General features: G+C 46.4%; 5 protein-coding genes across 11 annotated transcripts; 2 read left to right on the top strand and 3 right to left on the bottom strand.

Annotated features, from left to right (window-relative positions):
• Positions 1-3,613: 3,613 nt before the first annotated feature.
• Positions 3,614-15,083, bottom strand: KLHL33 (kelch like family member 33). 2 transcript variants are annotated; one of them, XM_079914093.1, is made up of 7 exons: positions 14,953-15,083; positions 14,119-14,208; positions 10,720-10,892; positions 9,496-10,272; positions 4,639-5,563; positions 4,356-4,523; positions 3,614-4,249 (listed from the first exon to the last, which is right to left on the bottom strand). In XM_079914093.1, exons 4-7 carry the CDS (start codon positions 10,250-10,252, stop codon positions 3,697-3,699), a joined length of 2,403 nt encoding a protein of 800 aa, XP_079770219.1. In that variant the 5' UTR covers positions 10,253-10,272; positions 10,720-10,892; positions 14,119-14,208; positions 14,953-15,083; the 3' UTR covers positions 3,614-3,696. The 2 variants fall into 2 exon arrangements, with proteins under 2 accessions (XP_079770219.1, XP_079770220.1); XM_079914094.1 differs by lacking the exons at positions 10,720-10,892; positions 14,119-14,208; positions 14,953-15,083 and having other exon boundaries at positions 9,496-10,341.
• A 4,324-nt stretch (positions 15,084-19,407) lies between these two features.
• Positions 19,408-27,037, bottom strand: OSGEP (O-sialoglycoprotein endopeptidase). Its single transcript, XM_079908798.1, has 11 exons — positions 26,537-27,037; positions 25,311-25,430; positions 24,954-25,129; positions 22,191-22,286; positions 22,005-22,054; positions 21,780-21,858; positions 21,062-21,127; positions 20,859-20,949; positions 20,545-20,620; positions 20,345-20,443; positions 19,408-20,191 (listed from the first exon to the last, which is right to left on the bottom strand). Exons 1-11 carry the CDS (start codon positions 26,649-26,651, stop codon positions 20,152-20,154), a joined length of 1,008 nt encoding a protein of 335 aa, XP_079764924.1. The 5' UTR covers positions 26,652-27,037; the 3' UTR covers positions 19,408-20,151.
• Positions 27,038-27,166: 129 nt separating this feature from the next.
• Positions 27,167-30,288, top strand: APEX1 (apurinic/apyrimidinic endodeoxyribonuclease 1). 2 transcript variants are annotated; one of them, XM_079908742.1, is made up of 5 exons: positions 27,217-27,258; positions 27,566-27,691; positions 27,896-28,083; positions 29,182-29,374; positions 29,516-30,288. In XM_079908742.1, the coding sequence occupies exons 2-5, from the start codon at positions 27,634-27,636 to the stop codon at positions 30,031-30,033; spliced, it is 957 nt and encodes a 318-aa protein (XP_079764868.1). In that variant the 5' UTR covers positions 27,217-27,258; positions 27,566-27,633; the 3' UTR covers positions 30,034-30,288. The 2 variants fall into 2 exon arrangements, with proteins under 2 accessions (XP_079764869.1, XP_079764868.1); XM_079908743.1 differs by lacking the exon at positions 27,566-27,691 and having other exon boundaries at positions 27,167-27,258; positions 29,516-30,287.
• Positions 30,289-30,377: 89 nt separating this feature from the next.
• Positions 30,378-33,955, bottom strand: PIP4P1 (phosphatidylinositol-4,5-bisphosphate 4-phosphatase 1). Of its 4 annotated transcripts, none has more exons than XM_079908756.1 (7): positions 33,710-33,955; positions 33,200-33,390; positions 32,725-32,831; positions 32,165-32,270; positions 31,908-31,960; positions 31,720-31,810; positions 30,380-31,239 (listed from the first exon to the last, which is right to left on the bottom strand). In XM_079908756.1, the coding sequence occupies exons 1-7, from the start codon at positions 33,870-33,872 to the stop codon at positions 31,096-31,098; spliced, it is 855 nt and encodes a 284-aa protein (XP_079764882.1). In that variant the 5' UTR covers positions 33,873-33,955; the 3' UTR covers positions 30,380-31,095. The 4 variants fall into 4 exon arrangements, with proteins under 4 accessions (XP_079764884.1, XP_079764885.1, XP_079764882.1 ...); XM_079908757.1 differs by having other exon boundaries at positions 30,381-31,239; positions 33,731-33,955; XM_079908758.1 differs by lacking the exon at positions 32,165-32,270 and having other exon boundaries at positions 30,378-31,239.
• Positions 33,956-42,331: 8,376 nt separating this feature from the next.
• Positions 42,332-48,877, top strand: PNP (purine nucleoside phosphorylase). 2 transcript variants are annotated; one of them, XM_079913390.1, is made up of 6 exons: positions 42,332-42,450; positions 44,260-44,357; positions 46,751-46,854; positions 47,086-47,261; positions 47,375-47,565; positions 48,128-48,877. In XM_079913390.1, exons 1-6 carry the CDS (start codon positions 42,440-42,442, stop codon positions 48,343-48,345), a joined length of 798 nt encoding a protein of 265 aa, XP_079769516.1. In that variant the 5' UTR covers positions 42,332-42,439; the 3' UTR covers positions 48,346-48,877. The 2 variants fall into 2 exon arrangements, with proteins under 2 accessions (XP_079769516.1, XP_079769515.1); XM_079913389.1 differs by having other exon boundaries at positions 44,260-44,429; positions 48,128-48,874.
• The last annotated feature ends 14,641 nt before the right edge of the window (positions 48,878-63,518 follow it).

Below are 63,518 nucleotides of genomic sequence, written 5' to 3'. Positions count from 1 at the left end.
CTGTTGTCGATTTTCCAGATGTCCAGGGCATTATATATATATATATATATATATATATATATATATATATATATATATATATATACACACACACACACACACACACACATATATATAGTATATTTGACAGGGAAAATATCTGGAGAAGAGACCAGTAAGGTTTCTATTTAAGTAGTTCAAAATTACATGGTGAGGGCTTCCCTCGTGGCGCAGTGGTTGAGAGTCCGCCTGCCGATGCAGGGGACACGGGTTTGTGCCCGAGTCCGGGAAGATCCCACATGCCACGGAGCGGCTGGGCCCGTGAGCCATGGCCGCTGAGCCTGCGCGTCCGGAGCCTGTGCTCTGCAACGGGAGAGGCCACAACAGTGAGAGACCCGCGTACCACAAAAAAAAAAAAAAAATTACATGATGAGTTGAGTGAAGAAAAAGATAAGAGGAGAGCAAGCTCAAGATGATTACAAAGTTTTGTGTCTAGGAAAAAGGAAAAATGATAGTGCCAACAAAGCATGATGAGTCTGAACCGATGACAGTGGTAAATCCAAGTAGAGGTGAGGGCTGCTAAAAAAAACATAATAATAATACGACTAGAACCCAGTTGAGTCATTAAGGCTTGGGATAGAGGAGAGGTGAGCTTTCTGAAGAGGATCATGAAGCAAAGTAAGAGAAGCACATGGGCAACCCAGAATTAGGCATAGGAGACTCATATAGTCCAACACACTTACTGGTATTGAACCTACAACCCCAGCTCTCTCCAGTTCCTGAGTTGACCTGGAAACGATGAGCACAGGTGTGTAAATTCCACCTTCACCCACAAAGGAAGAGTTGAAGGAAGAGTGGAGGCAGGTAGTAGGGGAGTACCTACAACACCTTGCTTCATTATCTGATTTACCAAAGATAAGAATCCTGCATCTCTAGGAACTCACCAGACTGTAGCCTAATCCCTGGATTGCCATGATTGCCTGCTCCGTAGGAGTGATTTCTGTCCCAATTCCTGATCCTTACTCTATTTCCTTTCTGGGGTCGAAATACTACCCTGAATCTCAGTGCACTTGCCCAGGGCCCCAGCTCATTGCCTTGCCTGTATCAGGCCCCTCTCACTGAAGAGTGGTCCAAGAGCAAGACCAGTGTCCTGCTTCACATCAGAAACCTCCTCCTCTCTTCTCATTCTAACCACAATTTCACAAATGGACTTCCCTCGTGGTCCAGTGGTTAAGACTCTGTGCTTCCCCTGCAGGGGGCACGGGTTTCGCATGCCGTGGGGTGCAGCCAAAAACAAAAAACAAACAAAAAAAACCTAAGTAATGAAAGCTAGAGCCTTTTGCAGCTAGCTCCCCCATCTACACAGTTCGGGCCCTTTGGCTGTCAGCTCTGCCTGGGATGGCACCAGCCCCTCTTGGACACTATGATTTGACTTTCTGCCACCTCTTTGGATTGGAGAAGTAAGAAGAGTAGGAGAGTGTGCTATCTCTGGAGCCAGGGAAGGAGAAATGTTTAGGCCAATTTTCAAGCCAGCCAATTCCTGCAGAAAGATGAAGAAAAATGAGAATGGCCTTAGATTGTTTGATTTGGTGAGAAGTAGGTCATGGTGACAATGAAGGAGGATGGTTTCAGTAGTGTGGTGGAGACAGAAGCCAAATTACAAGGGATATTGAATGTTTCTTACAATAGAGAAACTCAGACAAGAATGATTCAGTCATGGTGAAACCTTTATTTAAGCCTGTCTTTGCATACAAATCACAGAGCGTGTTCACAGAAGTTCACCCTAAAGACTCAATCCTCGTAGTTTCTCAGTGTTTCCGATTTCCTTCTTCCCTGTCTTCTTCAATCTTTCTTCTCTGTTCTCTTATATAGCCTACTTACCCCTCCTCATTTTCAACTACGTTCCTAAACAGAGATATAGAAGGAAACCTTAATAAAATAATGAAATCTCAAAACAATAAACAAAAACATGTCAAGTCTCTCCTGGCCGGGATGAAGAAAGATGCGAGGGAGGCTCCCTCATCTCACCCTTAGCAGCATGAGAATCTAAATTAGCAAGGGTAAGAGAAAATTGACCTGTACAAAGAAGTGGCCCTTCTTTGCCTTAAGCTGTTCAGGGGTCAGAAGTGGAAATACCAGACAGGAAAGACGTAGGGGAGTTGTGGAGGAAGAGAACATACAATTAGGTGAAAGCCACTGTCTTCAGGAAGGCTCCAGGGAAGAGAGTAGGTTGGCACAGCAGCAGAATTCTCTGAAGAATCCCTGGAATACTGACTTCTGCTTTGCTATGGAGACACAGGGCAACACATGCCCCATTTGCTTCTTTCCTCTGACTGGAATGCCTCCCTCCTTCTCTGAAGGTGAGTTTCCAGGAAGCCTTCAAGATCCAGTTCAATCTACACCCATCTGATGATGCCTTCCTAACAGAAGTCTTCCCTGGACAGAGTTCCCTCCTCCATCGTCTGGGCTCTCATACCTTCAACTACGAGGCATGTGAGGTACGCGGCTCTCGGGAGAGGTATGAGGCAAGTGTCCATACCTCTAAGTCCACTGTCAAACTTGTATTTGCTTACAAGTCTGTGTGCTGGTCGGGAGCTCCCTGACCTTGGGATCCTTAGTGCCCCACATCGTACCCGGCACACAGTAGATAATTAATAACTGTGAGGGAGAAAGGAGAAAAGATAGAAGAGAGCAAAAAAAAAGGGAAGGAAAAGCAGGGTGGAGGAAGAGAGAGAGGAAACATCTGACTCAACTTTCCCTGGCCAAGAAAAAGGGAAATGGATTCAAAAAACTCTGGAAGAAAGGGACAGAGGAAGGAACCACTTTTCTGGGCCTCCTCTGCCTTTTACTCTTCTCTCTGCCACTTCCTCTCACAACTTAGGACCTCACACCACACTGTACTGTTTTCTCTCCTGATGCCTCGATTCACCCCAAAGGGAAGGAAAGAAGCCAGCCAAGCTCCTGACTTCTCCCACCCCATGCCCTCAAATCCTGTTTCATCCCTTTGCCGCCATGGGTGCCTCCCTCCTTCCCGTCTTCATCTTCCCCGCCTGCAGCACTCCCACCTCGTCGCCCTGGCATCTCGTGCCCCTGTGCTGTGCCGGGTCCAGACAGGAGCATCCTCCTCAGATTGAAAACCAAGAGACTCTTAGGGGCAGCCTGTGCTGTATGGCTGAGGAAACGCTAGACTGGGTCTACAAGTTTACCCGAGAAAGAACCTTTTCAGGAGGGTTTGGCTGTCCCAGGGATTGGAGAGTAAAGAGAAGCAGCAATCGCAGTCCTTCCCCCACACTCCTCAGCTCTTTCACGGATGGCCTCTCCACGTTTTTCTCCTTTGTCCATTGATCAGAATATCATTTTCCCAACTGACCTCTCATGGCCCCTACACCTTGGCCATTGACGCTTCTTGACTGTCTGCCCAGCCAGATGCACTTTCCCCACCAAGAATCTAAACCTTGTACAGTTGCCCCTGGGTCTCCTCTCCTTACCTAGGTATTCAGCTGCCTCTCCTTCCCCAACGCTCTTTCCCTAGGAATTCCAGAACCACCTTTTCCTCAATGCAGATCATACATACAAAAGCTGTGTGAGTTGTAAAGCACTGTGCTAGAATGAAACATGAGCATGAATAAGGCCTTCTCTTTATCCCTGCCCCCATCATTTCTATCCTCTCAAAATGTTTCTTATCCCTTCCTCACGCCATCCACCGCCACTCCCCCTTCACCCGGCAGGTTTAGTTTGGTGTCGTGTGGGAACCAAAGCTATTTGCTGCACGGTGGGCAGTGTCAGGATGCAGGCAGGCATCTCAGCCCGAGGCCTCGGCAGAGTTCCCAGGCACAGCCATCGGCCCAGGCCAGGACAGAAGGCGTGGATAAGGTGGGAGGGGGCATAAGTACGGTGGCTGTAGCCCCCCAGCACCAGTAGCTCCCCCTGCAGCACAGCGCCTGCAGCCCCGACGTGGGGCGAGGGCAGGGGGGTCAGGTGAGTCCAGCTATCGGTCCTTGGTTCATAGGCCTCGAAGCTCAGCAGGTCCCCAGTCTCACCTAGCCCACCCGCTACATACAGCCGCCCACCCAGAGCAGCCATGACGTGGCCAGCCCGAGGTACCCCCATAGGGCTCAGAAGTGTCCCCGGCTTCTCAAGTTTGGGGTCATAGTGCAGCAACGAGGCCAGGTACTGGCCAGTCCCACTGCAGCCGCCACTCACGTACAGCTGGCCCTCCAAAACAGCAGCTGCGTGGGCAAAGCGTGGTGCTGGAAGAGCAGGTGCCGGCCTGTGGGAGAACAGGGCACGTGATCAGGCAACAGTCATCTTCCGTTCTCCTCTTCCAAGACTCCTAGCCTCTCCCTGATGCCTGAAACACCCCCTTCCCTGCTCACCTCCAGATATTGAGCTTGGGGCTATAAGTCTCCACAGAGCTGAGGGCAACACCACTGTCTCGTCCACCCAGGGCATAAAGCAGTCCATCCAGCACCACCAGGGGGAAAAAGCTCCGAGCCTGGCACAAAGGTGCCATCTCCTCCCAGTCCTCTTGCCTGGGGTCCCACCTGGACACAGTGGGACAAGAGATGGGAAGAGTGACCCTGGGAGTCTGCGGTTGGCTGGGCTGCCAACCTCCCGCAGCTGCCCACCTTGGGACCGGCCGCTCTCAGGGGGCCATACCTGAGAGTCGAAGCCAGGGTGTTAGAGTGGCCGTAGAAATCCTGTCCGCCACACACGTAGAGCTCACTTCCTGCTAGGCTCGCAGCCCCGTGCCGAAAGCGCCCGGGGGCAGGCAGGGCAGGCAGCCGTCCCCACTCCACAGTTCGAACCAGTCCTACGCCGCAGCGAAAGGCCCGGGCCCACCACACTCCTCGGGACGGCTGTCTCGTGGCCATGTCTGATCTGAGCCCGTCCCCGCCAATCACTACTAGTGCCTGGTCAGGCTCCCTCCGCCTCTCTTGTCCTGGAACCTCAGCCTCCACCATCAGCTGACGCAGTAGGTCCGGGCTCAAGGGTGGAGGCAGCCTGGCCGCTCTTACCCTCCGCAGCTCCCTGGTGGACATACGGCCAAAGCGGACGCATCGAAGCAGGGCCTTGGCCTCTGACTCCTGGGTGTCCGGGTTGGCAGCTAGCCAACGCAGTGCAGCCACAAAGGCCTCGAACTCCTCCTGCAAGTGTAGCTCATCGCTGTCCAGGAGCTCAGCCAGGCAGGCGACCGGTAAAGATGGGAAAGTGGAGCACAAAGCCACAGCAGGCAGGTGGGTGAGGAGGTAGTGACGGGCTTTGCTCCAGAGCCTCTCCAGCCCAGGGGCTTCAGCCATGGGGATCAGGGCCAGGCAACGGGCAGGGTTGAGGCCTTGTGCCAAGGCTCTCTGGCACAGAGCCAGGCAGGAAGAGCTCTGGTACCGCAGAGCAGCCTGGGTGGCTCTCAGCAGTCCTGGCCACCTTGCCCGCACAACCCCAGAGTAGGCAAAGGAGACAAGGAGCCGCAGGTCCTGGGCAGAGATGGTATGCAGAGACACCTCTGTGCCCTGGGATTCCCTCATCCCGCTCAGGAGCATGGCCCCAAAGAACTCACTGCCACAGGCGAGGGCTGCTCGGTGCACTGCAAGAGGGAGAAGCAGAGGGGGACCCAGAGTGTTGCAAACTGCAAGGCACTCCCCTGTCTTCACAGCCCCAACTTTGGGCCAACCACCCAAGACCACAGGCCAAACTGCGGTATATGCACCAGAACCACGTGGGGTGCTTGTTACAGTGAAGGTTTCATGGACCCACCTCCAGAGATTCTGATTCAGTAGCTCTAGACGGAGACCCTAGGAATTTGTGTTTTCACATATTCAAGCACCCTGCATGATTCTCATGTTAGTGGCCTGAAGACACTTTGAAAAACATTGCTTTAGTCTTCCTGATGCAGGCCAATTAGAGAAAGGGTCTTGAGCAATCAAGTGAAGATGCTACAGAGAACATTTGCTAAGAGGGGGTACAAGATAAACTGCAAAGACCGGTGTGCAACTTATATAGGTCTTTCTATATTGTGCACAGAATAAAGTTCTTTACAATTATAAGAGCCACTGACATCAGCCATTCTGCTAGTCAGATTTTACTCAGAAAGTGGTACCACACTCAGGAATGGTTGTGAGCCACACTCATCTAACTGCCATCTCCTCTTACCCAAGATTTAGTGCTTGTAAACGGGAAGCCTTCAAAATCACCTGCTTCAATTGCTCCTTTTAAGATATGGAAACTGAGTCCTAGTGAAAGGCAGTGATTCATTTTCTATCTCCATGCAGGGGCTGTCTGGGCAGATCACTGTAACTGATGTCAGGCTGCAGTGAGCATACTTGTGTATCAGTTCCCTGCTTATCTGCATGGCCCTTGTGACTCTGAAAATATCCTATTCAAAAATGCTATTAAATAACTAGACCTGGGCTTCCCTGGTGGCGCAGTGGTTGAGAGTCCGCCTGCTAATGCAGGGGACACGGGTTTGTGCCCTGGTCCGGGAGGATCCTGCATGCCGCGGAGCGGCTGGGCCCGTGGGCCATGGCCGCTGGGCCTGCGCGTCCGGAGCCTGTGCTCCGCAGCGGGAGAGGCCACAGCGGTGAGGGGCCCGCGTACCGCAAAAAAAATAAAATAAAATAACTAGACCTTATATGCTCCCTAATGTAACTCAATTTGAGGCAGTTGGCATCAAGTATGGAGTATCCTTACCAAAATATTTAACCGAAATCTAATCAAACCTTCAGATCTAAATTCAAGTTTATAGGAAATTGAGAGGCTGAAAGAATGAGTTAAACAAAACCATGAGGGAAAATGCTTACAAATCTAGAACATGGAGCACTCTATAGGACAACTAATCTTGTTTCTTCAATAAGTCATAAAAAAGGGAGAGAGGACTGTACGAGAGTAAAGGAAGCTTAAGAGACATATATCTGAGTTCAGTGCAAACCTTGATTGGCTCCTGGGTTGAACAGAGCAGCTCTAAAAGACACATTTTTGGACAAGTGGGAAAATTTCAATGTGGACTATGCGATATTAAGAAATCATTGTTAATTTTGTTAGATATGATAAATTGTGGTTACATGAGAAAATGTCCTCTTTTAGAGAGACACATACCCAAGTATTTGTGAGTGAAATGTCTGAGATTTACTTTAAACTTCAGCAAAAAATAAATAAAGAAATGAAACAAATATAGTAAAATGTTAATTGTTAAGCCTGGGTGATGGGTGTTTGAGTGTTCATCTTAATATTCTCTTTTCTTTGCTATGTTTGAAATGCTTCATAACAGAAAAGAGAGGAGGACTTCCCTGGTGGCACAGTAGTTAATAATCCACCTGCCAATGCAGGAGACATGGGTTCGATCCCTGGTCCAGGAAGATCCCATATGCCACGGAGCAACTAAGCCCATTCACCACAACTACTGAGCCCGCATGCCACAACTACTGAAGCCCGTGCACCTAGAGCCCGTGCTCCACAACACGAGAAGCCACCGCAATGAGAAGCCCCCGCACCGCAACAAAGAGTAGCCCCACCCGCTGCAACTAGAGAAAGCCTGCGCACAGCAACGAAGACCCAACACAGCCAAACATAAATTAATTGATTAATTATTTTAAAAAAAAGAGGGGAAATGCTTCTAGAAGTCCTCTCAGGCAGGTCACACAGACCCAAGCTCCCAGTGAGGCTGATGAACCTCAGGCTGCTTTGATCAGTTGCAGCATGTTCACTTCTCTCAAAGGGCAGGTGATATCGGCGTGGCTTTCCACTGTCTTTTTGAGCAGTAGGTAGTAGCTTGGTGCTTCCCAAGCAGTCAACATTAGTGACAGCTTCCATATTGCCTGAGAAAATCTGCATTCCGTAAAGCAGGTAAGCCATCTCATCTTCCATACCATCAATCAGACTATAGCTCAGAGCCACTGACAAAGGATTCACAACCACTTGTATTTTGTGCCCCTTCTCACTCATCATTATTCCTTAGAATTTTAAGTGACAGGTTTCCACCACTAAGTTGGAATGTTTCTTAAAGGAAGTGAAAGCAGTGATATTGAATACAAGGATGTTTAAATTCCAAACCCTCGTGAGAATTTTATAACTATGAAATTTTAAATTCCCCCTGCATCTAGTGCTATTGGAAATGATAACAAACACTTTAGAAGTCTGTTATGGACTGAGTGTTTGTGTTCCCCGCCCCCACCAAATTCATATGTTGAAGCCCTGATCTCCAACGTGATAGTATCTGTAGGTGGGGCCTTTGGGAAGTAATTATGTATGAGAGTAGAAACCCTCATGAATGGGATTAGTGCCCTTATAAGAGGAGACATGAGAGAGATGATCTCCCTCTCTCTCTGCTGTGTGAAGATACAGTGAGAAGGTGGTCATCTACAAACCAGAAAGAGGGCCCTAACCAGAACCTGACCTTGCTGACACCCTGATGCAGCCTCCAGAGCCATGAGAAATAAATTTCTATTGTTAAACCACCCAGTCTGTGGTATTTTTGTTATAGCAGCCCAAGCTGACTAAGATAGGATCCTTTTCCTTTGGGGAGTCCCAGAAGCACTTTGGGTGCCAGTCATTCCTCCAATGAGCAGTAGCTATGTGACTTTGGACTTGTCTTAAAGACTGATTTCCTTATCAATAAAGTGTAAGAGCTGAACTAGATAATATCTAAACAAATCCCTTTTAATGTTAAACTTTTACGTGTCTGCACTCTGACTCCATTTGCCAGGTGCTATGTGTCTTTGACTTGACTGCATAGGAGGCAATGCATGGCCTAGTGACAGCAGACTGGGTTAGTGGAGGTGGGCCTGTATCCTGGTTTTCACCTGTTAACATCTCTGAATTTAATATTCTTTATCTGCACCCAGGGATAATGATATCTAACTCACTAGTTTTCAGTGAGATGAAAAGAGATGGCACGTGTAAAAGAAATTCCTGGTACCCAGTACCTCACTAAATGTTAGTAGAATCTGAATAAATCTCAACTTATTCAACCCTCTTCAGCTTTCCTGGTGATGAGCAGAGTTAACTTCAAAGTGCCATGAACTGGTAGCCTTAAGATTCTGGCCAAACAGTACCAGACCTTGCTCACTAGCTGTAGGGTCCACGACTGCCATGGTGTCAAGCTCACTTAGGGGAAAGGACACACTGAATTTTTCCACTGTGTTCCTCTGGCTTTTCCTGTGTCCTAAATAGAAGATGCCAAGAAGGGCCTTTGGTTAATCTTTGTTTGAGTCAATCACCTCCTGCTTGTTCTACTGGCATGGACTATATACCCTTAGCTCCAGCCAGCTGACTGTAAATTTCTTGTTTCTGGGCACAGGGAAAGCCACAGCATAAATCTGTCAGTGCTCTTAAGAAAACAACTCAACTGCGCATGCTCCATTCTCAGTGGGTCAGGAGAGGTGCCAAAGGTCACCCTGGGGAAATTCTGACCGCAGCAGGGATCAAAACCACTATGGTAGGGACCGAACCACCCGCTGCTTGCACACACCATTTCAGGTGGCATATGCACCTGCATTAATGTAATGCCCCACAGACCCTCACCCCGCAGCCGGCAGCCGTCTGCCTCCAGCTCCAGGTCACACCCGATGCCTTCTTGGTACAGGAGCTCCATGGTGCGCAGGTTCTCTCTCAGTTCCTCTGCCTGGCTGGGCTGCTTTTCATCTTCCCGGGTGCTTCCAGCCCCCTCGCGTCCCCACTGGGCCGCAGCCTTCACCCGGGGTGCGCCCAGGGCTTCAGCCGCGACCAGCACATCCTCCCGTGGGGCGGGTCCCAGCACCCCCTCATAGGCAAAGGTCAGCACGGCCTCCCAGGCCCCGGGGGTTACATCCAGGCTGAGGGGGCATTGCAGACCTCTGCTGCCCAGCAACCTGCCTCTGAAGAGGCTGCTGACTGCAGCCAAGATCACCCGATGCACCCCGTATACTCGCCCCCCGACTGACACGTCTTCATCCAGCAACAACCTCTGCTCTCGCAGCCGCTGTGCCTCCGCGAAAAACTGGCTGGGATGCGCCTCGCTGTGCAGCTCCTCGGGCTCCTCTGCGTCTTCTCCGTCCTCATCCTCTTCCTCCTCCTCTTCTTTCTCTAGGGACAAGGCTGGAGAGGGAAGGCTCCCCGGGGCCATGGGCCTGGGGCCAGGCTCTTCCAGAGGAAAGGGAGGCAAACCAGGATCCTGGTCTGGGGACGGAGGCCAGGAGGGGGTTCTCCTGGTGGGCAAAGGGAGGCCAAGGCCGTCCTTCTGGACTGGAAGAGAGACTTGTTCAGGGTCTGAGGGACGATGTGCCGAGTCCGAGACGCTCATGGCCCAAGCTCACTGGATTGCTGCAGGTAAGCAGAGGAAAGAGAAGAGAGGGTAAGAGCTGGGCCCACAGAGGCCAGAGGAAGCCCTGCCTCCAGTCCGGCGACATGTCAGTCCCTCTTCCTACTTCAACCCCCTCCCCCCATCCCAGGGCTCGAGCGTGTAGGCCACACCACGCGACTCTGCGGTTCCCCAGGTGCAGCAAAGCACGCAAGATCTATGTGTAAACATCCAGTACCCGGAACTGTACCCTGCCCGTCTTGCCCCCATGCCAGTAGTCACCCTCCTAAGACACCAGCGTTCTGCTTGCCCTCTCACTTGAGCCTGCTCTACTCCTGACAGTGTGGCAGAGGGAATGCGCCCCCGGGGCCCCGTCCCTGACCGAACCCAGCTAATTATAGGCAGTGCTGGCAGGCTGGGGGCTGGTCTCCAGGTGCCCAAACTCTGACACCCAATCCCCTGGGCCTGACCTGAGATGACCTCCTCTCCCCTTCCACTTGTAGGTCATGCCCTGGTGCTGAGCGAGGCAAATTCAGAAGCCAAGTAGGATGTGGGGATCTGGTGGAGTGAGCCAGGCCAGAAAGGCTTCCTTCACTGGACTGGGCTGGAGGGGGTGCGTGAAGAAAGTCTGGACTCTGCACACCTGCAGGAAAGTGGGGAGAAAGAGTGAAGCGTGTGTTTGGGGTCAGTCCTGGCCTTTGTTGATTTTTCTGTGCATGATAAAGCTGGGACCCTGGAGCGAACAATCCTGACGTGAAACTCAAATATAACCCATCCATCTGGTCCAACAAGGGCAGAGGAGTGTGGGAGTTGAAGGGGCATGGGTCAGGGCTACCGACCACGGGTGACCCACCCGTAGCGAGGGGTTTCCTCCCTGTGCCAACGTGGAGTTGGTGGTGAGAGAGCCAAACCCAACCCTCGGGCTGCACTCCTCCAAATGGGTAAACAGAGAGGCAGCCCATGGTTGTCCTGGCTTGTGAAATGGGCAATAGTGACCAGCCTCTGTGTGGATCCTCTTATGGCCTCCCCTTTGCAAGACAAGGTGGCCAACACCTTGGGCCCCCACCAGGAAGAGGAGGAACCGCTATCTGGCAGAGACAAACCCCAGGTCAGCCTCTGCCCTCCCTCTGCCAACAAGGACAAGGACACTGGACCCTGATCTGCGTTCTCTGCCAACCCCATGGTCCTGGGACAGCTCCACCACAGCCATGTGTCTCTGGAGGCTCTGCTCGGCTCCACCATGGCAGGACCCATACCCCACAGCGAATCCCCGAAGGTTGGATGAAACCTGCTCTTCTGTGCAATCGTCCACCCTCCATTAAATGCGTTATGGCTGACCTCCCCCCATAGCACCTCCAGGTCTGTTGGCCGTCCTTCTTGTTGCTGACCTGCTGATTGGGGCAGGGTCTTGGCATCTCAGCCAGGGGACAGTATTACTTCCACCTCTGCTTAGGAGCCCCATGTGGAGCCATACTCCCCAAAAATGATGTGGAGAATTCGGGGGCCAGGCCTGGCAAGGCCCCATTGGCTTTATCTGGGTCATGGGAGTCATGGTAACGGATTGGTGCTTAGGGTTCCCAAAGGTTCGGGATGGAAGCAGGGAAAGAGAACTTCGCTCCAGAGGACAGTCTCAAGGGTCCCTCTGAGGGTGAGAGGAAAGGGCTGAGGGTGACCGTGACTCCTCCCTCCCTGATGATCAGGGGCATCATCCTCTACCTGCAGCTGCCTTGGATCACTGCTCAGGCTGGCATAGGTGTGGGCTCAGCACTCTGCTAGACAGTAGGAAGGGATTTGGGACTCGGCCTCAGTGAATTAAAGGAGCCCCATTCCCATCCCACTCCAGGGCTCAGATTGCTCGTTACCTTGCTCTCGGCTTCAGTCACTACTATCAACAGCCTGTCTATCTCAGCCATCTCCACCAATGGCAAAGTCAAGGCTGGTGAGTCTGTTGTGACTCCATGACCTCTTAGGGCCCCCGGTCCTGTTGGGAGTTGGTGAGACCGATTGACTCTTCTTTCCTCTCCTCTCAGGTGGTACCTACTTCCTTGTCTTGCACAGCCTGGGTCTGGAGCTTGGCAGTTCCACTGGAATCATATTTGCTTTCTCCTAGGCAGTAGCTGTGGCTGTGCATACAGTGGGCTTCACACAGACCCTTTTGGACCTGTTCCGGGTGATGCCCATTCCCTTCCTTCATGCATCCTTTTCTCAAGTCTGCTAACCACCCAGCTTGCATTTTCGTGGCTCCAGCCTGGGCAAGTCATTTTAAGAATCAGATGTACCAATTAAAAATCTCTGTGACTGGGCTTCCCTGGTGGTGCAGTGGTTGAGAGTCCGCCTGCCGATGCAGGGGACACGGGTTCGTGCCCCGGTCCGGGAAGATCCCACATGCCATGGAGAGGCTGGGCCCATGAGCCATGGCCGCTGAGCCTGCGCGTCCGGAGCCTATGCTCCGCAATGGGAGAGGCCACAACAGTGAGAGGCCCACGTACCGCAAAAAAAAAAAAATCTCTGTGACCCCCTACCTCTGTGTTCTGCCCTTCCAGGAGCATGGGGTGCAGCTACCAAACATGGATCTTGAAAATGAGTTTCGGGTGGTGGGCCTGGTGACCATGACTATCCTTGTAGGCGTTGGCACTGGCAGGCGTGGAGTGGGAGTCCAAGGCAGGCGAGGGGGAATTGAGCTGGGGGTGAAAAGACTAAGGGGATGGCAGTGAGAGCTGGACAGATCAGGAAGGGGCGGAATGTGGGGAGATGTGGGATTGTGTGCGTGGGTAGTTGACAAAGCAGATTTCCAGGGACCCAGACCTGAAGCTAGCCGGTTCTGCTGGGAGAGACTCCACATGCCAGTTTTTGAAGGGGAAAGTAAGGAGGACTCCTTCTGAGGATCTGTTGGGATGAGCACTAGACATGACTACCAGATGAGAAATGCCCTGCTTCTTGCTCCCAGTATTTACAACGTTGATATTCACCCCTCTGGCATGGGAAGGGATGCTTTGTAGTTTGAGGCAAGAAGGAAAAGGACACCCATTTAGCCACATTCCTTTATGGGAGGAGGTTGGTAGGAAACAGAACGAGAGGACTGGAGAGAAGAGTGAAGATGAGACAAGGAAAGTGAGGAGGAGAACTACCTCCCTTCCACTCACCTCTCTGTCTCTGTCCCTTCTTCCCTCCCTCTTTCTCCCTCTCTCTGTGGAGGGGGGTGGCGTCACCCAAGGTATTACAGGCCCAGATTATCTTCTTCCTGATCTTCCTTTCTCTTACCAACTACCTGCTGGGGACTTCCTCCCCACAAACCCCAGCCAACAAGCCACTGGCTTCTTTGGGTACCAAGGTGAGACAGTGGGAAACTGACTGAGAAATCTGTCCTCCTCAGAAAAGAACCCTCAACTTCTGATTCTGTATGTCAATCACAAGTTGGCCATCAGACCACTCAGAGCCCTGTTAAGTCCCTGGGCCAAAAATCCCTTATGCTTCCCAGCCTAACCTAAGTCACTGACACTAAACTGGGTAGAGGGGTAATAATTTGGGCTGAACAGAGGAAGGCAGGAGGTGCTCCTCAAAACCTCATCTTTTCTCTCTGTTCCTTTCTGTAGAAAGCATTTTCTTCCATAATATTGTCCCGCAGTGGTGGGCACGGTCCAGAGGGCAGTTTCCTTGGTATGTTTTCCATCTTCTTCTCCTCAGCCACTGGGGTACTCACCAGGACCAGTATCTCTAGGGACCTCAAGGTGACACGGATGTCCAGGCTTGGAGCACTCTATCACCCCTCTTCCCTCTCCACTGATGGTTCAACTTCTGTTCCCAGGACCCTGCTGCAGCTGTCCCCCAAAGGAACCATCCTTGCCATCACGTGGACCATACTTTCCTACCTGGGCATCTCTGCCACAGTTGGTAAGGCCCTCCACTCCTGCCTTCAGTGCAGAATGACCTGGAACCCTGGTTTCCGCTTCTCTGAGGGGCTAGGTGATGAAATGAGCCAGAGGCATTCATCAATTATATTAAAAGTAGCTTATATGCAGGTAGGCCCCCATCCCCTCCTTCACCAGTTCTCTCCATCCCTCGTTTCATTAATGAATTGTATAGTGCCCTTTGATTATCAGATTTGGTTGTCCCCCCCAACCCCACGCACACACACTTCCATTACCCGCTTTGGCACTGGTGGTACCTAGACAGTCCTACTGCTTTGGGTTGGGGTTCTCTTCCCATGAAGGAGTGTTTGTGTCCTAAATCTCATTTCCAGGCTCCTGTATGATTTGAGATGTTTTAGGACATAGGACCGACCTGGGTGTGCAGAGTGGGAGCTGCCTAGGGTCAGAGTGCCAGTATGGCTAGTACTTCGGCAGATGTTGAGAGCCAGGGTCTTGCCTCTATGGGCTCTCTGATTACTACCAGGTGAGTGAACCAGAGGGGAAGGTTAGAGAGATAAAGCCCACTGCCCGGCATAGAGTAGATGCTCAAAAAACAGTAATGACTTAAGTGGATTCATGTAGGAGGAGCCGAAATCTGATGGAAGAGGAGTTTCTGTGGCAGGGGTGGTGCTGGCTGTGGGGAGACAGTGGCTAATGTCTACCTACATCTGAACAGGTTTATGGTTACCAGTTTGAAAGAAATGCCAGCTGGGCAGCAAAACAGAAAAACTAAAGAGTGAAGAAGCCCTATTATCCCTAAATCCCCAAGGACAGAAATTTCAGAGGATGACATACTTTCTGTTCCCTTCTGTATCTGGGGTTTCCTTTCTCTGTAGCCAAAAGGCTTTTGAAGACTTGGTGGTCTTACAGCAGGTGCAGAAGCCACCACCAAAGGAGAACTTGGCATCTACCTCTCTCAACACTCCTGCTCCCTCAGGCTACATCCCTGAGCAGGACCTGAAGACAAACCAAAAGCAGGTAGTTATACAGGAACAGGGCTGTTAAAGTGGGCGCAGTCGTCCCAGAGTACAAACTGACAATGGCGCTCACCTCGTCCCTGCTCACTTTTCCTAACCATGCAGTCAGAGTGGCACATGTGCCTTCATAAAGTCGTATGGCAATATTCATGCCTTCATGAAGTCCTACGGCTGCCCTCACAGTCATGAATCTGGGAAGATTTCAAACTGCAGGGGCATAGAGCTCAGGGGTAGGACTAGTCCAATGGCTAGAGAAGCTGAGGAACAGGTTCCATTTCGTACATAACAGGAGCCTACCTGTGATCCCTCAGTCAGCCTGCCCTGGGGCCCTATACATGACCTGGCTGGAGATGCTGTCTAGGGGCCTGACATCCCCCATTGCCTTCATTTGTTGAAATCAGCAGCACACACTCACCCTATACTGTCAGTGAGACTCAGGAGGAAAGACAGCTAGGAAGAGGAGTCCATAATTTAGGACTCAAGGAGCCAAGATTTTAATCTCCCGGCTCCACAAACTTTTTTGAGTCCACCCTTGGGTAGCCCAAAGCTTTGGACACACAAGGATTTTACAACAGCCCAAGGCTTCCTAGGGAGAGAACTCCCCGACTACGCAATACGAACTGCGGCTGCAGTGCCAAAGAAGGTCCTTCCTCCACAATCCATTCCACCCCATAACATTAATAAAAACTTACAAATAAATACCTGAGGCTGTGTAATAACATACTTGAAAACTCCCGAAGCCTAGAAAAACAGATTATTCCTGTTCTCAAATATATTCAACAAGAATTTATCTTCTATCTTCCATCTCGAAGTTTCTACTTTAAACCTCCACGCCTTAATGCATTTCAACCCATTTATGTGTCTATCCTTTGTAAATGAAAAAAAGTATTTATCATCACTTTCTACTTAGTAAGTAATCAGAAACTTCCTCTTTTCCCAAGCTCATGTAATCCTAATTTTTAAAATCTTTTAGCTCAAGTCTTACCTTATAGTCCTTTGATTATTTCTTCGGTTTAGTTCCTCATCAGCTTATATATTCATTCAGCAAATACTAACTGAATGTCCACTATGTGCCAGACCTTTTTTAAGTACTGGGAGATGATATGCCAATGAATAAAACAAGCTACACCTCCCCTCAGGGAGTTTATATTTCAACAAGAGATAAACAATGAACATAATAAAAACAACTATTAGATTACAAGGTGCTAAGTGCTACGAAGAGAAATAAAACAGGGGAGTAGGCTAGAAAGCGCTAGAGGAGTACAATTTTAAGTAGGGTTGTCAGGAAGCCCTCACGAAAAAAGGTTGAGCAGACTTAAAGACTATACCTCCAGAAAGAGCTTCCCAGGCAGAGGGAGCAACAAGTCTAAAGGCTTTGAGGGGCAGCACACCTTCAGTGTTTAAGGAAGAACAAAAGGCCAATGTTGCTGGAGCAGAGTGAACAAGGAGATAAGTAGCAGGAAGTGAGGTCAAAGCATTACTTGAGGAAGGGTGGGGCAGGTTATGGAGGCTTTTACAGGCCTTTAAGGGGCTCTGGGTTTTATTCTGAGGTAGGAAAACACAGAGGGTTTTGAGAAGAGTGACATAATCTGGCTTCCGTGTTAACACTATTCACTCTGGCTGCTGTGTTGAGAATTGACTGTAAGGGGGAAATGGTGGAAGCAGGTAGACCAGCTACGGCAATAATTTTGGACAGCAGTCCCCACCATTTTGGCATCAGGGACCAGTTTCGTGGAAGACAATTTTTCCAGGCTGTAATGCAAGCGATGGTTCAGGTGGTAACGCGAGCGATGGGGGCAGGGGGTGGGGGTGGGGGTGTGTGGGGGGGTGGAGCAGCAGATGAAGCTTCGCTCCCTCACTCGCCCACCCCGCCCTCCCGCCACTGCTCACCTCCCGCTGTGCAGCCCGGTTCCTAATAGGCCGCTGACAGACCGGTACCAGTCCATGGCCCAGGGGTTGGGGACCCCTGATCTTGGAGGCAGAAAATTCTGGCTTGGGCTAGGGTGGCAGCAGAGAAGTGACCAATTGGATTCTGGATGTATTCTGAAGGTAAAGTCAACGTGATTTGATGAATTGGAGGAGATGAAAAAGAGGGGCCAAAGATAATACCAAGACACTTTAACATGAACAACTAGAAGGATGGAGTTGTCATTACTTGAAATAGGAAAGACTGCAGCAGTAAGCTGGGGAGAAAGTAAGTTCAGTTTCGTATATGTTAAATTTGAGATGCCTATTAAGCATCCGAGTCGAGATGCCAAGAGCAGCTAGGTATTCAGAAGTCCTGATTGGAGCTAAAAATATGGGAAGTCATCCACACTGAAATGGCTCTAATGTGTAACACTGGCTGAAATCACTCCAGGTATGTATGTAAACAGAAAAGCAGTCCAGACTGAACTCTAGAGCACTACGGAGATGAGGAGAAACCAGCAGACTAAGAAAGAGTACTTGGTAAACTAGGAGGCAAACCAGAGAACATGTCCTAAGGCCAAGTAAAGACAATGTTTCAAAGAGGGGGTGTCAAATGCTGCTGATAGCCTGTGCAAGATCAAGCAGAAGATGCCATTAGATTTAGGTTTGTGCAAGTCCTCGGTGACCACGATGAGAACAGTCGTGCTGCAGTGGACTGAATAGGGAATTGGTGGAAAGTGGAAAAGACTCTTTTAAGATGTTCTGCTATAAAACAGAGCAGAATAAACAAACTACAAGGATATACTGTACAGCACAAGAAATACAGTGAATATTTTATAACTTTAAGTGGAGTATAACCTGTAAGAATACTTACTAAATCACTATGCTGTACATCTGAAACTAATATTGTAAGTCAACATAATTCAACTTAAAAACTTAGTAATAAAATGTTTTTAAAAAATTGACCAGGAAAATTGGAAGCAACTGGAAGGGGAAATGGGGTCAAGAGAGGTTTATGTCTTTGTAAGGTAAGAAAAATGACAGCATATTTGTGTGCCAACAGGATATTCCAGGAGAGAAAGGGGAATACTGACGCTACAGAAAAGGAGGGAGAACTGCTGAAAGATGTCCTTGAAAGCCAAATGATGGGACTGGCTGGACAGGAGCCTGGACAGTTTGTTTAGAGCAGCATCTCTCAACCTGGACGCCAATGACATTTAAGCCCAGACGGTTCTGTTGTGGAGGGCTGTTCTGTGCATTGTAGGCTATTTTGCAGCATCTCTGGCCTCTACCCAGCAGCACCACCTCCTTTTGGTTGTGATCAACCAAATGTCCTCTGGGAGCAAACTCAGTCCCAGTTGAGAATCCCTGGTATACAATAACAAGAGAGAAAGCAGAGCTTACAGGTATAAATGCTGGAAGGTATGTAGGTATAGTGGTAGGAGCTTGTGAACCTTTTCTGGTTGTTTCTATTTTCTACCAAAGTAACACTGAGAATGAGGGATGTTGGAGATTTAAGAGATCAGAAGCAAGGGCAAGTGGAGAATTCCCTGGCGGAGTGGTTAGGACTCCAATCCCGCAAGCCATGCAGCATGGCCAAAAAAAAGGGCGGGCAAGTAAAAGGACCAGGGGATATTGCTAGTAGCATAAAGGACTCCCTCAAGTTTTATGGTAATGAATTTAAAGACAAGTCAACCTGTTTCTTCCCAGCCCTTTCAGCTGCATGGATCTAGGAGTAAAGTTGGTGAAGAGTTGAGTGTGACAAAAGCCAGAGAAGCAAGGGAGGTAAGCCCTTAACAAAGGGCTCATGACTGGAATTTAGTGGGAGGAGGGAAGTGAAGGCATGTGGAATAAACTGGAAAGACAGGAAGTAATGGTGGGAGGGTGGGATGTTTGAGATTGAGATATGGAGTAGTGGTAGGTCTAGAATATGACCAAGGGAATGAGTAGCTGAAGTGGGGGTGGAGGACAAGATCACTGGAGGAGCAAAGAACTGAGACCAGAGTGTTAGAAAGATTATCTACATGGATATTTAAATCACCAAGATTTACGACAGGTACTGACTTGTGTTTCAAAGCTGAGGTATGTTAGAGATGAGAGAGAATAGTCTTAAAAATAGTATGAGGAAGGGACTCGCCTGGCGGTCCAGTGGTTAAGACTCCATGCTCCCAGTGCAGGGGACCGGGGTTCGATCCCTCGTCAGGGAACTAGATCCCACATGCCGCAACTAAGAGTTCGCATGCCACAACTAAAGATCCTGCATGCCGCAACGAAGACCCAGCACAGCCAAATAAATAAATATTAAAAAATATACAGTATAAGAAAAAATGCGGACACCTGTACTGCCTCCAGGCCCAGTGGTACAATGGGTGTGAGAGAAACCACCACCACTACTAAAAGAAGCAGAGTCCTCAGGAGAAATCAGGGCTCAGAGCAGGACTATAAAAAGGGAACATACAGAGAAAAGGTTGAGCATACATGGGATTTTTGCTAATGACTGGCTGTTAATTTCAGAGATGTGTATACCTGGGGCCCGCCCCCTCAAGCTGCCAATGGAAATGTCTGTAGGCCTAAGGGTTTGGAAGAGGGATGGTTTTACTTTTGAGTTATAAATTAGCATGAAATTACACCTGGCTTCAGGCTATTTTCAGGGAAATTCTGAGTACCTATACTTCAAAGAATTTAAATGAGATGATAAATGTAAAGCAATTAGCATAAGATCTGATGCTAAAATAGTATCAATGATAATAGCATTACTAAGAAGAGATTAGAATATCTAAGAGATTCCCCTCAATTTTAGCTCCAGAGCAGCAGCTCCCAAGGCAACCTGCATAGTCTGCCAGGGTGCCGCTCTGACCCCTTGCCTTCTTACCCATCACCCCATCAACAAGAATTTATCCAGTGCCAACTGTGTATCCTTCCTGAACACAAGTTGATTATCAACATATAAAAACAAAAATGTTTTTAATGCTGAGTCATCTTGAGGTTCAAATGATAGGAGAGGGGCATCCACAGCCTTGCCAGAATTCTCATGTCAGGATAAAGATTAAGGCCCAGGGTCCCTTGGTCTCCACGTAGGGCGCTATCTACTCCGATTCTGTTAACCTTGTCAGTCCCTCCAGGTCACTTCTACTTCATCTGTCCGATACCTGTAAAAAAAAAATAGGAAAAACTTGGTGGACAGTTACCCGTTAGCACCTTCCATTCTTCTCTGCCCTCACGATTCTGGATCCTCTTCCCTGCTGAACATTTTTGCCTACCTCCCATTTAATCCTGTTTACCTCCTCCAAGGGGCTGCTCACCTCTGTGTGACCCCAGATTCACTGAGAGGAGTCCTGTGTCCAGCCCGAAACATCTCCCAGCCAGCCTGGGCTATCATGGCTCCATTGTCAATGCAGAATCTGGGAAGGAAAAGAGGTATGAAATTCATGATCTAAGCATGGAAAATCATAGTAATTGGAGGGGAAAAAAAAAGAAATAAAGAAAGGGAATGGGCCTTTACCTCTCATCTGTGGCAAAAAGCCGGGCTCCACGCTCCTGGCACATTGTCTCCATCATTTCCTGTAACCTCATATTACCTACAAAGAGGTAGGGGTACAGTTAGCTTACCTTTAGCCATTTCTCCACAGTCTGGCTGTACACCTCATGTGCACTGACTTAGGAAAACGAAGTAGGGATTCCAGGGGCAAGGAGTGGGAAGCATTGGACAAGAAATAAAACGAGTAATTTCCCCAAACCCTTAGAGATTTAGAGTATCAGGAGGAGGATACACATGCCCCAAAATAGGAAAGAGAAGCACAGTCCAGTGATACATACACCCCACACCTCCCACGATGAGGGCCTCCTGGGAGCCACAATGTGCCATGGCTCGCTCTGTGATCTCTACCAGCATTGCAAACACAGTTTCCTGTGGAAGGCAAACAAGGTGAAAACATCAAAGACAATCCCAGCTTAGTTCTGTCTACTGTATAAAAGCTCCTCCAGCTTCAAGTTTCTGTCCCAGCTTTTCACTCCATTACCTGCAGGGAGAAACACAGATCCTCAGGAGTACACTCGCCCGTGGCCAGCATCCGCTGGGTTACATCCTATAGTTAAAGGGGAAAACATACAAAACAATGAACTGTGGTTTGGGGATGACATATGAGCAAAAAATTATTGCACTTGGAGTATCACCATGTTTCACCACAATTCAATTTACCAGTACATCCTATACGACAACCTTGCCCTTCACTGGCACTGAGCTATAAAACCAGCAGAAGTCTTTCAAGATTCAATAATTATGGGAAAAAAATTTTTAAAAAAAGAAAAGAAAGAAAGAAAATACTGTGATTATCTTAAAAAAAAAGACTCAGTAATTATGAATGTCTACCCTGGCACCCTCCATTCCCTACCCCAGTTAATTTTTCTCTAGAGCACTTGTCCCCATCTGACCCTTTTTATTTTATTATTTCTCCTCTTTTTTTTTTTTGTTTCTTTTTCTGTCTCCCACCCCCACTGCATGAAATGCAAGCTCCAAGTAGGCAGGGATTTTTGTTTTGCTCCATCTTGTATCGCAATTGCCTTGAACAGCACCTGGTACACAAAAGATGTTCAATAAATATTTGCTAAATGAATTTATTCAGCATCTAACATGGGCCAGTACTATGCTATATGTAGAAAATACACTGGTGAGCAAAACACACGTGCTTCATTAAAAGGCATGAGAAGTGCCCATCTCCTCACCTCTCCCACACTCACCTCAATGAAAGACAAGATCCCTGAGAATGAGACGTCCATCCCCTTTACAGTGTATGGCAGCTCAACTAGCTTCTTGCCTCTATGTGGGAGTGAGTATATGAGGCACTTAAGCCTGTAGTCAGCTGGCTGCTCACCCTCCAAAGCCCTCCCAAACCTCATTAACACATACACAGGGAAATCCCTGGCGCCCCACCAGTCAGCCTCCTTCCACCTTATTCCCCTTACCGCTTTGCCATCTGTTCAATGTTGTAGCCTGGACTTGGGTCATTGGAAATCTAGCAGAATGAAAAAGAGGATGAAGTCAGGTATCCAGGAAGCATAAGAAGCTAATTTACTACTTTCCTCCTCCTTTTCCATGGCTCTCCCCAAATACATTCACATCTTATGTTCTCTGTAGCCTCAATGGCTTACCTTCAGCACTCGAGCAAAACGATCCAGACAATTACCCACAGCAATATCGATGGTTTCCCCAAAGATGCGGTAACGATGTTCTGAATACGCAATCACCTAAGGGTGATGAGGATGTCCATGAAACCTCAAGTCTGTAAAGAGGAGCATTTGGCTTTGGGGAAGAACACAGCAGAGGATCAACATGGTCACTAGAGCTTCCAAAAAGCAATAAGCAATGGGAAAAACTACTTTCCCAAACCCTCAATGGGTACTTTTTAATAGCGCTTATCTGAGAAGTCTATATATACCCCAAGGATTCCCAGAGGAGATTCCTAGTCTACAGAAGGTAGTCTAGGTCAGGGGAGAAGCAAATTATCACTTTGGATGCATTTTTCTTGCTTGGAGCTTCCTAATATTCCTTTAAAAGCAGTCTAGACAGTGTGTACTAGGGAAGGCTTTCCTTCTTGGAAGCAGGAAACCAGAGTTCTTCTAGGTTATCCTACGAGGGTGGTGGTATTTGGAAACCACCAAGGTAGAGTTAAAAGAAACTCAAAAATCCCAGGGAATTCCCTAGCGGTCCAGTGGTTAGGACTCTGCTCTTTCACTGCTGAAGGTGCTCGTTCAACCCCTGGTTGGGGAACTAAGATCCACAAGTCACGCAGTGCAGCAAACACAACCAAAAAAACCCCAAACTCAAAAACCCCATTCTGGGTCAGACTAATGACCCATCCAACTGAGCACTGGCAACCAACTTATGTCCGTTCTTCATACGTGACCAGCTTCTAGCACAGAGAGTATTTATCACCCACTGACACATATGCTCCACACTGCTGACAGTGAGTACTTCTAAGGACCATAAGTCCCTTTCCCTTTCTGGTGCTGCTAGGGATTTTCTTCCATTCGGATGTAGCTCTTACTCTACTGTCAAAAGCTGGCAACAAAAGAGGAAAGAAAAAATTCTGCCTTTCTACTTCTGTCATCTACACTTCCCTACCCAATCATCTTCTGTTTTTCACACCTAAGCAGGCTTCAAAAGGGAGGAGGAGGGCTTCCCTGGTGGCGCAGTGGTTGAGAGTCCGCCTTCCAATGCAGGGGACACGGGTTCGTGCCCCGGTCCGGGAAGATCCCACATGCCGCGGAGCAGCTGGGCCCATGAGCCATGGTTGCCGAGCCTGCGCGTCCGGAGCCTGTGCTCCACAACGGGAGAGGCCCCAACAGTGAGAGGCCCGCGTACCGCAAAAATTAAAAAAAAAAAAAAAAAAAAAGGGAGGAGGAAAAGAACAGAAAATTCCATCGCTGCTCATCTCTATAAACTCTTGTAAGCTTCCACTGATACTTTCCACACCTCAAGTCCGTGACCTTGTATGATATCCTTCAGGCCTCAACCAGTTACTTGCTCTCTACCCATTAAAGTTGGCACATCATTTTCACGGGAATGTGTGCTTCATCTTTTTTTTTTTTTTTTTTGCGGTACGCGGGCCTCTCACTGTTGTGGCCTCTCCCGTTGCGGAGCACAGGCTCCGGACGCGCAGGCTCAGCGGCCATGGTTCACGGGCCCAGCCGCTCCGCGGCATGTGGGATCTTCCCAGACCGGGGCACGAACCCGTGTCCCCTGCATCAGCAGGCGGACTTTCAACCACTGCGCCACCAGGGAAGCCCCTGTGCTTCATCTTTAATAACTATTTCACAAGATGAAGTTTTAGAACATAACCTTTCATAAGCTGGAGACAATGACCATTCCTGACAATAATCCCATCAGGTGTTATGTGGGAAAGGAAGGCTGGAGTTCTCTAATCCCAACCTAAAAAGATCTTATAAGGTATCCCAAACAACTCTGGCTTCACCTGTAAGTTTAAAATACCTTCTGCCATTCATAAAATGTTTTCTAAATTATTTATATTTTCATACTCTTAGAGTAAAAACTTCTATATATTTATCACCAGTAACTAAAACAAAACATGCAATTGTTGTAAAGATACAAATGGGATAGTGCCCCTTAGTTTTAACTGCTAAGATTCATAGGAAAAATAAGCTTCAAAATAATGAAAATGAAAATCCTTTCATTATTTTGAATACTTCAATCCTTACCATTCTTTCCTTCTCTAAATTGGAAATTCCTTATCTCTACAGCCATATATATAAAGGTCATCTAATGTTCTATCATACTGCCCAAACATACGATATCACAAACTCTGTTGTGGGTTTTCTAGTATATCATATTTTAGTTTCAGATGAGCCCAGCTTTGCTTTTGCAGTTCCCACCACTCAGGTGGAACATGAAAGTTGTTGGTACAGTGCCTTAGAAATTAAGAAGGAATGGTGGAGGTTTTCTGCCGTAGTCCTGAGTGGTTTCCGTCAAAATGGACAAGTTCATGAAACCTGGGAAGGTGGTGCTGCTCCTGGTGGGTCATGATGAAGAACACTGATGACGGTATCTCGCTATCCCTGCAAAGTGATGGCTACCACTGGCAAGAAGAAAATCGCCAGGAGGTCAGAGATCAAGTCTTTTGTGAAAGTTTATAACTATAATCACCTCATGCCCACAAGGTACTCTGTGGATATCCCCTTGGAAAAAACTGTTGTCAGCAAGCATGTCTTCAGAGACCCTGCTCTTAAACACACGGCCCAACAAGAGGCCAAGGTCAAGTCTGAAGAGAGACCAGCAAGAACAAATGGTTCTTCCAGAAGCTGTGGTTTTAGACTTGTTTTGTTTCAGTCATTAAAAATAACGAAAAATCTCTGAGGGGAAACAAAAAGAAGGAACGGTGAAGTACTGTTAAATACCTGTGTATTTCCTCCACTGACATATAGCACAGTTGGGCTGGTGGCTCCAGTGATGAGGCGGCCCATCTCAATGTGGGCTATGCAGTGGTTAACGCCCAGCAATGGCTTATTCCACAACTGAGCCATAGTACGGGCTACGACAGCCACAGAAACCAGTGGGGCACCCATGCCAGGACCTACGGGCACAGAAATGGGAGTGAGAATCCTATAGAGACTGGGAAAAACAGAGCCGGGGGAAGCAGGGGATGTGAAGGTTGGGTGGTGTTAGTGGTGGTAGCAGAGGTGAGCTGCAGGCTGTTTTGACCTAGCCAGGCTCCAGGTATATTCTTCCACTGTCACCCACTCTCCCAGCCATACCTTTGGTGTATGCAATGCAATCAATATCCTTGGAGGTTAATCCAGCCTCTGTTAGTGCCTCCTGCAGCAGGTCCAGGATAACAGCTCGGTGGTGCCTGGCAGTAGCACCTGGAAGGAATCCTAAGAGATGGACACAAGTCAGAGATCACAGAGTTTTTCTATAGAAAGGGAGGTAGAAGTCAAAACAGACGTTTTAGTGGGGTAGGAAGAGTCCTTTTCCCTTTTCTCAAGCATCCTGTCTTCTATGTTTTCAGATATAGTCTTTCCAGCCTGTTCAGCTAGGCTAAACAGCTCTCAGAAATGCCCTTCTTCATACCCAACTCCTACTCAGGACTCAATTCAAGTGATACCTATCTCATACTTTTTGGTGATCTTCTGTGACCCTACAAATCGTGTGCATGAATTTAACACATCATTGAATTTAACATACTACATGTAACATATAACAATTATAGCATTATAATTATCCGTACTTTTCCCAGTTTAACCAGAGCATCTCAAAGCACTGGCTATTTTATTTATCTTCACATTCTTGGTGCCCAAATGCCAAGAGTGAGTGCTAAACATATATATACATTCCTAATGAGTAACCTGTCACAACATCGCCTGCTCACAGAGGCTTTTCAGGTATATGCAAGTCAGTTGCCTTCTCCTACATAAGCAGATGTTTGCGGGGAGCGTAGACAAGTTACAATATAATTTACAAATAACGTTTACTAAAAGTGATAATGTGTCTGGTTCTTTAATTCTCAAGACCCAATGATGCAGGTATTACCGTTCTCATTTCAAGAATACAGAAGTCCAAAAACAACTACTGAATATTGCAAAGCCAGCCAGTTCTGTCTACACCTAGGCTGGGAGTCTTTACACTCTTTCTCATTCTAGTGTATTTTGACTGCATCTACTATTTATCACACTGTAATGTGAAGTTCTGTCTACATGTCCAGCTCCATAACAAGCTTATACATCTATTTTTGTAGCCAACAGCCAGCTGACGATTAGCACGTAAAAGATGCTGAAGGAGCTCAGAAGATCCAGGTTCAAGTGCCTGTGACTCTTCTATCCATCAGCCTTGTGATAACACTGTCACATAATCTCAGAGACTCAGATCAAAAACTATGAGGGGACAATGCGCTCCACACCTTTCTTCACTAATGTTTAGGAAGACTGCAGGTGATGCTGTGCGGAGAAGTGCGCCGCAAACTGTAAGTTCCCTACTCCCGTACCTGTGCCTGGAGGCGTGACGTAAGTCCGCCGCGGGTTCGCCAGCACCACGCCATCCCGTACTACTCCCACGCCAATCTTGTTGGCGCTGCCTTCAAAACCCAAAACCGCCGGCATGGCTCCTAGCTACCACTGGGGCCGTGAAGCCCGCACCAGTCCGTGCTGGGACGCAGACCCTGGGTCGCTGAAGAAAACGAGTCGGTGACTGCTAAGGAGCAGCACGCACCAGAACAGATACCAAAGAATTCACGCTGGTAGCGCGCCGGCGCCAGCTCCAACCCCTGTCGTCACGGCGACCCATCAAGGCCCCTTCGAGGACCTGTTCTCTTAACTGCCAGGAACACTGAGTCGGCATCTGCTCCTTAAATTCCTATCCGTTCCTCTGCCTCTCTCCCATGGTCCAGCCCAGCCTTCTCCACTGATTTTGTTCTCTCTTAGACAGCTCTGGGATCTCCGGTCAAGGTGGCAGAAGGAGTCGTGATTCTGGCATAGCGATGAACAGCCCAAGAATGGAGGATTGGGGCCTTCAGTGCCCCGGAGTCACGGAGAAGGCTGGGAAGGCTGAGCTTTCGGTCACGTGGTACAAACAGACCAATCACCCGCATTCCTCCGCCACTGGAGGCGCATCTCAGATCACGTGACCACGCCAGTTACCCACGTGGGGGCACATCGTGCTCCATTCTTTGTGCTGGGTTAAGGAGGAGCCAGGCTGCGACCCAAGCAGGTCAGCTACAGGGTTGTTGTTGTTTTGCCCATCGTAGGGACTTCTCTGGACTTTTGATCGGCAAGCCTAAGTCGGGATTCTTAATTAAGTCCGTCGATTGGCTGGAGGGCCGATCTCGTGAGGAGGGTAGGAGGCACTATGAAATGATCTAGTTTTGAGAATGAGGGGCTGAAAGGCCGATGGTGCACTGAGGCGGGAAAAGAATTCAGAGATAATACGGTTTGAAAGGCGGGACTTGGTGCGGGGGCGCCCGAGGGGGGAGTCTTCCCCAGGCCTAGCTGGTTTCACTACTTCTTTGCGTCTGTAGGCAACGCGATAAATATACTGCTTCGGTGGGCGACGTGGAACTGGTGCAGAAGGGTGTTTGTTACAGTGATGCCGAAACGTGGGAAAAAGGGAGCGGTGGCAGAAGACGGGGAAGAGCCCAAGATTGGTAAGAGAATGAAATAGGCCCATCTCCCTAGAGGCTGCGATGGGGATGTCTATAATTTCCTTGAGGTACGGACCGACTGTATACTCATTTTTGCAGTTTGTGAAGAAGTCGCGGCAACTGCAGGCTCTCGGTGGATCTATAGTTAACTGCGGATCAAAGTTGGTTATCGCCAACTTACATCATTGTGTATTACTTATTTTATAGAGCCAGAGGCCAAGAAGAGCAAGGCAGGAGCGAAAAAAAATGAAAAAGAGGCAGCAGGAGAGGGGACAGTCATGTATGAGGACCCCCCAGATCAGAAAACCTCACCCGGTGGCAAATCAGCCACACTGAAGATCTGCTCCTGGAATGTGGATGGGCTTCGAGCCTGGATTAAGAAGAAAGGTTTAGATGTGAGTGGAATTAAGGGGAGGGGGGTACTGATCTTGGGGGTTAATCACCTTTTCCCATTTTAGTTCCTAGCACTGTCGTTTTCTTGTGGCAGAGATACAAAGTTTTCACCAAATCATACCACTTGTATTTCTTTTCTCTTTATAAATTTATTTATTTTTGGCTGCGTTGGGTCTTAGTTGCTAAGCGGGGGCTTTCTCTAATTGTGGCAAGCGGGGGCTACTCTTGGTTGTGGTTAGCGGGGGCTTCTCATTGCGGTGGCTTTTCTTGTTGCGGAGCGGGGGCTCTAGAGCGCAGGCCCAGTAGTTGTGGCGCACGGGCTTAGTTGCTCCGCAGCATGTGGGATTTTTCCGACCGGGGCTCGAACCCGTGTTCCCTGCATTGGCAGCCGGATTCTTAACCACTGTGCCACCAGGGAAGCCCCCCACTTGTATTTCTTAGATGCCATTCCACCAGTTCCACTGCCATTGTTTTATTTAATGTCCTCATCTTTTTCCTAGCATGTCAGAAAAACCTCGTTACTGGACTTGTTCCATTTTATTTCCTGCATATCCAACATTTAAATAACTACTTAAAAAATCTTAGCTGGCTATCCATTGCCTATAGGGAAAAAACCAATCTTCTCAGTGTTGCATGGAACACTCTTTCTTGTCTCCCTGCCACTTATGTAATTTATAACTTCAAATACTGTGTTGCTAGACTTATACTCCTTCTGCAGAGACTGTCCTATTTATTTATTTATGGCTGCATTGGGTCTTGTTGCTGCACGCGGGCTTTCTCTAGTTGGGGTGAGCAGGGGCTACTCTTTGTTGTGGTGCACGGGGTTTTCATTGCTTTGGCTTCTCTTGTTGCAGAGCACGGGCTCTAGGCCCACAGGCTCAGTAGTTGTGGCACACGGGCTTAGTAGCTCCGCGGCATGTGGGATCTTCCCGGACCAGGGATGAACCCATGTCCGCTGCATTGGCAGGTGGATTCTTAACTAACCACTGTGCCATCAGGGAAGTCCCTCACCTGTGTATCTCTAGTACTTAGCACATAGATTCTTCAGTAAATGTCTGCTGAATTGATAATACTTTTTCTACCTTTCATTTCGCTCACAGTGGGTAAAGGAGGAAGCCCCAGATATCCTGTGCCTCCAAGAGACCAAATGTTCTGAGAACAAACTACCAGCTGAACTTCAAGCACTCTCTGGACTATCCCATCAGTACTGGTCAGCTCCTTCAGACAAGGAAGGGTACAGTGGTGTGGGCCTACTCTCCCGCCAGTGCCCACTCAAAGTCTCCTATGGCATTGGTGAGACCCTGTTGATTCCTAAAGCCCAGCTCTTCCAAACCAGTTGCTGATATCCCACTCCAGCCCCAATTCTTGATCCCTTTATTCTTTGCTTTCCCTTTCTTAAACTTCTTTTTGCTAATTGTTTCATTGTTTCTGTAGGTGAAGAGGAACATGATCAGGAAGGCAGAGTGATTGTGGCTGAATATGATGCATTTGTGCTGGTGACAGCCTATGTACCTAATGCAGGCCGAGGTCTGGTGCGCCTGGAGTACCGGCAGCGCTGGGATGAAGCCTTTCGCAAATTCCTGAAGGGTTTGGCTTCCCGCAAGCCCCTTGTGCTATGTGGGGACCTCAATGTGGCTCATGAAGAAATTGATCTTCGCAACCCAAAGGGAAACAAAAAGAATGCTGGCTTCACCCCAGAAGAGCGTCATGGCTTTGGGGAATTGCTGCAGGCTGTGCCACTGACTGACAGTTTCCGGCACCTCTACCCCAACACGGCCTATGCCTATACCTTTTGGACATACATGATGAACGCGCGATCCAAAAACGTTGGTTGGCGCCTTGATTATTTCTTATTGTCTCACTCTCTGTTGCCTGCTTTGTGTGACAGCAAGATCCGTTCCAAGGCTCTGGGCAGTGACCACTGTCCCATCACCCTATATCTAGCACTGTGACACCTCCCCCAAATCAATTTGAGCCTGGGAAATAAGCCCACTAAACTAGCTTTAAACTTCTTACTCCCAAGCTTTAAAAACTGCTCTCTAGAGAAATCTGCACTGTTATTTCCCTTCTAAACTATGAATCCTTTAACCAGGCTTCTAGAAACAGAATTAAGTTCTCCATGATTTATGTGTGTGTGTGTCGGGGGGCGGGATACTTTTTTTTTTACATTAAACAAAACTACTGATGACTTCCTTTGAACTGTCCATGTGAAAATAAAGAGTCATAGTTTCAGCCTTGCTGTCTTTGTATTCTACCCCTTTGTGGGGCTAAAAATTCCCCTCATCCTTTCATACACACAGATTTAACAACTGGAAGAGTAGAGTCATGACCTTATTTATTTACAAGCACAGGATGAGTCCCTAACTTCCCCCATGACAGAGCAACCCTACCCAACCCAGTTAAATACTGCAACTGGGGGGTAAGGTTGAAAAGGAGGAATTATAGGAAATACAGGACTAGGGGACCATACCCCACATTAAATAGTTATATATACATCAGTTCCTGTGGTTCTGTACAGAGCAGCGGCTGACCCCACCCCCAGAGGACGTGGAATGGGGGAGAGGAGACTGAGGGTGCTGAGACCAGAGCCAGCCCCTGATGAAGTGCAATAGCAGCAGCAAGGTCCTAATGGTGCACAAGAGGGAGGGAGACCCCCAGGGCTACCCACCCCCACCCTGCCCTGGAATGTGTAAGGGACAGGAATGGCTCTCAGGGAGCGTATAGGAAGGACAAGGCTAGAACCGTCTTTTAGGACCCAGGTTTAGGGGAAACTTTCCGCCTACTTCACCCTAAACACAGCAACCACTGGAGGAAAGCAGATGGCCAGCAGTGGTTTACTTATTCCTCCAAACCTAGGTGAGGGCCTGGTTCCTTCCTACCTCTCTGCAGGGAAAAGGAAGGCAGCTGCTTGGCTCCCCTTATAGAAGCCCAGGGAGCCTTTTACCATCACTCCCTTTATAGTGTCACTGTCCCCACCTGGACGGGGCCAGGCAGTCTGTGGGTCATCGTGGGGCTCAGGAGAAGTTCTGGACAGGGTGGCTGACCTTCATACAGGCCCAATAGAGGGCCCGGCCCAAACACAGCACAGCCAACAGGATGACAAATGCCCAGGCTGCATAGATGCCTCCGTATCGTTGTGCATGCTTCCACGTGCCAAACTGATGAAGAAGAAAAAGGAAGATGAGGTTACTGTTGATCTCTCACCACTTTGTAGGAGCGCTAGTAACAGTAACATGGAACTCAAGCTTCAGTCTCTGTCCCCTATCCACATGCAGCCGCCGTCAGGGACCTTTTAAAAGGCCCAGCTGTCTAGCTCCCTCCACTAGGCAGGAACATAAACAATCCCAGACATCTGTCAGTTTTTCTTCATGTCTGACAACCAAACCAGGTTTCCTAATAGCAACTCAATCTAAACCACTGCTCTATTTTTCTATCTTCTGCATAAAGAAGATAGCTGTTTTCTACTCTGATAGTAACAGTGAAGACCGTTTATCAGTCTCCTTCAACTTCAGTTCATCTACACGTTAAAACAAGACAAAAACAGTTTCTTTCACTTCTTTTTAGGATAGCCATTTCCCCAATCTTAGCCTACAGAGACGAGGCTGCAGAATGAAAGGGGTTGGATCAAGGTTACTCACAGCAAGGCCAGTGGCAGTGACTGCCAAGAGTAAGCCAAGCAAGAAGCAGCAGATACATCTCTTTCGTGGATATCTGCGCCCAATAGATGACCTGTGGGGAGGCAAACAAAAATGGATACTTACAATGGCCCTGTAGCTTTTACTCTATTCACTACCCAGCTCAACGATGCCGCTCTCTAATCACTCACACTTTCCTGCAGTGAGGGCAACGGGCCAAGGTTCGGTCTGTGAACTCTGTCCACTACGGAGAAAGGAAAAGAGAAACCAATAAATAGTAGAAGCAGCATCATCTTCAATGAGAGCCCTGGGGCAGTGGAGGCTGGGAAATGGGTCCTCATAAAACAGACCTTTTCAGGATTCATTATCATAACTCAGAAATATATTCATGACTAATTCTCCGCTGCCCACCCCCCGTCCCCCAGGGCTTCCCAATACCTCTCCTCACCAGAAAAGTATTCTTGCAATGTCCACAGATGACCCTGACACCCACAGGTTGTGGTTCTGGACTCAAAGGTCCCGGATGCACAGGCCCCAGGTTGATGATTCTTTTGCTGTACAGAAGAAAAAGGCTATGTTTTTAAAGTTTTCAATCCTAAGGATCCCTACATTATTCCTCCTTTACATCCCCCACTCCCTGGCTCTCTAAGTCCCTCTACTTCTCTGTACATTTAAGATACTCTGCCCCCCCCCCCAGCCCTACCGCAGAGAATCCTTGAGGAAGAGCATCGCTTAAACTTCAGGCCTCTAATTTCCCTTTTACCTCAGGATAATTCACCCAGTCTCTGACACTCTGCATCTTCCTAAAGGACACCACTTTTCTCCCAATCTTTTTATTGAGAGATGAGAAAGATGGCTATAACATTCTAGAGGCACAACAGTCCTTAGCTTTTTCTCCTTCTAAATAAACACCAGTCTCTCTCACCTTTACATTCTCGATAAACATTCACCCTTTTTCGGCTTTCCGATTTTCCCCACTAATGCCCTTCCCCAAATTATCCCTCTCACCAGTATGGCCGAGGGCAGGCGATCCGCTGGGAAGTCACTTTGCAGATAAGGAGACAGTTGCAGGGGCATCGAACATATTTTTTCCCTGGGGGTGCATTCTTGATTGGCTAGAGAATAATGGGGACATCGGTAAGCAAACCTCTAATCCCAATTCCTTCCAATTCCTCCAAAAACCTTCTGAGGAGAGATCAGAGAGATAAAATCTTAGACGGGACAGAGAAATGAAAGGCATATAACATGAGATTTGCAAATGAAAACTAAGCTTAAGTATCCAAGATAGGTATGAAGGTGAGGGATGGTAAATATTAGCTTTGGTGAGTGGCTTCTGGGGAAATGGCTGTGTGAGACTCCTGGAACTGAAACCTGGGTTTCATCAAGAGCAGCTGGCTAACGCCTGAAGGTCCGGGTCTAGAATCAAGGGATCAGAAAGAGGATCTAGGAAACAGGACCCATTTCACAGATTTGTATAACTCACAGTGGCTTCATTGCAGACGCCACATTTGACTACATGCTGATGCATCTTGCCTTCCACGTTGATGAGAGACTGGCAGACTCTGCAGGTGATCATGGGAGCACTCCCACTGTCCGGGCTGGTCAGGGGTGAATAGGGGGGTGGGTCCTCCCCAGGCAACACGGCTGGGTGTCCCTCGGGGAACGGGGGAAATGCTGGAGAGGAAGGTAAAAAGAAGGGCTGGCATCAGTTGCTGACACCCCCACTGAAGCTACACGGAATAGGGCAACTCTTGCTGGTCCTCAAGCCTTCTGACAAGCTCAGCGGGATCTTATGATCAGTGCTTCGATCAGATTCCTCAGAACCCCCTTCCGCTCCGAAGCTCCGGTCGCGATTGCGGAGGGAAGGAAGCCGCCCCCGGTCACAGGTGCAACAGCTCCGCACCTGGCGCTTGGGCCCCGCCCCCGCCCCCGGTCCCGCCCCCTGCTCCTCTCAGAGTACCCCCGGGAACACCTCGGACCCGCCCCGTCTTACCCTGGGGCGGGGCATGTTTACCGGCTCCGTACGGTGGTGCGGAGGGGGTCAGGCCTCCCCCGGGCCCAGCCCCACTCCCGCCCGGCCCCACTAATCCGTTGCCGCCGGCGCCACCGTCGATGGGCTCAGAGAGCAGCGGGGATCGCTCTCCATCTGCCGCCATGGCCTCCACCGCCGCCTCCCGCTTTGGCCAAGGATCCGGCTCTTCGCCGCCGCCGTCGCCGCAGCCACCGCCGCCGCTACCGGGTCCCAAGGGCGCCTGCGCGCCGCGCGGCCAGCTCGCCCGCAACCAGTGGCCTGCCCCGCCCCGTTTCGCCCACAGCACTTGATAGGCTATCCCCGCCCCCGTCGTGCTATTATTCGCGGAGACAAACCAATTTCTGGTCCTGTGAAGGCAGCTCCTATTTTCCATTGGGGAGAGTGGCGCCATCGTCAACTGTCACATGACTTTCAGGACGCCGCTGGGCCTGCAAAAACTGCACGTGACGAGAAGTTCTTCGAGCTATTGGAAGCGTGGCCCATCGCGCTACCTCCAGACCAGGAGGTGGGGCAGGGCTGCTTCAGCTCACTGGTGTTTCAGGCAGCCGCCGGTCCTCTGTCAGACGCCCAGAGCGGGCGCATAGTCATTGCTCCTCATTAGTCCAAAAACATCACTAAAAGATTTTTCTACTCTTTGAGGTTATAATTGGCCTCTCATTGGCTGGAGGCTTCCCTTCCCTGGTCCTGCGATCCTTGGGGCGCAACTTTATTGGCCCGAACTTAGAGCCAGAACCTGGGGGCGTGGCTCAATGAGCTGCAGTGAAAGCTTCAGGGAGTTTGGGCTGTTCTAAGCACCGGGAGTAGGAACGGTAGGCAATAGTTAGCCACTCTACTCAAAGGAATACCTGTAAAAAGTGAGGGTGAAGATGTGCCAGAAGGAAATGTATTAAAACGTTAAGATTTTCACCCCAGGCTTTCTCACTGAAGTCACTTCTGGAACAGGACACAAGACCGGCTTCTCCAGGAAGCTGCCTTGCAGATCCCACTCTCCCACCATCCCTGGTTAAATTATGAAAGCATCTTTGTATGAGTCTGTCTCTATCGCTGCAAGAATGTCTCATCATTTTACTCAATTTTGTGACCCCCAATTATAAACATATATGTACGATAAGAGTTTTTTGACTGAGTTACCAATCAAGTTCAAAGAGATTTTAGTCACCTTATATGGCATAACAGTCTTTAGACTTGTCTCTGCTTTGCCCCCAGCCAGGAGACTGCTAATGGAGGTTTTTCTGACAAGTATTGGAAAAGATCTTAAGCAGCTCAAACATTTAAACATACAGCCAGGACTTCCCAGGTGGCGTAGTGGTTAAGAATCCGCCTGCCAATGCAGGGGACGTGGGTTCAATCCCTGGTCCGGGAAGATTCCCACCTGCCGCGGAGCAGCTAAGCCCGTGTGCCACAACTACCGAGCCCACGTGCCACAACTATTGAAGCCTGTGCGCCTAGAGCCCGTGCTTCGTAACAAGAGAAGCCACCGCAGCGGGAAGCCCGCACACCACAACAAAGAGTAGCCTCTGCTCACCGCGACTAGAGAAAGACTCCGCGCAACAACGAAGACCCAAGGGAGCCAAAAATAAAATAAATAAAAAAATTTTTAATTAAAAAACAAAACAAAACAAAACATGAACATACTCCAAGCTACAAAAATCCCCAATATCCTCCTCCCCCAGCTAATATGAATAACTGCTACTTCATTTTTTTTTTTTCGTTTGGTACACGGGCCTCTCACTGTTGTGGCCTCTCCCGTTGCGGAGCACAGGCTCCGGACGTGCAGGTTTAGCGGCCATGGCTCACGGGCCTGGCTGCTCCGCAGCATGTGAGATTTTCCCGGACCGGGGCATGAACCCGTGTCCCCTGCATCGGCAGGCAGACTCTCAACCACTGCACCACCAGGGAAGCCCTGACTGCTACTTTTTTACGTATTAGAGCTTGGCCTCTTATCTGGTCTTCTCTCCTTCTAGACAAAATGTATTAGATACCCAATCATAGAATTACTCTACTTCCTGACAGCATTCAATCCAGAGCAAAATCCCATTTCCTTAAACCCTTTCAAAATCTCTTAACACAAGCCCATTTCTATAATAAGTTCTTTCTAGCACCCTGTTAACTGACAACACTTCAGTTTTTCATGGCTTGTGCTTTCCCCTCACTGTACCAAGTAATAACCAAATTAAAAAAAAAAAAAAGTCCAGAAAAGTCGAGGTCTTCTGACTTATGGTTCTTTTTTTTTTGGCCGCATTGTGCAGCATGTGGGATCTTAGTTCCCCAACCAGGGATTGAACCTGTGCTCCCTGCATTGGGAGCGTGGACTCTTAACCACTGGACCACCAGGAAAGTCCCTGACTTATGATTTAATGCTTTTGCACTCATATCATCTACTAGGCATATAGAAAAGGCAGAAGTGCAGAGGTGGCAGAATGCATGGTATCTGAGATGGAGGCCTTTTGATGCTTAATACCTGGCACATAGAAGTTGCTTGATAAATGACTATTAAACTAGTTAATTAATTACCTTAAGCCCTATCTTGAGGGAACTTTGTGTACTGAGCAATACTGTCAGCTGTAGTCCCAAGCAGGGTGGATATTCAGCTGGGACACTCCAGTGTGGCTGGTATCAGTTTATGGCTGACATTTGTTCTGATTGGTTGGCTCCTGTACTATACAGGTAAATAACTTCAATGTTACCCCTGGTACCAGGTATCTTACTTATGGGATGGGGGCTTCTCACATAGACTGAGAAAAATCAGGCTATGGAGGTATATTTGTTTGCTAGGACTGTCATAATAAAATATCACAGACTGGGTGGCTTAAACAATAGAAATTTATTTTCTCACAGTTCTGGAGCCTTGAAGCGCAAGATCAAGGTGTCAGCAGGCCTCTGCCTTTGGTTTGCAGATAGCCACCTTCTCCACTGTGTCCTCACAGGGCCTTTTCCCTCTGAGCACACATCCCTGCTGTCTCTTCCTCTTCTTTTTTTTTTTTTTTGTGGTACGCGGGCCTCTCACTGTTGTGGCCTCTCCCGTTGCGGAGCACAGGCTCCGGACGCGCAGGCTCAGCAGCCATGGCTCACAGGCCCAGCCGCTCCACGGCATGTGGGATCTTCCCCGGACTGGGGCACGAACCCGTGTCCCCTGCATCGGCAGGCAGACTCTCAACCACTGCGCCACCAGGGAAGCCCTCTTCCTCTTCTTATAAGGAATTAGGGCCCCTTGTGACCTCATTTAACCTAATTATCTCTTTAAAGACCCTATCTCCAAACATAGTCACTTTGGGGTTAAGGGATTAGGGCTTCAACATATGAGTTTTAAGATAGTCCCTAAGAGTCCATAACAGGAGGATATAAAGAAAGACACTGCAAAGATTTGGAAGGTTTTTTTCTTCAGGCTTCCAACCAAGTGGTAACTATTACACGGTGTAGATGGCAGAGAATGGGGCTGGAGGCAACTGCTGCACTTCTGCCACCCAGGGTCCCAATTTGATTTCTCTTTCCACTTACCCTATTTCTTCTTTACCCTTTCCTGAGGTGGTAGTTTGCCACCTGTGTGAAACCAACACAGTCCCTTACTCCATTTCCAGGGCAAAGAATGTTTTTGGTAATGTGCAGAGTGAATTAACCAAGATGAGGTGTAGTATGGGCAGTTGGATGGAGTGGGGTAGGGTGTGGTCTAGTTTTAAGGGGTTATTTCTCTTTATCACTCTACACCTTTGTTGCCTTCTGTTTTATGTCCTTTCCATGCCCCAGTGCTTTGCCCCTTCCTTTAGGGTGTAGTCAGCTTCTCTATCTGGGGATTGATCTGTTAGGTCAGTCTTTTTATCTTCACTCTGTTCCTGCACTGAATGAGGCACAAATAGGGATCTCACACAGAGAAGAGAAATGAAAGTGATCCTTTTACGGGGAGGTGGGGGGAGTGGGGGGGCGGGAGGAACTAAACTAAAATAACATTTTAGTTTCAGGAACTGGAGAAAATGGAAGGTCAAAGATTCTTGGTGATGGTGGGGTAGGTATTTAAATAGGAGAACAACTATCTTGTGGTCTAGAGAGAATGAGAAATTTCAGTTGAGAGGGCAGGAATAAAATAGCTTTCCTGCCTAAAAACTCCTAAGAGGCTGAGCCTCCTTCTATAAAAGTTGCCATTGGGAGTCACTATCTCGAGATATCGTCCCACTCCATAAGCCAATACTTAGTGACTTAGAAACTACCATTTCCATTCTTCAGTTTCCTTGATATTGAGCATGGAAGATGGGTGTGTTACTGCATGTGTGCCTGGACATGGAAGTACCTCAGAACTTCAAAGAGGGGTGAGAAGAAGATAGAAAAAGGATAATAAGGCAGTAATGAGCTATAATCACCCTAAAGTTGATAATTGTTTGGTTCCTGACTACAGGAACCCTACAAGTACAGAATAAAACATAGTTCCAGCTTTGTAAAATGTGGAGACTGGGGAGCAGTGACTAGAAAAGATAAGAATAGTGTTGTGCACTATTCTTTCTGTAATGATTGAAATGTTTCTGTGCTTTGCAATGTGGTAGCCACTAGCCACATGTAGCTTTTGAGCAGTTTAAATGTGGTTAGTATAACTAAGAACTGAATTTTTACTTTTTATTTTATCTTTTAATTTTATTAAATTGAAATAGCCATATTTGGCTAGTGGCTTCTGTTTTAAACAATGCAGGATTAGAGTTGCTGTTGATGGGCTGGGTGTACCTCTAGTTTTTGTTCTGATCCAATTCATGGTTAGGTGGGTCTAGAGAAATCAAAAAGAAAAAGAGACAAAGGGGAAAAATAATAATAGTCAATATTTACTGTGTACTTACTATAATTCCAGGCACTTATCTAAACATTTAACTGGCATTTTATATAATCCTTGCAACAAGAGTAAGTACTATTATTATCACCATTTTACAGATGAGAAAACTGAGGCATAATGAGATTTTTTTTTTTTACTTGCTTTGGATCACAAGCTGGTAGGTAAGGGGTGGAGATGGAATTCATTCACAGGTAGTTTGATTAGAGTCCACTCATTTACACTACACAGATTCAGGAATGATGTGGCAAGGAGTGCCTGGGGCCATAGTTCCCAAACTCTGTGCCAAGGGGCAAATTCACAGGAGTACTGTGGGATATTTAAATTTTTTTAAGGGAAACACAGCAATATTTGACATCTCTTGTATACTATGAGAACTGCTAGCTCAAGGTAGTTCACAATTTGAACATTAGATTGTGCTACATCGGGACTTCCCTGGTGGCGCAGGGGACACGGGTTGGAGCCCTGCTCTGGGAAGACCCCACGTGCTGCGGAGCAGCAAAGCCTGTGCGCCACAACTACTGAGCCCACGTGCCACAACCACTGAAGCCCAAGCACCTAGAGCCCATGCCCCGCAACGAGAGAAGCCACCGCAATGAGAAGCCCACGCACCTCAAGGAAGAGTAGCCCCAGCTCACCGCAACTAGAGAAAGCCCACGCGCAGCAACAAAGACCCAATGCAGCCAAAAATAAATAAATAAATTTATAAAAAATAAAAAAAGACTTGCTACATTCCTTTGATGACAAAATATCTTTGCAAAGTTGGCTTTTAGGAGGTCGTCTGATAAAAAAGTAAGTACTGTGTGGAAATCAGCCCGGAACAGGAAATGTGGGTAGTAGTGCTGGACTGCAAGGTTTGAGAAGTTGGGCAGTGCCCAACAGGCACACACATTCCATTAGTAACTATGTGTGCTTATTTAAGAAAAAAACAAAAAATATTTTTTCTTTCAACTTGTCTGTATTATTTTTTTCAAATGGTTACTAAGCTGTTAGGCACCAGCTACCTAAAAAGCAAAACTCTTAGGTATTTCTTTTGACCTAGGGGTGCTGTGAAAAATTTTCTGAGTTCCTAAGTGTGCTATAAATTAAGAAACTGGGAACCTCTGGACTGGGGTATTGCAAAGAGATCAAAATGGACTGTGGACGCTTGGCTTGAGATGGCCTAAAGAGAAATAATAGACATTTAATAGACATTTCATATATATTATGATCATTAAGTATTTTACACACACACACACACACACACACACACACACACACACACACACACACACACATATACAGACACACACAGAACGCCTAAATCTGTACCCTTTAAAGGTAAAAATCCTGTGAGGAAAGCAATGAGAGATGCAAACAAACCAAGATTAGAGGTAGGATGGGACCCAAGGGCTTGATGCAGTCTGGAACCTGGGCCCTTCTGTTGGACAGACCACTAAGATGTGTCCTGAGGAGGCCTGCTAGGCCTCATAGGGTAACTCATAGGTCCATTGGTGAATCCGAGATTAAAAAGATTGGGGGTCCAAATGATTGTTCAGAAGCTTGGTTGCTGACCTTGAATTCAGAATAAAATATATTGTGTGGTTCTGAAGGTTATGTGACCCCGGCCAAGATGCAGTCTGGTAACCTGTCCTTGCCTGTCATATAGCAGTACATTTCTTTGGTGCCCAGAATGTTTATATATTCTGTATGTTCCTCCCTACATGACATAGGAGAAACACTACAGAAGATTGAGCCTTGTCCCTCAGTTTTCCTTTTGTAGATATATTGAAGATCATCTACACTTACTTTAGACAGAGTCCATTAAAATTAATTAAGGGAATTCCCTGGTGGTCCAGTGGTTAGGACTTAGTGGTTTCACTGACGAGGGTCAGGGAACTAGGATCCCACAAGCCTCCCCGCAAGGCCAAAAAAAAAAAAAAAAAATTAATTGATTAAATTTGTGCTTTCTTAGATGTAATTATGTTCTACTCTTGTTTTTTGTGTAAACTTGATTGGATTTGAGGTGTTTAAAAAGGAACTTTCAGGGCTTCCCTGGTGGCGCAGTGGTTGGGAGTCTGCCTACCGATGCAGGGGATGCCGGTTCGTGCCCCGGTCCGGGAGGATCCCACCCGCCGCGGAGCGGCTGGGCCCGTGAGCCATGGCTGCTGAGCCTGCGCGTCTGGAGCCTGTGCTCTGCAACGGGAGAGGCCACAGCAGTGAGAGGCCTGCGTACCGCAAAAAAAAAAAAAAACTTTCAGCAATCAAATATTGATACATATTACCCTTGGGCTGATTTTTACTTATGACTGAACTTACCCATCATTCAAAATCATGCTTTCAGTGTCTCAATTGTACAGAGTCACATTTCCAAGGTGAAACTTTACCTTTAGATCACCCTATTGTTACCTTTGCTAAAATTACTGGATGAATAAGGATAATAATAATAATCCAATAATGACAGTAGAATAAACCGTTCATTTGGCACTGTGCTCAGTTCTTTATATATGTTATTTTTGTGTTTACATATATTGTCATTACTCTTGTGTCCCTAACACTAGAACAGTTCTGGTACATAGTTGATTCTCAGTAAGTATTTGTTACATGAATGAGATAGAAACGGGGCTGGGAAACAGTGGTTTGGGTCATGGTGTTGGCTAACACAGCAAGCAGGAAAGGTTAGAGCTCAGGAGGGTGGAAATAGGTGGAGGATTCCAATAGCTAAGCAAGGACAATTTGTGATTTGTTGTGAATTTGGTTAAAATTATAAAAGTGGAGGCAGAAAATAGCTAAATTCTTACAAAGACATTATGCGGCGTAGTTCTGTTACAGGAATTTTCATTTTGGGGAAGAATCCTTCTGTAATTATCTGAATTCCTTGGATTGAGTATCGTGTAAATCAAGGGTCTGTCTGCATTTCCCCATCCTATCCCCACCCTATCCCCATCCTTTGTCTGTGTCAAGGATCCAGGAATTGTGTGTGTGTGTTTTCCAATAAAACTTTATTATAGGTTACAATTCTTTGTAAATACTACTGTTTCTTATTTATATAACAATTTTTTTAGATATCCATAATAATGAGTAAAGAATGTATGGAAGTAAGTATTCTGTGAATAACTTATAATTTGGGGAATACTGGGGAAATTCCTATTTCTCATTCCCAAATCCCAAAGCTTAATATCTATAGGGAATTTGGAAACACCTGGAGAAGGGGATTTGCTGCATCCTCCTGCGAGGATCCTGGGATACTTACCCGCAGAAATTTGTCTTCTCCTCATATGGGCCTGGATTTAGACCCCTTATATGTTCTCCCATATCCTGTAACCTCCAGAGCAGCATTATTGCTAGAGTCGACACTTTTTCCTTTGCCCAGGAAGCAACTCAGACACAGGCTCACTTAATTTTATTCTGGATTTGCACCACGTAAGGTTTAAATCTTTCTCTGTTCAAATATCTGATTTGCTGTAGACACAACCAGGAATGGGGTTTCAGGTAGATGGTTCGGGGGCTCTCCTCCCAACTCCTGCCCTCTTCCCTCATAGGCTTCCGTGCCGGAAACTCCGGACCTGCAGTTAGAAATGGGTGCAGCGGCGAAATGCTGGATGCTCCTACCCCTCCCCCGCGGTGGGTAGGGTGAGGATCGAGAAAGGTACTGCAGCTGGGAAGACCTCAGATTAGGTTGACACCCTAGCCTCCGGCGATTGAGTCGGGGCGTGTCACCATGGAGACGGGGCCGGTCGCGTACTCGCCTGCCATTGGCTGGGACTCCTGAGCTGGGGATATAAGCCAGCGCGTTGCAAACAATGCGCTGTGTGGATCGTACCCGGTGACTGGCGGTAGCTTAGCTCAGTGGAGTAGGTCTGAGCGGAGAAGGGCAAACTGATCGAGAGGGCGTCGGCGGGACCATGGACGACGGGTGAGGCGGGTACCAGGCCCAGGGAACCCCGTAGGCCCCTGGGGAGGGGAAATGGCTGTCATCGAGAACTGGAAACCCAGCACTCTGGGCCCCGAGGGGGCCAGGAGAGGGAACGAGCGCCCCGGGGATGCAGAGAGGCCTGGCTCGGAGCCCAGTATCAGGGGCAAGGCGGCAGAGCAGTGGGGCGGCCAGCGCTGGCAGGGGCGCGCGCGGGAATCGAGCAGGGGTGGCGCCACCAGAGCAGGAAGGGGACAGGTTAGTAGACCGTAGACGACTCGCCAAAGAAGCCGGTGTGTGTGCGTGCACGCACGCGTTGCGATGTGAGTGTAGAGGGAGCGTACTCCCCCACCCACATACAGAGAAGGTCTTTTCAACCCACGTGCTCGTCACAGATTCCCATTCTAGAGTCTAGGTAAAGCCGCGAGGTACTTTTGGCGCCCATATCTGGAGTTCCTCCTTCAGAGGAGAGATTGCTCACGTCCCTCGACAACGCCTCTCTTTCCTCCAAGGTGGAGTTTCAATTAAGTTGGGGATTCGTCTCCAAGGAGAGAAGGAAATTCTTATTCACTGAACTGAGCAACAGATCCTGCCTCCTCCCCCCACTTCACCTTTGAAAACGCTTATTTCGGCTTTGGTCCTTGAAGTCCCAGCCCAAGTCTCCAGCAGTAGGGATCAAAGTGGCTTTTGGGTGCCCAGGGATTCAGGGCATTCTTGGGAGACTGCTGGCCAATGAGGAAGTCCTGTAAGCTGTGGCTAGATGTGCTGGGTGGCCAGGGCTTCACACATATTTCATTTCCTTGGCGCCTCTTGGGGATGCTATTTGATTCACTTTTACCATCTCACCGCTTCTCTCTTCATCATTCTATGACCCCGGTTCTATTGCCCCGACCCGGTCCCTTACCCAGCTACTTCCCTGAGGGTAGCCCGGTGTATTGTAAAGACAGCACTTTTGAAGAAAGAGGTTTCCTCTGGAGGCTTGGTTAGTTGTGTTCAGCTCTGTCACACCTCAGTCGTCGTTTCCTCCCCTGCCCCATCCCTTCTCCTTGTTTTTTCCAGCTAGGTATGAGAGAATTGGACTGGAATTGTGAGAAAAATTCCCAGTTGATTCTTGGGGATGTCTGGGTTCTGCATAAGCGTATGCCTTTAGGTCTCTGAAGGGCAAAGGACCTTGGACCTTGATGAAGAGAAGGAAAGATGGGAGAAGGCAGGGAGGAAACACGGGCAGGGGGGCAAAGTTATAAAAGAGGTTCAGGTGCTGTGGACCTGAACCATGATTTATGGAGTCAAAGGTCTTTGGAGCTTGTTAGTAAATTTTAAATTCATTTTCAAACTGAGCCTGTTAGATAAGTGAGGCCTATTACATTCCCTTGCTTTACATTAGAGGAAAGAATTTGAAGCACAAGTTACCTGCCTAATAAAGACAAAATTGGGACTAGAATCCCTGTTGAGTTCTGCTTCCTCAAGACCAGAATTCTGAAACCTGGTTTTTGAATCAGAATTACCTGAGGCACTTTTGTAGGAAATAGCGATTCTGGGGTCTCTCCCCATTCTGTAGGGGTGGGCTCCAGAGTCTAGTTTTCACAAGCAGCTGCTGAGAAACTTACGCAGTCAGTTCTGCTCCAGCTGTTGACAACCAAAGTTGTGGCCTGGGTTTGCTTTTTTGTGCAGTAGCTTGTCTAGCTCCTTGGCCCACTTCTCTGTCCCCTGTCACCTTAGTACCTCAGTCAGCCTTTCTACGCTGAAGGTCATTAGTTTATGATACCCTTGGCATGGAAGTGAAACTCACCTTGGTTTTCCTTTTTTTCCTAGATTCAAGTATGAAGATTATCAGAACACTGCAAAATGGCTTTTGTCTCACACCAAACACCGACCTCAAGTGGCGGTGATCTGTGGTTCTGGGTTAGGAGGTCTGAGTGACAGATTAACTCAGGCCCAGATCTTTGACTACAGTGAAATACCGAACTTTCCCAAAAGTACAGGTGCTGGCAAGGGGGAGGAGGGATAGGACTGAGGGATATTGATGGGATTCTGATGGGAGGGCAATGCTTCTACACCCTGGCTATCCTCTATAGCATTTGACTAGAGACAACTGTTGTAACAGAGGGAAAAGCCCACCAAGAATCAGAATGACTTTAGAAGGAAATTCCCCCAGTAGAAATGTTTTAGTAGGGCATGTTACTGTATGATGACATATTTCCTGTGCTTTAATGACTCAGCTCCCTAAAGCTCTACAACACTTCCCCTGCACACTCTTTCCCCATACACACTATGGTCACCATATCCTCATACACCTCTCTCATTTCTTTCAGTCTGTAGCCTAAGTGGAAAGAGCAGTGCCTGTAAGCTCCCAGACAAAGTCAGGCCTTCCCTGTCCCATGTGTTCCTGCCATTCCCAATCTCCCCAGCTCTAACTCCAGTCCTAGGGTAAGGCACACACTGGTGCACAGCAACAAATGAACACACAGACTGCCACGTTCTTGCAGACAAATACCCAGGTGATACATGAATACACAGGACTTGATTCACACTGACCCTTTGGAAGGGGAAAGGGCCCCCTATGCACAGTGGAGTTCTGAGGATAGTGTACCCAGCATCCTAATAGCAGCCAAAAGCTCTAAGGCTGGGCTTCCGTGGTGGTCCAGTGGCTAAGACTCCACACTTCCACTGCAACGGCGTGGGTTCAGTCCCTGGTCGGGGACGTTCCGCATGCTGTGGATGAGGCTTAGAGAAGGGCCAGGTGAAATAGGACCAAGTAAAGGACAAGAGTAGTTTATTTGGTTTACTTATTAATTTCTCAGATAACTAACTTCTGTTGGTTTATTTATTAATTTTTCAGATTCTACTTTCCTTCCTCTTTCCCTGGAGAGTTAAGAGTTTTAACAGATATTTTTCATGCCCTTTGGAGCAAGACTGGGAGACCAGAGCAGGGAGGTGGGGATGGAGTTGGAGAAGGAAATATTAAAAAGTGAGAGAAGGGAGTGCAAAGTTTTCTAAGAGAGATAGTAGTGACTCTGGCTCCACCTGCCACTCCTACCTGCAGTGAGAAGGGCACTGCACTAACTAAGTGGATTAATTTTTTAAAACTTTATCAATTTACTTTTTATACTTTATTTGGGTTTCCCTAACTGTGTCACCTCTGCTCTACTACTGGCAATTTTTTTTAAAATAAATTTATTTTACTTATTTATTTATTGGCTGTGTCAGGTCTTTGTTGCTGCGTGTGGGCTTCGCGGCAGTGTGCCGGCTTCTCATTGCGGTGGCTTCTCTTGTTGCGGAGCACGGGCTCTAGGCGCACGGGCTTCAGTAGTTGTGGCGCGTGGGCTCAGTAGTTGTGGCTCGCGGGCTCTAGAGCGCAGACTCAGTAGTTGTGGCTGTCGGGCTCTAGAGTGCAGGCTCAGTAGCTGTGGCTCATGGGCTTAGCTGCTCCGTGGCATGTGGGATCTTCCCGGACCAGGGCTTGAACCCATGTCCCCTGCATTGGCAGGCGGATTCTTAACCACTGCGCCACCAGGGAAGCCCTGTAATTTTTTTTATAAGCTCCTCAATCTCTGAGTATCCCTCAACTCTCCCTCTTTTGTTTTGGTCCCTCTCCCAGACCATCCATTCTCTAAGGGATAGGTCAGCCATGTCCATTAAAGGAGAAATGTTAGATGAGAGAAATGGTAATAATGGTGACTGTGTCTGTGTGGAGAGTTATCTTTGCACTCCCATACCCCTGCATGCCCCATTCAGGGTACGTATTCCCACAGGATTGTTTTGTGGGTAACAAAGGAGACTTGTATGGGTCCAACCTCAGCCCCTTTCCTTGTTCCTAGCCTCCTTAGGAAGCTAGAATATACCATGAGCTCCCTCTCAGGAGGGAGGAAGCATATAGTTTAGTTAGGGTAGTAAGGATACAGATTTTGAGAGTTTTGGAAATTTTGGAAAAGACGTCTATAATTACGACACTCACTGCATTCATTATTACTCACTTATTCTATTTTTTATTCTTTTATTCTCTTACAGTATGGCTTTCTCATTCTTTTGAAATTTCTTTAAAAAGAAACTGATGTGTGTTCACATTGAACATCCTCACCCCCATAGCTCTAATCTCAGGATGTACTTATATCTAAGTTTATGATTAGTTTCTATCTCCCCCACCAGACTTAAACTTTCTGAGAGTGGAGATGATAATGTTTTCTTTTGATTAAGTATACCCTCACCTGTTGAGCACAGTGAGTTGGCTCAGAGTAGGTACTCAGTGGATATGTGTTGTATGAAAGCATCTGTCCATGCATTTCCCTTTCTTTTTTGTGTACAGTGCCAGGTCATGCTGGCCGACTGGTGTTTGGGATCTTGAATGGCAGAGGCTGTGTGATGATGCAGGGCAGGTTCCACATGTATGAAGGCTACCCGCTCTGGAAGGTAAATCAGGGACACAAACCTGATTGGGTCTGGACGAAGCGGGAGAGAGCTCTCCTATTTTATTACCTAACTACCCAGGCAAAGTAGATTTTTGGTCCCCTTCTTTCTCGTCTTTTATGCTGTATCATGCTGTATCTCGTCTTTTATGCTGTATCATGCTGTATCATCTGCATGGGTGGATTGGTGACATTTTAAAGAACACTCTCTGATCTTTTATCTTTTGCTTCTAAGGTGACATTCCCAGTGAGGGTTTTCCATCTTCTGGGTGTGGACACTCTAGTGGTCACCAATGCAGCTGGAGGGCTCAACCCCGAGTTTGAGGTTGGAGATATCATGCTGATCCGCGATCACATCAATCTACCTGGTTTCTGCGGTGAGAACCCTCTCAGAGGGCCCAATGATGAAAGGTAGCTATCCTGCTCCTTTTTGTATAGATGGGTGGGCTCTAAGGACTTGTCTGGGAGTTGGGAGAGAGCTTATTCTATTCCATTAATCTGAGATAATCCAACCTGTGCCCTAGGTTTGGAGTTCGTTTCCCTGCCATGTCTGATGCCTACGACCGGGATATGAGGCAGAAGGCTCACAGTACCTGGAAACAAATGGGAGAGCAGAGAGAGTTACGGGAAGGAACCTATGTGATGGTGGCAGGCCCCAGCTTTGAGACTGTGGCAGAGTGTCGTCTGCTGCAGAAGCTGGGAGCAGATGCTGTTGGTGAGGAGGGGAACTTGGCTGGAGGCTTGAAGAGGGAGGGTTCTGGCAAAATAAGATGGAAAAGAGAAAAAGATTATAGACCTAGATGATAAACTGAAAGAGGGCCTGACTTAAGGGAAGATTGAATTAAAGTGACTTGAAAGGTGGTGGAAGGTTTGCATCGTAGCATCAACTCACCACCCACCACCAAGGGCTCTAACCACTGCAATGCTAATGAGCGGTCCATAATTTGATGACTGTTTCTGATTATTTTAACAAATATCATTATAGCCACCTTCTGTACCCTTTGGCTGGAAGATAGAATTGCATCATTAGAACTGACTTTAGAATGACCACAAACAGATAGAAATTTCTATTTATAAGAGATGTGCAAGGCCCTCTGAGGCCCGACTCTTTTAGGCAGTACAGAACAGCCTAAGCTTGACACGAATTTAGCTGTTTCTTTGGATGTTTTCTTGATGCTAAATTGTCAACGAGGTGATTAATGGAGGTGAGTCTAAAGGGTGAGGAAAAGAGTCATTTGCGGATCCTGACAGTTGGTTTCCCTCTTTCTCCACATCAGGCATGAGCACAGTACCGGAAGTTATAGTTGCAAGGCACTGTGGACTTCGAGTCTTTGGCTTCTCCCTCATCACTAACAAGGTCATCTTGGATTATGAAAGCCAGGAGAAGGCCAATCACAAGGAAGTACTAGAGGCCGGGAAGCAAGTTACGCAGAAATTGGAGCAATTTGTCTCCATTCTTATGGCTAGCATTCCACTGCCTGACAATGCCAGTTAACCAGCCCTGGAGTGGTCTGGCATCTCCCTTCTGGGATCCAAGGAGCTGCTACCTACTTTGGCCTCTTGCTGGAGTCACGTGCCTCTGCCCTTAGGTAGTGGCAGAAAGGAGTGTCACCTGCCCTGCTTCTCCCACCAGACCTTTCTGATACAGAGTGCTCTTCTGCTCAGCTGTCATCACAAAATGATTTCCACCCCTATTCCTCTTCAAGAGCCCAAGCCCTACCACACATCCAGGGATTTGACTTGGGGCTGTCGAACTCAGCCTAGTAGCTGCTGCTAGCTTTTTGAGATGATCCTCTTACATTCCTGGGGGCTCAGCTCTGCTCCTCAAAGCACTGGAGACCACACAAGGAACAGCCTCTTCCTTTTGGAGTTTTATACTATCATATTTTGAGAATAAAGAGAAAGATGAAATAATTTCTTTATTTTTGTGTAATTTGGGATAAGGGTGGGGCACAGGCCAAGACTGGCATGAAACCAATCATGAGACCACATGTCTTGTGGTTTGACTCTCTGCCTCTCAGACAGCTAAGAATTGAGGTAGATGGTATGTGAATGCAGGAAAGGATGGAGGAAAGGCAAAGAGGTGAAAGACAGTGTTAGAAGATAAGGAAGGACTGTACATGATGGCCACTTCCCTCAGATCAGTCTTGCCTCTGTCCTTTTGCTTTCTGGTTGTTTCTCTCTCTGTCAGCTCTCATGAATCTCTGAATTCGTTCACTGATCTCAGCTTATGTTCCACAGTTGCCACATCCTTGGTAAGCCCTAATTGTATTTCTTGTTGGTTTCCTTCGGTTCCCCCCCCACCGCCGCCGCTAACCTCTGCCATAGTTCGTGACACCCATACATTCTGTCACTCCATTCTGACAGTGCAGTGGCAAATACCCCTTTCTCTGCTGCCGGCAGCTCCACTGCTGATTAGCGTCCTGCCAGCCCCTGTGAAGTTGACTCATACTCTGGCCTCTTCTCTTGGAGCACTTCCTTGCCTCCTATTGCTTTCTTCCTGGGTGTTAGTTTTCCTTTTCACCATTCTTGGTCAGAACCTCCCTGTGACAGGAGCCTAGGCATTACCTTTTGTTGGCCCATTGCACTGCTGGCGCTTATCAACTTGCATTCAGCTGGCTGGCACGTTTGAAAATCATACTATCCCCACCCACTCAGGCCTGTTTGCCTTTCGACAGCGGGTAGAGCTGGATGACTCTACAACAGTGGTAACATTTCAGTTAGTAGTATAACATGGAAGAGGTGGGCTTCCCTGGTGACGCAGTGGTTGAGAATCCGCCTGCCGATGTAGGAGACGCTGGTTCGTGCCCTAGTCTGGGAAGATTCCACATGCCGCGGAGCGGCTGGGCCCGTGAGCCATGCCCGCTGAGCCTGTGCGTCCGGAGCCTGTGCTCCGCAACAGGAGAGGCCACAACAGTGAGAGGCCCGCGTACCACATAAAAAAACCCCGAAACATGCAAGAGGCATTTTGGCAGGAAAGCTTTCGAAAACTTTCAAATCATCCTTTGTTTGCTACCTGACCTACCTAGCTGAGCCCAGCACAAAGAAAAGGTATCCTGAAGTGGCCCTGTAACTACTCTTCTTTTCATCCGTTCTTTGTACCTTCATCCACCTCTAAAACCCTACCTGGCAATCTGCTAGCGTCTGTCATTTGTCTCTGAGAGAAGCTGGTGTAGAGGGAAGGACTGTGCATCCTTCAGATACATACACATCACAGTAACTTGTTCATCTGATGAGATGCTTATAGACATTTTTTAAATTTATTTTTTTAATTGAAATATAGTTGATGTACAATATTCTATGTTATAGATGTACAATAGTGATTCACAGTTACATTTCTTTTTAATCAAGTTATTGAATATTTCTGTATAACACTCTTAGCCTAATAAAATGTTAAATTGAGAATATAAAAATGGTCTTTCCCTCTCAAGGGCCCTACAGTCTTAACAGATACACATTTGTAAAGCTATTAATTGTTCATATAAGGCAGTATAAAATAGGTACAAGTCACATGTTATGCGAGTCCAAAGGATGAACTGATTATAAGTATGCACTGGACTTTGAGATTGGTTATTGAGAGAAAGGTTGTTTAACTTTGAGCTTAGTCTTCAAGGATGAAAGGGAGGAAGGATTTCACATCAGGGTGAGCCGAAGCGCTCACAATGTTTGTGGGTCATTGTCACAACAGGTGTGACTAGAACAGAAGACATGGAGACATAGCAGATGGGTACTTGGGGGTTAGAGGAGGGCTGCATTTGGTGCTTGGCTTTCTTACCCTGGATCTGCTTCTTGGTGAGATGGATCAGGAATCAGAATGGTGTCATCTGAAAAATACGTCCCAGAGAGACTTGAGTGGAATATTTAAGGGCATTTCTACCTTTTTAGATTTAGAAGATATCTTGTATTTCATAATAGAATACTAGATTAATTAAGAAGATTATGCATTTGATGTCCTAATTCAAGAGTCTAATTCCTTAGATCTAAGCACAAAAATTAGAACTCACCTACTTTATACAAGTATATATTACTATATTCATGTTAGGGCATTAAATATACCCCCATGGTGACAGAAAACAAAATTATATATTCTTTATAGTACAAAGTAAGCTATGACAAGGAAAGTAGCTACAGGCAAGTAATAGTCATTTTTTAAAAAATATTTATTTGTCTGCTCCGAGTCTTAGTTGCGGCACACGGGATATTTAGTTACGATGTGCGGGATCTCTAGTTACGGCATGCAGGATCTAGTTCCCTGACCAGGTAGCGAACCGGGCCCCCTGCGTTGGGAGCATGGAGTCTTAACCACTGGACCACGAAGGAAGTCCCTAGTCATTTAATTATAGATAATAATTATTAATTCTAAACTCACTAGAATTCTAGTTTCAAGGTGGGTATGGGCTGGGGAGGAAAAACATGACCACACAGTGTCTTCAATATTTTTAGAAAACAGCTTTACTGAGATATAATTCACATAAAATAAAATTCACCCATTTAAAGTGTGTAATTCAAAGATTTTTAGTATGTTCACAGATAAGTACAATCAATCGTCATCAGAGTCAATTTTAGAACACTTCCATCACCTCCAAAGGAAACCTGTACCTTTTAGCTGTCACTGTACACTCCACCCCCACTCCCACCCTCCCTGGCCCCAAACAACCACTAATCTACTTTCTGCTCTGTAGAGTGAACTATTTTGGGCTTTCATATGAATAGAATCATATATGGAATGATGTGGACTTTGTGACTGGCTTCTTTCACTTAGCATAATGTTTTCAAGGTTCATCTAAGTTGTAACGTGTATCAGTACTTCCTTCCTTTTTATAACCAACTAATATTCCCTTGTATGGCTACACCACATTTGGTTTATCAAGTATTTTCAGTTTCAAAATGCCAACAAACCCAGCCCAAAATGAATGTATCAATTGAGGTGTGCAAAAGAATAAAAACACAAAGTCAGGGAGATAGGTCTCGGGGTGGGGGGGGGGCGCCTACAGAAGGGTAGTTCTCGAAAAAAAACTCTCCAGAGGGGCCTACAGAATGCCGAAAAAATGGGTTCAGTTTCTTGAGCCTCATCATATGTGTCAAAACACACTTACCCCATCAAGTCATGTTCTCTTCCCTGACCCTATCATGGTCATTTTACCTACATCAGTAATGTTACTAGGACTTCCCTGGTGGCACAGTGGTTAAGAATCTGCCTGCTAATGCAGGGGACACAGGTTCAAGCCCTGGTCCAAGAAGATCTCACATGCTGCAGAGCAACTAAGTCCATGTGCCACAACTACTGAGTTTGTGCGCCAGAGCCCCCGAGCCACAACTACTGAGCTCACGTGCCACAGTTACTGAAGCCTATGCACCTAGAGCCCGTGCTCTGCAGCAAGAAAAACCACCACAATGAGAAGCCTGTGCACCGCAACGAAAAGTAGCCTCCGCTCGCCACAACTAGAGAAAACCCGCGCACAGCAACAAAGACCCAACACAGCCAAAAATAAATAAGTAAATTTATTAAAAAAAAAATAATGTTACTGGGCTTTCCTGGTGGCGCAGTGGTTGAGAGTTCGCCTGCCGATGCAGGGGACACTGGTTCGTGCCCCGGTCCGGGAAGATTCCACATGCCGAGGAGCAGCTGCGCCCGTGAGCCATGGCCGCTGAGCCTGCGCGTCCGGAGCCTGTGCTCCGCAACGGGAGAGGCCACAACTGTGAGAGGCCCGCGTACCGAAAAAAAAACAAAAAACAAAAAACAAACCAAAAAAACAAATGTTACTAATCATGTATTTTGTATAGAACATTGTCTTAAAAACCATAATATAAATTGGTAATAAGACAAAGTGCTTTCAGTCTAGACAGGGGACAGGATATATGCATAAAAAAGGAAGAACAAGGTTGAATTAGTGGTACCCTCTATGCCTATTTTAGTCTTTTTGTGTGTTATATTGTCATTGTTTAGAAAAATTGTTTTTGAAAGAGGAATACAATAATGTGTGAAAAGTAGTACATGCTAAGTGCCAATGATAACGTGCTACAGAGGATGGGGAATGGGTAAAGGATTGGTAGGACTCAAGTTAGGCTTTATAGGAAAGAGAGGTGAGGAGGATATAGCTGAAAGCACTACATGCAGGCCAATTCAGGAATGTCTAATATAACAGACTGGAAAGGTTAAAATGAAGAAATCATGAATGCGAGCAGTTGGAGATAAGGTGGAGAGGGGCTAGATTGTTTAGAGCTCTGATCTCAGGCTAAGGAGTGCTAACCTTATTCTCTAGGCAAGTGGCCAGCTTTTTAACTAAGGACTGATGGGAAAAATCACACTGTAGTATTTTGATGGACTAACGCCTAACCAGAAGCGGGGAGGCTTCCGACTTCTCCGGTGGCGCAGTGATTAAGAATCCACCTGCCAGGGCTTCCCTGGTGGCGTAGTGGTTAAGAATCCACCTGCCAATGCAGGGAACACGGGTTCGAGCCCTGGTCCGGGAAGATCCCAGATTCCGCGGAGCGGCTGGGCCCGTGAGCCATGGCCGCTGAGCTTGCGTGTCCAGAGCCTGTGCCCCGCAACGGGAGAGGCCCGCATACCACAGAAAAACAAAACAAAACAAAACAAAACAAAAAAACATAAAGACAAGAGCGTAAGCAATTTAGAAATAAAAATATACACTTAAGTCAAATTAGTTTTCTCTTTTTTTTGGATTAAAATTTGAATAGGTGATAGAATCACATAGTTAAAAAATTATGCCACAAAAAATGTATACAGTGAAAATGTTCATCTCAGTCCTCTCCTCCATCTGCCCTTCCTTCCCCACCCCACTAGGAATCACTTTTATTAGCTTCTTGTGCATTCTTCCAGGATTTATAAAAATATAAACAAATAAAAATACATATTTTTATTTTTTCTCCTATTATTATACACAGAAGTTAGCATGTTATACTTCTTGTTCTACACCTTGCTATTTTATTTTACCTTAATGTATCTTGGAGATCTTTTCACATCTGTTAATTATTGTGCTTACTTGATGAATTAGGTCCATGCTGTCAAGAATACATGTCTGTCACTCAAATTTTTTAGAACCAAAGGAAGAGTATGCTTGGGTTTTTTTTGTTTTTTGTTTGTTTGTTTTTAGCTATTTCCCAGTCTGAGTTGATTACTATTACAAATAGATTCAAAGAGTTGCTGCCCCTTTAAAAGAAGAAGGTGAAGAAGAATGGAACTGTTCCTTCCGTGCTGTGCCTTGCATCTAAATTTGATCTGGCTTAGATTTGCATTGCTCTTTCTTGTAAATAGGCCTGTTTTTCATAATTACATTTTGTTTCTAAGGGATGCCATTTGAATAAACACTGGCTACCTGCCTTGTTTTTCTGTTATTGTAAATTTGGATTTTAATAAAAATGGAAAATTTCCTGTCTTTAATCTTTTTGCCAGACTTTTAGCTTTAGTCTAAATTAGATTTGAAATTGTTTGGTATTAATCTGCCTTTGTTCTCTTGTTTTGGGGTCAGAGAACTCCTCCACTCCTCCATCGGGTTTTCATTTTCACTTCCATTCTGAGTTTGTTCATTTAGGAGGCTTACTTTAGCTCATTTGCAAATCACTTTTTTTCTTGTCCTCTTTCCCCTCTCTCTTTTATTCATTTTTTAAAATACCATTTTGCTTGTCAGCCAGCTATTTGATATTGGCCTTTGTCTTTGCTTTTCCTATTTTATTTTGAGCTGTTTCTACTTGAGCTTTGGTTATAATTTTATAATAAAAGATTGGTAGGAATATAGTACGACTTTATATGTAGCCTGAGGTGTTCTAGTTCTATCCAGTGTTCGTTTTACCCATCAAAGACTGTCCAGGTCAATTCCAGTTCACAGTATTAATCTCCACTGTTCCCTCCAAATAATACTGTAGAGCTACTACCATTGTTAATATCCTACCCATTCCATCAAATGAAGTATGAAAATAATTTAATTACCATCAAGGAATGTAGTTGATATTTGGCACAGTGGTTGTTGTTTTTTTTAATAAATTTATTTTTTATTTATTTATGTTTGGCTGTGTTGGATCTTCGTTGCTACGTGCAGGCTTTCTCTAGTTGCGGCAAGTGGGGGCTACTCTTCATTGCGGTGCGCGGGCTTCTCATTGCAGTGGCTTCTCTTGCTGTGGATCATGGGCTCTAGGCTCGCAGGCTTCTGTAGTTGCAGCACGTGGACTCAATAGTTGTGGCTCATGGGGTTAGTTGCTCCACTGCATGTGGGATCTTCCTGGACCAGGGCTCGAACCCGTGTCCCCTGCACTGGCAGTTGGATTTTTAACGACTGCGCCACCAGGGAAGCCCACAGTGGTTGTTTCTGATATACTTGTTTTGGAGGTGGGAAGGTTCTCACTCTGGAGTTTCACTGATAGACCTGCAAGATCATGAATCTGGAGGGACAGAAGGAAGTCATTAGGTTTCCTTGGATGCTTGCTCCCCTAAATTACCCTCCTCCTTCACAAACAGATAGGAACCAACACTGTTTAAAAAAACAAATATGGAATTATGGTAACGGTAATTTTGGATATGTTCCGCCATTCTGCCGTTCTTTATGGCATCCAGCTTCTAAAATATTTCCTACCTACTGACTCGTTACTTCAGGATAGCTCTACGGTTGGTCTAAAGGCTTGTTAGCAGAACTCCCAAAGATCTAGAAAACTGATCCTTGGTAAGGTTACACAATACTGGATTCAGGAATGTTCTCAGACCAGAATATACTAGCCTGGAGAGTCTGAGAGAGGTGCCTTAGAGAACAAAACTGTACCCTGCAATAGGATTGTACATTGTATAAACCAGAAACTTGAGGTGCTTCTACCCAAGGAGGGGCTCTGGGCATATCCACACTTGCTTAGGAGTACAAGTGGACTAGACTGAGAAATACTGTTATATTTCCATAGTCTAATATGACTCTCACTTACTTACAGTTTTCAGTAATAATACACCTTCTGGTGAAGGTGCTGGAGTCAAGATGTTTGTGCTTTTTTTTTTAAATTTTTATTGGAATATAGTTGATTTACAATGTTGTGTTAGTTTCAGGTGTCTAGCAAAGTGAATCAGTTATACATATACATATATCCACTGTTTTTTAGATTCTTTTCCCATACAGCCCATTACAGAGTATTGAGTAGAGTTCCCTGTGCTATATAGTAGGTACTTATTATCTATTTTATATATAGTAGTGTGTATATATCAATCCCAGTCTCCCAATTTATCCCTCCCCACCCCCTTTCCCCCCTGGTAAGCATAAGTTTGTTTTCTAAGATGTCTGTACTTCTGTCTGAATTGAAACATTTATTCATCTCTCTGACTGAGCTGACTTTATTTTGTGCCCTTTGGATAAATAACCCTGTTTGATTATTCAAGTGACGTTTGTGTCAGGTCTTGTCATCAGCCTTTACCCAGTATTGACATTTTTCAACGAAGGTCACTCATAACTATAACATTTACTTGACAACACTGTACTGCATTGATATCTGTTCATTTTTTCTGCAATTATTTTGAACTATGTCCTTTTGATAATCAGATGTATTAAGGCTTATATAGAAATGCCAAGGGGTGTGTGTGTGTGTGTGTGTGTGTGTGTGTGTGTGTACATACATATGCATATACACATACATATATATGTATGCTAACCCCCCAAATTATCAACTTATAAACTGTTGTCTGTCCATGAAAACTTGAGTGCACCTCTCCAGGCTGCTGCGCAGAGAGAAAGATAAACGCGAAGAGGGTATGTTTATCCATTTACTAACAAATGTTCTAGAGACTAGGGAAACAGAGAAGAACAAGACAATGTTCTTGCCTTCAAGGAGTTTATATTTAACTCAGGAGTCAGACGACAAATAAATACAAATGTAAAAAAAAAATCTAAGGTAACAATAAGTGTTAAGAAAAAATAATCAAAGTAAGGGGATGGAAAGTAATAGAGGAAGGAAAGGCAAGTTAAAACTACAGTGAGATACCATTTCACACTCACTATTATGTCTATAATAGATAAGACAGGCATTAACAAGTGTTGGCAGGATACAGAGAAACAAGAACCCTCATACATCACTGCTGGGAATGTAAAATGGCGTAGCCACTTTGGATAAACACTTTGACAGTTTCTCAAAAAATTAAAACCACTATGTGACCCAGCAATTCCACTTCTAGGTATCTACTCAAGAGAAATAAAAACACAACCACACAAAGACTTAACACATAAATGTTTACAGCAACATTTACTAATAATGGAAACTGGAAACAACTGGTGAATGGATAGATAAAACGTATGGCCATACCATGGAATACTTTTCAACAATAAAAAGGAACAAACTGCAGACACATGCTGCATCATGCATGAGCTTCAAAAACATGCTGAGTAAGACAATTCAGATACAAAAGAGCATGTATCCTATGATTCTGTTTATATGAAATATCCAGAAAAGACAAACTTATAGAGACAGAAAGTAGATTAATGGTTTCCTGGGGCTCAGAGTAGAAAAGGAGATTAATGTAAATGGGCATAAGGGATCTTATTCGGGGGTAAAAATGTTCCAAACCTGATTTATGGTTGTGGTCACACGACTGAGTAAAGTTACTAAAAATCATCGAATTGTACGCTTGAAATGGGTGAATTTTATGACATGCAAAATATACCTCATTAAGGCTATTAAACAAAAGGGAATTCCCTGGTGGTCCAGTGCTTAGGATTCCATGATCTCACTGCCAAGGGCCCAGGTTCAATCCCTGGTCGGGAACTAAGATCCTGCAAGCCGCACAGCGTGGCCAAGGGGAAAGAAAAAAGGGAGAGAGAGAGAAAGTAATAAAGAAGCAAGAGATTTCTCGAATAGGTTAGTGCTGGAAAGGCCTCCCTGAGGAGCTGGCATTTGAATAGACACCTGAGTAGAGGAGGGAGTGAGCAATGGAATGACTAGGGAAGAGTGTTCAAGCAGCTAGCATGAAGGTTCTGAGGGAACTTAGCAATTTAGCAGCAGCAAGAAGGCCGATATTATTAGAGTAGAGTGAACAATGGAAATAATGGTGGGAGACAAAGTTGGAGATGTGGGCAGGTGTTGTAGGTCATGGTAAGAAGTTTGGATTTTATTTTGAGCATGAAAGGATTTTTAAAACTGATTTACCCTAAACAACACAACCACCACAAACAACACAACTGCCTATTTTGTAGAAAATCCATGGTATGGGGCAAAAATTGAAGTAGGGTGATCAGATAAGAGACCACTGTGGTAGACCAGGTTAAAAGTTGGTTTGCATCAGTGATGGTGAAGGAGGTGGTAAGATGAAGTCAGAATTTGGAGATATTTTGAAGATAGAGGAGACAAGAATTTCTGATAGATTGGAAAAAAGTATGAGAAGAAAAGAAGAATCAAGAATTGTTCCTAAATTTTTGCCCCAATAGGTGAGGTGAATGGAGCTGCCATTTACTGAGAAGAGACGCTTAGGGAGGAGCAGTTTGCTTTTATAGCTGATAAGTTTTAAAAGTCTAGACCTCCAGGTGGACACGTGGGGTATGCAGTTGGATAAATGAGTCTGGAATCAAAGAGAGGAGATTTAAGCTAGGTACATAAATTTGGAAGTCATTAGCATATAGATGGCATTAAAGCAAATGAACTAAATGATATTATCTAGGGGACAGAAATCAGGATGTGGGGAATGATTCAGCAAAGGAATTTGAGAATGACCCATTAGTGAGGTAGGAGGAAAATCAGAAAATAGGATGTCTTGGAGGACAAGTGAAGAGAGCAGTCAAGGTCACTCACTGCTTACCTTGACATGTAGTCTTGAAACCGTGCACCTCAGATTGGGACTTGAACCCACGCAGCCGGGACTCGAACCCAGCCAAAACCCACAGTCTTCCAACTGAGATCACACACCTGGTTTTAGGACTTTATGAAGCTCAGGTTCTTGATGTCTCATGACAGAAAGAATTCAGTGAGAGACAAAGTGATAGGTAAGAAGTGGATTTATTTAGAGAAAAACATACTCCACAGGCAGCATGTGGGCCACCCCAGAAGGTAAGAAAGGCACCAGGCTATGTGATTGTCAGTTTTTATAGGGGTGGGTAATTTCATAGGCTAATGAGTGGGAGGAGTATTCCAGCTATTTGGGGAAGGGGTGGGGATTTCCAGGAATTGGGCCACTGCCCACTTTTTGATCCTTATGGTCGGCCTTGGAACTGTCATGGCACCTGTGGGTGTGTCATTTAGCTTGCTGATGTGTTACAATGAGTGTAGACTGAGGCTCAAGGTCTAGTGGAAGCCAACTTGTCCGCCATCTTGGACTCATTTGGTTCTAATCCATTTATATCCTGTCCTCGGGCTATGTCATTCTTTCAAATGTCGTGCCCTGTCCCCTTCCCTCCTGTTTCAGTCTTAGTGGAGCAACAAGAACGACACTGATACCAAGCAGGACCCTGTGGGGCTCCTGGGCACAAAAGCCTTTCTGTGACCCTACTTCTTTTTTGTTTGTTTGTTGGCCACACCTCGTGGCATGAGGGATCTTAGTTCCCGGACCGGGGATCAAACCTGTGTCCCCTAAAGTGGAAGCACGGAGTCCTAACCACTGGACCGCCATGGAATTTCCCTCCGCCCCCACTTCTTGGTTACAGGAAATAGCCTTCTTTCAGACTCCATGACCTTCTCTGAGTTCCAATGGGCAGGTTCAAACATATGCTAATTAGGGAAGGGAAGGGATGCAGAGACAAGGGAGGAAGAGGCAAGAAACAATAGCGCAATCTTGGGGCAGAGTCCTGGTTCCAACCCTCAAGGGACATGCATAACAATATCTTTGAGCTGTTTTGCAGATACTGAAACCCCCACCTGGTAGGAGAAGTTAACTGTATGCTGTCCACCAGCGCGTAGACTGGTTGGAACCCGAAGGTTGATGATGCTGACTCCCACTTACCTCACCACCAACCAATCAGAAGAATGTCTACTAGCCGATCATGCCCTCTTTGAACCATTACTATAAAACTCCTCACTGCCCCCTCCAGGTTGCCTCAAAACACAATTGTGAGGGCATTAACCCTCTGTGGTCCCCTTTGCCTTGCAAAGCAATAAAGCTATTCTTTTCTACTGCATCCAAAACTTTGTCTCCGAGATTTAATTCGGTGTCGGGGTACAGAGGCCAGATTCAGCTTCAACACCTTGATTAGACTGGACACCAGAAAGAATGAGAGATGAGGAAGTAGAGACAGCATGTACAAATAACACATTTGAGAAATTTTGCTACATAGGGGAGTAGTGGTTGGAGGAAAGATGTGAGGTCTAAGAAACAGGCTTAAAAAATTTTTTTTTAATTTTTTAACAATGGGAGACACCTTGAAACAGAGAGGCCCCAAATGGGACTTGCATATGATATGAGGGAGGAGACAAGATGGTTTGTACTATTGACTGGGAGTTAAATGGGACCTTTAATTGATTATCCATGCAGTACCCGATGACTTGTTTATCGTATAGTTACAACTGTGCAGTGCGTTAGGGACTCTTGATAGTGAAAAGAAATGAGTCCATACTGATAGCTTGGACTTTGACTTGATAGCTGTCCATAAGAGGGCAGCAGAGAAAGAGCCCTGCAAGGTTGTCCCTGCAGGGTAATATTACATACTTTTCAAAGATATTAGAGGGAACTGAGCCCTTCCTTCCCAGAACCTCAATGCTAAAATTCAGCTTGGAGACCCCAAAGCCTCCAGACTTTGGGACATTCTCAGATAGTGTGGCCAGGCTTTGAGATCTGGAAGTAAGGAAGCAGGTAAGGAAGCAATTGTAAAGTTGATTGAATGTGGAGGAATGGCCAGTACGGAGGGAAGTTGCAGCTATTTTGTGGAAGCATCCTTAAAAAGAATGAGGCTAGACCATTGTTAGTATAAATAAATTGATTCTGGGGGAGTATTCACTGCCACAATCATTCCAAAGGACCCATTGATGCTGAATCTCAAAGTGTGTGGCCAAAGTTTACAAAAAAAAAAAAGCCAAAAAAAGTCAAGTAGAGAAGGATTTAATCTGTAAGGGGAAGTGGGTGGGGAGAGAGGAAGACACTCCTGCTGTGATTGGATCTTTAATGTGAATAACCATAGCATGTAACATGTACAAAGTGCTTTACAATCTACAAAAGATTTTACATTCTTTGTCCTTTTTAGTTTTGATATTTATGGAGACTATTTAGTATCATTAATATTATTCTCATTTTCATTTTTCAGATGAAAAAAGAGAGGCTTAGAGAAAGGTCACCTGACTTTTCCACCATCACACAGCAAAGGAATGACTAAGCTAAGACTCATATTCACAACTTTTGTCTCCAAATCTTTGAATCTACAGAGAGTGATGTGGGTGGGTACTGTGTGGAAACACATCACATGTTTGGGCTGAAAATGAAGGTCCGATGGAGTTATGCTTGGTGGCAAATTGGAGATGAAATGGAGTAGTGAGGAACTGTCTTCTATCGTTTTAAAGGATTGTTGATGTAAAAGAAGAATCAAATTTATTTTGTGCAATTTTGTCAGTTAAGATTAGACCAGAAGAGAGGTTCCACTCAATTTGTGAAGAGTGCCACAAAAAAGAAACAGTTAAGTTCTTCAAGTGGGGAAACAGGGGCTAGATGAATATTTGGCAAAGCCATAGAGAGGAATCTTTGACCTTACAACCTCTAAAATTCTATGCAAATCAAGTACCTTGAAACATTAGGACTTGTTTGGAAAAGCCTGAATAACAATGATACACTTCCCCAACACTAAAAATCAAGTAGCTTGAAACATCAAGACTTGTTTGCAAAAGCCTGAATAGCAAAGGTACACTTCCCCAACACTTAAGTTATATGGAAGGAAGATTAGATGTTACACTGTACATTCATGTTGCAATAATTATGTGTTTATGCATGTCCACTTCTTGAAGAAGGTAAGAGGTGAGGAGTTGGGAGGCTAGATTAGGAAGAGTTGGGAGCTGTGACTGATTCCAGACCAAATTGGAAGCAATTCACCGCTTCATCAGACAGGAAACTCAGCAGTTGAGAAATCTTTAGCAGCACACCTGGAGGAATTCACCAGGGGACTGAGGCAGTAACTCCGAAAGGATAGGTGGTGGAAGGGTTACACAGGAACTTTGAGGAAGGAGTGATTTATGGGCGGAAGCCTTGCCAGAAGTGCAGTCAGTGGTGAAGAAAGCCATTTGTTCCGGGAGAGCAGTTTAGAAGGAGTATGTTTTGTGTGGGCTGTAGTTCATGAGGAAAGTGTTTGTGGGGAATGGAGATATGGGGCTAGTGATATGCATGAAAGCACTTGTTGAGAAATGTGGTTTGTAGGGGGCTTGCATTGCTGGGGCCATGAGGCTGGCGGGTGTTTTGGGCAGAAAGAGGCCACAGGGGCAAAAAAAAAGAGTCCCCACTGTGGCCTTTAAAAAATATATGCATATACATATTTAAAAGTTGAAATAAAAATATTATATGATTACAAAAAAATACAGTTCAGTAGAACAACTGGACTATATAAAGAAAAAAAAAAAAAGAACCCCTATATCACCTCAGCCAAGATAAGCACTGTTAGCAGTTTGGTGCACTTCCTGTGGATTTTTAATTTTTTTGGAAAAAAATTTTTAAAGTATAGTTGATTTACAATATTGTGTTACTTTCAGGTATACAGTAAAGTGATTTGATTATACGTATACATATGTATATATCTATACCTTTTTAAAAAAAATTCTTTTCCATTATAGTTTATTACAAGATATTGAATATAGATCCCCGTGCTATATAGTAAATCCATGTTGTTAATTTTGGAAATTTTTAATGTCCATTTTCTCTCCAACTGTATACTTTGAAAATCTTCAAGCCTATAGAAAAGTGGAAATAATAGTGCAATGAACACTAGTATACCTTCTACCTGTCGACTAAAAAAATATATTCACAACCTACAAGTTGAGAGTTATGTTTTATTTGGTGGGAATTTTTAGGACTTCAAGCCCAGAAGGCAGCATCTCAAGTAACCCTGAGAGAACTGCTCCAAGGAGGCGAGGGTGGGGAGCCAGGATATATAGGAGTTTTGCAACAAAGGGCGGGTAGTCTGAACGTCAAAAGATTATTGTTAATTAAAAAAAAACCAGATATGTCAAGTTAAGGAATGTAGCGCTTTTCTGTGTATGGGAAGATGCAAGAGTCTGGGCTCACTAACGTCATTTCTTTGATATGCACCTCAGCTATCTGGGGCCAGTATCCTGTGTTTTCATGTCCTGAGTTTCCTCGGGGCTAACCGGGACTGCTGGTGGCTGCTAGATGGCAGGTATTCTTTCCCCTCCTGAGTTCCCTCAGGGCTCACCAGCTCACCAACTGCTGTGACTGTAATCGCTGATGACTGTGACATCCTTCGTTTACTGATATGGCAGGCAATATTTCATTTATCACACTTAATTCGTCAATTGTTAACTTTTAGCCACATATACACTTCCTTTTTTTTCTGAGCCATTTGAAAGTAAATTGTTGCAGACATCATGTCAGTTCATTTAAAAAAAAAATTATTCATTTATTTAGGTTGCGCTGGGTCTTAGTTGCGGAGTGCGGGATCTTTAGTTGTGGCATGCATGTGGGATCTAGCTCCCCAACCAGGGATCGAACCCAGGCCCCCTTGGTCTGTAACCTGTCATTTAGGAGCATCATGCCCATAGGACTGGCTTACC

The sequence above is a fragment of the Stenella coeruleoalba genome (assembly GCF_951394435.1).
Source record: "Stenella coeruleoalba genome assembly, chromosome: 2".
Taxonomy (NCBI): Eukaryota; Metazoa; Chordata; class Mammalia; order Artiodactyla; family Delphinidae; genus Stenella; species Stenella coeruleoalba.
This window is presented reverse-complemented; position numbering and strand designations above follow the sequence as displayed.

Coding starts and splice junctions, on each gene's coding strand:
- KLHL33 (XM_079914093.1), bottom strand. CDS start 10,252: ATGAGCGTCTCGGACTCGGCACATCGTCCCTCAGACCCTGAACAAGTC. Junction 4,524..4,638: donor ACCCTGGCTTCGACTCTCAG/GTATGGCCCCCT, acceptor CACTGTGTCCAG/GTGGGACCCCAGGCAAGAGG. Junction 4,250..4,355: donor CCCAAGCTCAATATCTGGAG/GTGAGCAGGGAA, acceptor GTTCTCCCACAG/GCCGGCACCTGCTCTTCCAG.
- OSGEP (XM_079908798.1), bottom strand. CDS start 26,651: ATGCCGGCGGTTTTGGGTTTTGAAGGCAGCGCCAACAAGATTGGCGTG. Junction 22,287..24,953: donor TCAGTGGAGGAAATACACAG/GTATTTAACAGT, acceptor CATCACCCTTAG/GTGATTGCGTATTCAGAACA. Junction 20,950..21,061: donor ATCTGTGTTTCTCCCTGCAG/GTAATGGAGTGA, acceptor TGCCTTCCACAG/GAAACTGTGTTTGCAATGCT.
- APEX1 (XM_079908742.1), top strand. CDS start 27,634: ATGCCGAAACGTGGGAAAAAGGGAGCGGTGGCAGAAGACGGGGAAGAG. Junction 27,692..27,895: donor CGGGGAAGAGCCCAAGATTG/GTAAGAGAATGA, acceptor CTTATTTTATAG/AGCCAGAGGCCAAGAAGAGC. Junction 28,084..29,181: donor TTAAGAAGAAAGGTTTAGAT/GTGAGTGGAATT, acceptor TTTCGCTCACAG/TGGGTAAAGGAGGAAGCCCC.
- PIP4P1 (XM_079908756.1), bottom strand. CDS start 33,872: ATGGCGGCAGATGGAGAGCGATCCCCGCTGCTCTCTGAGCCCATCGAC. Junction 31,961..32,164: donor ATTGCAAGAATACTTTTCTG/GTGAGGAGAGGT, acceptor CTTTCTCCGTAG/TGGACAGAGTTCACAGACCG. Junction 31,240..31,719: donor TCACTGCCACTGGCCTTGCT/GTGAGTAACCTT, acceptor CTTCTTCATCAG/TTTGGCACGTGGAAGCATGC.
- PNP (XM_079913389.1), top strand. Junction 47,262..47,374: donor AGAGGGCCCAATGATGAAAG/GTAGCTATCCTG, acceptor CCTGTGCCCTAG/GTTTGGAGTTCGTTTCCCTG. Junction 47,566..48,127: donor GCTGGGAGCAGATGCTGTTG/GTGAGGAGGGGA, acceptor TCTCCACATCAG/GCATGAGCACAGTACCGGAA.